The following is a 72,089-nucleotide window of genomic DNA, read 5'->3' as shown; positions in this document are numbered from 1 at the left end:
AAGCTGATGTCGTGGCTTCAACTTCGTCAAAAGATATTGATCGGGCGATGGCATCAATAGTGAATTGTGCTTCATACAGAGGCGAAGTGCCAGTCTCAATGGTTGTAGCCGTAAAGATTCCTCTCCTCATAATAGAATAATATCGAGTATCTGCTGCCCCCATTTTGTTATAGATATCCTCATTGTTAATAGTCTCATTATCATCAAACACATTACAGTAGGCCTATAAATATTCAATTCAATTCAACTTTAAGTTACTGATGAAACTATTAATAAATTAACTTAGATATATAGTACTATAATAGAGAGGTAAATATATAATATATATACGCTTACTTGGTTGTTATACGGGCCCCAAGGGGTCTGCCAACTAATGACCTGTTTGAGGAAATTAGTATCGTTGGACTTAACACGATATACTAGTAACCCAACAGAGCCAGAAGGAACAGCAGTGTTTTTGACATGCAAAAACGCACCCCACTGCCCATTCTGGACTCTATCCGGAACCGAACCTTCGAATTTCCCATACGAAGAATCTTCTTGAGCAAAAAGCAAGGACTCACCAGTTGCATTATAAAACAAACATAGAGTCGAAACACCAGTACCCCAGTTTGCTTTTGCAGTCCTGATATAAGCAAGCGCTGCGTCACGCTTTCCACCTTCGTTTGGATTGTTTAAAGCCTTGCGTGCCCTCTCCTCCAGAGATCCTTCCGTCACAGGTATACCGAACACGTTGTTTGAACCCATCTTCGATCTAGCTACTTGCTGATACGTACAAAAACAGTGATATATGTTTATTGCTTATTTTAGTTAGAGATGCTAGCTTGCATTGATCATTCTAGCTCCTTGGGGTCTCTATTTATAGCCTATGTTTTCCAACACATGCATAGATTTGTTATGCATGATATTTATTCTTTAATTATTTGATCTATTGTTGTCTTTTATCGTGTATTTCTTTTAATTTTTAACTTGTTTACTATATTATAGTACTCCATATATGTTAGGTATATCAATGGTAATGCTAACAACTTCGTTCACATTAAGCTAGTGTTACTTCTAATTAAGAATATTGCCTTTATAATAATAGTAAATAAAAAATAGAATATATAATATGAATTAATTTCGGATATCATAGTTGGAGCTAATTGGTTTGTGTGTGTCTAACATCGGATATGATATGAGAAGAAACAAACTTATGCATATAAGTTTAGGGAATCTCCGTATATCACCAATTGATTTTAAAATACTATGAAACTCATGAACTTATATGTATGACATGTTGTTGTGCTAAAAATGATCCTACAAGTGGGATCAGAGAGCGATGTGGTACGTTTGTAACCATTGCGGCTGTGACGTTTAAATCCGGCTGACTTTGGACGTGATCGGGAGAGAGGCCGTGGTTCCGTGAAAATTTGAGATGTAAATGAACGTGTCCGGGATTAGTCACGTTACTTGATACAAGTGCATGAACAAACCAATTAAGAGGGTGATTGTTGGAGCTAATTGGTTTGTGTGTATCCCACATCATATCTGAGAAGAAATAGATGTATGCATATAAGCTTCGGGGAACCTCACTCTATCACCATTTGGGCTAAAAGCAATCCTACAAGTGGGACATGTGTAATCATTGCGGCATCGGCGGTTCAAATCGGGATGACTTTGGACGTGACTAGGGGAAAAGTCGTGAGTCCGTGAAAAATCAAGATGTAAATGAACGTGTTCGGTATCTGCCACTGCAAGCAGCGCATTCCCATCTTTTCAACATTTTCATTTTCTCTCACTAATTCGGGCTCGAGATATGAGCGTTTAGACTTTTGAATGACCAAAAAATCGAAGCTCTAATGAGTGAGCTCTAAGGGGTTCGAGATACCTGTTATCAATGTTATGTATCGGAGTGAATACAATCCCTCACATTGGTTAGAAATCATAACCAATTAACATCCCAGAACAGGGTGTAACCATGCACTTTATTTTTAGCACCCAAAAAAACATTTTAGTTCCTTCATGTTATACCTTTTGGTTTTACTTTTTCATAGTTGGGTCTTTCAAGTTTTAAAAGAAAAGATTAAAATGTCAAGTAATTTACTTTTATCGTGACTGTTCCAGGTCAAAAAGTTTAGGTTTTCGTGTTGTGAGTTAATTCAAGTGTCGAAACTCTGTTTGAGATCATTTTTGTCAACGCAAATCACACAAGAGGTGAACATGCCGGGTCACCACTACAAAATCTCTTTAATCACAAGAAAAGTAGAGCAAAACTCACTAACATTTTAAAGTATTAAAGGTCAACACATTTATAGAATGCTAGTTTTTACATTGTTAACTTGATATGCAAACAAATGTTGAATTTAAAAAAACCTATTGAAATGCTACGTGTGTGTGTGTGAGTTGTTGGGGTTGGGGGGGGGGGGGGGGGGTTCTATATACGGATTATAAATTATTAGTAATTGACATACAGTTTTGTATGCAATGAGGTGTAAATATGACAATGCTATGACACCATATATTTTCTTTTAAAGAGTCTAGTAAGAAATGTTAAATAATCATACCTATGGAAGAGTACAATTACTCAAAACAAGAGTGTTTTTTTTTTTGGCTAAAGGATATCAAAACATGTCAAGCTTGTAATAGAAGTACGTTCAAAGAATTTTTTTTCTTCCCAAAGCCAGTATAACCGGCTTTAGTAATTCCAGTTTTACACATGTTCACCAAAACCGGTTTTAGCAATGCCGATTTTGCCAGCGTGGTATCCAGGTTTTGTATCAAAAGTAAAATCTTGTATGTGGCTAGATCTGCCGTTGACCGGCTTTAGCAATGCAGATTTCACATATGCTTTTACTGACATTGGCTAAACGATATTCAGATGTTAAAGAGCAATGTTCACTTGGTTGATTCACAATTATGGTGGATTGTCCTTAATAGTTAAAGCCAATTATATGTCTAAGAACATATAATGCAATCCCTCAATCTTGACTAACTCACATTAATCTTGCTCAAAAGACCAACTATATAATGATTAAGCTATTAAGATTGTATCTAAATTAAACTCACGTAAAACTAGGGATAGCAAAAAGACCTGCACCCGTTGGGTAAACCCGAAACCCTGAGCAGGGCTCGGGGTAATTTCAATTTTATTATACCCGACCTGTATACCCGACCCGAAGGGAATTTCAATTTTATTAATAATAATACTAATATACGTTACAATGTGGTATTGTAATATTATTCGATATTTATATATAGTCATTTAAATTTAATACTCATTTTAATAACATTATTAAAACAAAAATTAAAATAGTTGAATGGAGAATGCGAATGCGTAACAACGTAGATATTCGATACTCGCGAGAAAACCCGAAAACCCGAAAACCCGAGTGTTAGTAAGTAAATGGGGATCCCCGTTTACCCGTAGGGAAACCCGATAACCCGATGGTTAGTAAGTAAATGAGGACCCGACGGGTATGAGTCCGGGTTCGGGACAAAGTTTCTTAACTAGTCAGTAATATATATAATCGAATTCAAGTAATAAACATGCATAAAAATGGTTCCATAAAAAAACGTAATAACAATTTAACGAATCAAACATAATAATAATAATCCATATAATAAGACAATCCAAACCATGAAAGTTTCACAACCAAGCAAACATTAGTAGTTTAGCAACACTTGTTCGTGAAAAATCATAGAAACACTCATAAACAATGGAATCCATAATAATATCACTAAAATTTAGAAAATTTCGAGTACCAATGATGATCTAAGACCTAATCTTCAAGTCTTGATGATAACTCCTTTAGATTTAATAAAGAACGGTGTTTGAATCACCAAATAGCCCCAAAATTGGCTCCAAACGAGTGAAAACACAAATGACCTAAATACAAATCGTGCAACACTTAAATAATTGGACCTGCCCGACACCCCACTCGCGATCGCGAGTGGGCTTCTTCACTAGGACCCGCGAACACGAGCTATATGAAACTGGTCAAAGTTGTCCGCGACTTGAGATCTCGCGACTAGAATGACCCCTCGATGTTGTAACCTTTATACTTTAAACCAAAACGAACCGAAGCTGGTTTTCTTGACTTTTTAGCTTCAAAACTCTCATAAATCACCATTAATACCGCCAAAACACCTTATGGACTAAAAAGGCGTTATCTTCACAAAATGTTGATAAATATACTTCGAATGAGCGAGAAGATAAAACCAAAATGGAACCTATATTGCGATATAAATATGTATAGTTGAAGCAATATCAATACATCATACAAAAATATTTTTAATGTTCAACATACAGACTTGCCTGAGTGGCCATCGAGATGCGCATAATATGCAATTCACCGGGTACAAGGTCTCGCGCTCAAAGGCTTGATTACCCGAGGTTTACCCCATAAAGATACAATGTGCTCGTTAATAAGGGGTTTCCTTGCTAATTCAAAAACATACAAATACTGGCACATCTGCTACTGTAGTTGTGGTCAACTGGTCACAGACCTTTTGAATAAAACATCTTAAATTATAAATAACACCTAAATAGTTAGAGTAATGGTATTTTTGCCTTTTAGTATATATAAAGATAAAAGATAAATAATATTAATACTAATATATATCGTTATAAACAATAAATAATTATTTTAAAGTCTTTTAGTCTTCTAGTATATACAAAAATAAAGAATAAATAATTGGAACAATAGTCATGTAGTCTTTTATTTAGTATATTTTATATATAAAGATAATAAAGAATAGATAATTAGAACAAAAGTCTTTCGGTCTTTAATTTAAATGGTGTTGAGTCTTTCAGTCTTTTATTTAGTATATTTTATGAATTGAATCTCATAGAATTCTAAATTTAATGTAAGCTCATTTAGCATTTAAGGTGTTCTGTAATAATATAAATATAAATATAAATATAAATATGCATCTCTTTTCGAGGAAAACTTTTATGTATTATCAGTCGTAAGAAAGACGGCACTTCTTCCATGTACAGAAGCAGGATGGACCTTTGTAAGGTGTTTGAAGAACATTCTTTTGGCTGAACGTTGTGTTTAGGCGTTCCTTTGCTGTACCCGATTCTTGTTTGTGATCTATCGGGATGGGGCTCATATGCGAACTTTATATAATAGATGAAGGAGGCAGAATCTCAACGAAGGAAAAGGAATAATATTGTTCAGTAACATACGGGTGGCAAAGACTTGTCACTTGTTGCATCAACTAATGTATAGTTTTCTGACCACATGCATGCTCCAACAAACCCTGGATAAAATGACTTAAAAAATTAAGTAGACCATTAAATTTGAGAATACACTTGAAGATAATTATATAAAATCTTTTTGTATTTAAAAATGAAATCAGCTTGTCGAGAATGAATAATTTTTTACCTTAAACCCAACATCGGTTAAGTGTTGCCTACCGAATACACATATTCAAACCACAAATGTGTTCGAAACTAAACTTGATTTGGGCTATGTGTTTTGAATTTGGGCTTGCAAGTATCAAGTATTTTGAATCAAGATCATAATCCATTATGTAGAAACTACTTGTAAAATGTAGTAGAGACAGTGTGTAGAATGATCTTATAAAATATCTAGGTCTAGAAGTATCATAATACTAAGAAATATCTAGATACTAGTAGATTGTGAAGCATTCTAGACTACTCCATTGTGTAGTATAAATAGAGGGCTTCACCCCTCATTTGTAATCATATAATTAAGCAATAAACAAAGCTTTCAAGATCAATCAAACATCTAAATCATCAATCCTCTCTTTCACAAATAATATACATAACCTCCTATTTCTAACAAATTGGTATCAAGAGCTTGGTTCGATAAGATGATGGCCAACAATGTCATCACGTTTCCTTGCCTCATAAAGGATAATTATGATCGATGGAGCATCCAAATGAAGACCATCCTAGGTGGACAAGACTTATGGGAGATTGTGGAGGAAGGCTATGAGGAACCTGCAGAAAAAGGTCCTCTCAGCAAGGAGAAAAAACTATTGAAGACCAACAATCAAAAGGCTCTTTCCATCATCCAACAAAGTGTAGATGATGGAGCTTTTGAGAAAATTGCAAGTGCAACCACCACCAAGAAAGCATGGGAGATCTTGGAGAATTCTTATAAGGGAGTTGATAAGGTGAAAAAGGTTCGACTACAAACACTACGAGGTGAGTTCGAATCCTTATTTAAGAAAGACTAAGAATCAATTTCTGATTATTTTACAAGAGTCTTGGCAGTTGTCAATCAATTAAAGAGGAATGGTGAAACTCTAAGTGATGTAAGAGTCATTGAGAAGATTCTTAGATCATTCGATTCAAAATTCGACTATATAGTCGTAGCCATCGAAGAATCTAAAGATCTAGAATCAATGACTATCGATGAACTCATGGGTTCACTACAAGCCCATAAAGAGAGGTTCAATAAGAAAAATAAGGAGCCTTTGGAGCAAGCTTTACAAGCAAAACTCTCTTTCAAGGAAGAGAACAGTGAAAAGACTCATCAAACGAGTCAACGAGGTCGTGGTCAAGTACGTGGCCGAGGACGAGGGCAAGGATATATCAAACGTGGAGGTTATAGTTCTTATAAAAATGAAGAAAGAAGTCAAAATTTTCACCCGACAAGAGGTCGCGGGAGAGGCTACACAAGTAGAAGGCCAAGGTATGACAATTCTCAAACCAAATGCTATAATTGTTATAAATTTGGCCACTATGCTTCAGAATGCGAGAAGTCAAACGATTACGTGCAAGAAAGAGAAAATTTAATGCAAGAAGATACCGAAGCCGTGGAAAACACTTTGTTACTAGCATGCAAAGGTGAAGATAACGACGAATCAAATTTGTGGTATCTCGACACGGGTGCAAGCAACCATATGTGCGGTGACAAAAATGAAGGTATTTCATATGCCCGAGAGACATATTAAATTAATGTGGCTAATGTGTTATGATCCAAGTCGGGTCATACCCAATAACAAGCTTACCAACACTTTATAAGTATTTAATCTTAACGGTTGGATCGTTAAATAAATACGCGACACTTGAACTTTAGAAAATCGGTTTTCTAAAATATTATCACTTGAGATAGATTATTTGGATAATTTAACTTTAATTATTTATAGGTTTAAATAATTATGTTATGTTATATTTTATAAATTGGTTTATAAAATGTAAGTAACTTAAATGCATGGTGTCATATATATACATATATATATATATATATATATATATATATATATATATATGTATCAAGTTTATATTTTTCACAAGACTTAAAATAACAAGTTTTATAAAAAATGTGAATCTTGATATACCACATCTATATGGGACGGTTTTGGGTCTCCAAGGAGACACCCCATGCTAGTCTTTTGTGACTTTTAATGTCACATTTCTCAAGTGCATGCCTTCCTCTAATAACCAAGCATTGACTCCCCTTTTTGAATAAGATGTTGAATGATTTTCTCTCATGCTTGTGTGCTGCTGCTGCCGTGAACTTGTAGAGGAGAGGAAGAGAGTTTTTTGCTTGGTTATCTAGGTAATTAAGTGTCTAAAATCCTAACATAAACAAAGGTTGTGTTGGTGCATCAAGAGCTTGGGGTATACTACACTTGAGGCTTCAAGTTAGAAGCTTTTAAGTCATCATTTTCATCACACATTTCAGCTCAAATACTGCTGCTGCTGTTCGGTTTTCTCAAGGGCAGAAAAGTGGGTTTCAAGCTAGGTTTCAAGGTGATAAAGGTTTAACCAACTCAAGGGTGGTTTGGTGTATTGTTCTATCATCTTCATCATCATCTTAAGCCTTCAAAACAGCCCTCAAACTTGGTTTTGAGGAGGTATTAAATCACTTCTTTTCTTGTTAATTGTAAGCATATATTTTCACAACTTGATCCTTGATGGGATTTGGCTTTAAATGGTATAAAGATTAACAAGTTAAAATTGATAATTACACGCTTCCGTTTATAATGATCCTTAAAAGGTTTTAAGATATATGAACTTGTTAAACCCCAACAATGGTATCTAGAGCCGAAGTTGTTGAAATATGCTTCGAATTGTTGTTTAAAACCCACTATATTTGCAATATACTAACATGCATGAATGTAGATTGCAAAATCAAATGGGTTTGGGTGGGTATTAGGAAATGGCCGAATTCAAGAGGGCTTCAAAAGTGGGTTTTGGACTCTCTAATTTGGTCATACTTGGTTGCATGTTGAAGTTCACAATCTATGCCTTAACCTTGTGTTTGGTTGAATGTTTGAATGAATTGTATGATTCATATGGTTTGTAATATTATTCATTCATATGGCTTGTAATATTATTCATTTGGCATGTAATAATTCATTCATAAGGCTATGTAATTTATTTTATATTTGGTATGTAAAATAGATTAGGTTGTATTTTCATTTTCTAGATAAAATGTATTAGGATACATATTTTGTAAAAATGAAGATACAAGATGATGAAGACTTGAAGAACACAAGGAGCATATGGATGCAAGGTTAAGTGGGAGATTGTAATCTCCTACTTTGTATTATTACCCCTTAACCCGGTGACATTTGTTTTCGGCTAAACAAATGTCCACCAAAATGGCTAGATTGTGAACATACTTGTTTTGCATGTGTGGTTGTTTGTTTGTTTATTGTATTGTATGTTTGGTTGATACAATTAATCACAAGATAACAACAAGCAAAACGACAATTTAATTGGTTAAATTAGACGTATTAATAACATGCAAGACGACAATTTAATTGGTTAAATTAAAAGCAACTAAAGACCTAAATTAATGGTTATTAAGAACAAGAAAAGGATCACATATATATAAAATGGTTTATATCAAGTAATTGGCAAATTACAAGACTTGAAAATGGATTTCAAATGAACCATACACTAAATGCATGTTGGTGTATGGCATAAATGTTTTCTTAAACTAGAATTAACGAAAACATAAAATCCCTTAATCGACAAGGTAAACAAGTTTAACGCCATCCTTTTGTGGGACACTTAAACATAGTAGGGAACTCATAATGGGATAAAGGTCACCTAACCGTTATGAGCTAACTAATATGGTTAAGGTAAAATTCGCATGCTTGTGGGATAAAGGTCACCTAACCACTTGTATGTTAATTTTACATGTTTACACAAGTAGGACGACTTGATTTGGGAATTATGAACTTAGGGTCTCCGAAGCATGAGGAACAAATAGGCGTTGATGGGATAAATATGCCATGCAAAAGGATTGCATGATCCCATAATTTAGAAGTTGCAAAAGGATTGCAATTGTCATATAAATGACTACCTAGCTAAATCAAATAACGGGATAAAGGTCACCTAACCGAAATTTGATTTACCGTTGGATTCTAATATTTAATAAAACAATTATATATAAAAGGGTATTATTTATTAAATTTAAAATCGATACTTAAATGAACTTTGTTAATTTTGTAGATGGCCGCAAATAACAACAACATGCAAAATGCACCACTTAACCTAAACAACCTATCATTAAGGTCTCTCCTCGAGAAAGACAAACTCAACCATACGAACTTTATGGATTGGTTCCGCAATCTTAGAATTGTCCTCAAACTTGAGGATAAGGCGTATGTGTTGGAAGACCCCATTCCCGATCAACCCGACGAGGATGATACGGAAGGCATGGCTTATTGGGATAAGTATTGCGCCGATTCGGTGCAAGTCGCTTGCCTAATGCTTGGGACTATGATACCCGAACTCCAAAAGGATTTCGAACATCATAGTGCATATGACATGATTACGCAATTGAAGGAAATGTTCCTTCAACAAGCACGTGTCGAGCGCTTCAAAACGGTTCGAGCGTTACATGCATGTCGTATGGATGACACCCAATCCGTATCCTCTTATGTCCTCAAAATGAAAAGCCTTATTGATCGCGCAAACCGCCTTAATCTCAACATATCTAATGAGTTAGCCACTGATCTTATCCTAAACTCCCTGTCAAAGAGGTTTGACCAATTTGTAATTAATTACAATATGAATGGGATGGATAAGACCATTGGTGAACTTCATGGCATGTTAAGGACGGCCGAAACTAGCATGGGTTAGAGGGCTTCACCCGTGCTAATGATCAATGATGGTGGGTCCAAAGGTAATAACACCTCTAAGCCAAAGGCGGCTAAGAGGAAAGGACCCGCCAATCAAGGCAAGGGAAAGGGGAGGATGGTTACCCCAACCAAAAACAAGACTAAGAAGCAAAAGGTAGCTGAGAAGGCAAACCCCAAAGAAGACCCATGTTTCAGTTGCGGTGAGATGGGTCATTGGAAACGAAACTGTCCGGTCTATCTTAAGGAGTTGAAGGACAAGAGGGATGCAGGGCAAACCTCAGGTAATATATATATATGGTATATATAGAGCTTAGTATTACTTCTTCTAATACATGGGTATTAGACACGGGATGTGGAACTCATATTTGCAATTCTTTGCAGGGGTTCAAAAGAAGTGATCATAAGGCGGGAGCATCAAGTCTCTATATGGGCAATGGTGCAAAGGTGCATGTTAAAGCTCAAGGAGATTTTATTTTGAAACTTCCAAGCGGATTGGAACTTATTTTAGAAAATGTTTTGTATGCTCCGGATTTGTGTAGAAACATTATTTCTATTTCTCGCTTAAAACAATGTGGTTACGTTGTTAATTTTATTGATGATGATATTCATGTTTCTAAAGACAATGTATTCTATTTCAAGGCTTCGCCTTCAAATGGAATTTATGAATTGGTTCATGATGACGCATCATCGTGCTCTATATACCATACAAGCACCAAGAAACTCAAAAGGGATTTGAGTGATTCCTATTTATGGCATTGTCGCCTTGGCCATATAAAAAAGAACCGAATGCATACACTTCAAAAGAGTGGACTTTTGAAATCAAATGAACTAGACTCATTTGATGTATGTGAATCTTGTTTACAAGGCAAAATGACAAAAGCACCTTTCCAAGGGACCTATGAAAGGGCTAAAGACTTATTGGGATTAATACATTCGGATGTATGTGGACCCTTTAAGCCCATAACTAGGAATGGTGAAAGATACTTCGTTACTTTCATTGATGACTTCAGTCGTTTCGGATATGTCTACTTGTTAAGACACAAGGACGAAACGTTTGAAGCATTCAAAAAATATCAAAACGAAGTACAAAATCAACTCAATAGGACAATTAAGGTACTTCGTACCGATAGAGGAGGTGAATACCTAAGCGATGCCTTCCAAGATCATCTTAGGAGTTGTGGGATTATCTCACAACTCACTCCACCCGGAACACCCCAACTTAATGGAGTTTTCGAAAGGAGGAACCGAACCCTAATGGATATGGTTCGATCTATGATGGCAAGAAGCTCGTTACCTCTATCATTTTGGGGTTATTATCTAAGCTCCGCGGCTCGTATTTTAAATATGGCCCCAACCAAGAAAGTGGAACGAACTCCTCATGAGATGTGGTTTGGAAAACCTCCTTCTCTTTCATACTTGAAAGTATGGGGATGTGAAGCTTATCCTAAGCGTTACGTCCCTAATAAGTTGAATGCTTGATCCACGAAGTGTATCTTCATAGGATATCCCAAGGATGATATGGGATACTATTTCTATGATCCTTCCGAGCAGAATGTATTTGTTGCTCGGAAGGCTGAATTCCTTGAAACTAAGTTCCTAATGGAAGACAAAAGTGAAAGGAAGATAGATCTTGAAGAGGTTCAAGATCAAGTAGATGATACACAATTGGCTGACACTAGCACTCAACATGAAAATGTTGAGAGTGATCAGATGGATGATCAAAATACACAAGACGTTCGCAGATCTGGTAGGATTAGTAATCCTCCTGAGAGATATGGGTTTCTCATGGATGGTTGCTATGTGGTTGATTTGAATGAACCAATAAACTACCAAGATGCTTTATCAACGATTGATAAAGATAAATGGCAGGAAGCCATGAACGCTGAGATGCAATCCATGTATGACAACCAAGTTTGGGAACTTGTTACACAACCTACTGGCTCAAGGCTAGTTGATTGTAAATGGCTTTTCAAAATGAAAACCGACATACATGGAAACTTGGATACATATAAAGCTAGACTTGTAGCAAAAGGTTTCACTCAAACTCAAGGGGTTGACTATGATGAAACTTTTTCGCCTGTGGCGATGCTAAAGTCTATTAGGATATTACTTGCCATTGCTGCTCATTATGATTATGAAATATGGCAAATGGATGTCAAGACCACTTTCCTAAATGGACATCTTGAGGAAGATGTCTATATGGTTCAGCCTGAGGGTTTTGTTGATCCGAAATATCCTAAAAAGGTATGCAAGTTAAAGAAGTCAATCTACGAATTGAAACAAGCATCTAGAATGTGAAATCATCGTTTTAATGAGGAAGCCAAGAAATTTGGCTTCATTAAAAATGGTGATGAAGCTTGTTTATACAAGAAAGCTAGTGGGAGCACTATCATGTTCCTTGTACTATATGTGGATGATATATTGTTATTTGGAAATGATATTCCGGCAATGCAAGGTGTTAAAACTTGGTTAAGCAAATGCTTCTCCATTAAGGATCTTAGAGAAGCACAATACGTTTTGGGGATTGGGATCTACAGGGATAGATCCAAGAAACTGATAGGTTTAAATCAAAGTGCATACATTGAAAAAATCTTGAAAAGGTTCAAGATGGAGAACTCTAAGAAAGGTTTGGTACCTATTCAAAAGGGAACACTTCTCAGTTCATCTCAGTGCCCCACCACGAAAGATGAACAGGAGAGAATGAAGAAAGTCCCATATGCTTCTGCCATTGGGTCAATCATGTATGCAATGATATGCACTAGACCGGATGTGTCATGCACTCTTAGCCTGACAAGTAGATACCAGAATAACCTAGGAAACAGTCATTGGATTGCTGTTAAAAGTATATTGAAATACCTTAGGAGGACTAAGGATATGTTTCTGATATATGGGTCTGGTGAGGAGGAACTCGCTGTAAAAGGTTACGTGGACGCGAGTTTCCAAACTGATCGTGATGATTCTCGATCACAATCCGGTTATGTCTTCACATTAAATGGAGGTGCAGTCTCTTGGAAGAGTTCAAAACAGGATGTTGTTGCATTATCCACTACAGAGTCGGAGTACATTGCCGCCTCATTGGCAGCTCAGGAAGCTGCATGGATGAAGAAATTCATGGACGACTTAGGAGTAGTCCCTTCCATTCAGGACCCTCTTGAGATCTTTTGTGACAACGAGGGTGCGATTGCTCAAATCAAGGAACCTCGTGCTCACCAAAAGACCCGTCACATTGAGCGGAGATTCAACTACATAAGGGATGAAGTTGAAAAAGGAAAGATATGTATTCGCAAAGTTCACACAGATCTTAATATAGCGGATCCTCTCACGAAGCTCTTACATGGATCAAAACATGCAGGACATGTTTGTACATTAGGGCTTCGATATTCTAGTGATTGGTAATGATCTGTTTTAAGTATTGTAACGGAACGAAATTGTTCAAACTCACTAAATATAATTATGGTATTAATTTATTTTGAGTTATGTTCCTATTTTGCATATTTTATCTATGAATAAGTAATTATTCTAAAATTCCGTGGTCGATCACATTCGTGGGAACAAGTGTGAGGTTTAGACTATTATGAACTTGGATTGGTATACATTCACGGGATGAATGTGGGGCAAGGTTGCTACCAAGGTTCATAGATATTTGTGGGATACAAATATTGGAAGACCCGCTCTCAAGATTTACTGTATGGAGCCTTTGTGGTTGATCACATGTAATCTTGAGTAAAGGTGAATATCATCGTATCCTCTGACCTGAGATACATATTGGGTCCTGATATTCACCGAGTATTATGCCTTGATTCTTTCCTTCGCTATTCTGAAATATGGTAGTTCATAAGGAAGAGCTCAGGTATAATGCAAGGTATGTATGTAGGACATATGTAGTCAAGATGGAATTTGTCCCTCTTATTCGTTGAGAGTCAGATGTTTAAGGCCTGATAAAGTTAAATCTAGAAGAGAGTGATCACTCTGTATCTCTTGGATTTAACATGACATCTAGGACGAAAGGATACTATGAAAGATTCACCTATTCATATTCGAGATGGGAACTCGAAAGGGATGATGTTATTGAATGGCACAAAGTCATAACATATTGGGGGTGATGGACGGTCGTTAGGTGGTATCCATCACTTGCATTAATTTCTTATGTTTCTCGTGCAAGTGGGAGATTGAAGGTATTTCATATGCCCGAGAGACATATTAAATTAATGTGGCTAATGTGTTATGATCCAAGTCGGGTCATACCCAATAACAAGCTTACCAACACTTTATAAGTATTTAATCTTAACGGTTGGATCGTTAAATAAATACGCGACACTTGAACTTTAGAAAATCGGTTTTCTAAAATATTATCACTTGAGATAGATTATTTGGATAATTTAACTTTAATTATTTATAGGTTTAAATAATTATGTTATGTTATATTTTATAAATTGGTTTATAAAATGTAAGTAACTTAAATGCATGGTGTCATATATATACATATATATATATATGTATCAAGTTTATATTTTTCACAAGACTTAAAATAACAAGTTTTATAAAAAATGTGAATCTTGATATACCACATCTATATGGGACGGTTTTGGGTCTCCAAGGAGACACCCCATGCTAGTCTTTTGTGACTTTTAATGTCACATTTCTCAAGTGCATGCCTTCCTCTAATAACCAAGCATTAACTCCCTTTTTTGAATAAGATGTTGAATGATTTTCTCTCATGCTTGTGTGCTGCTGCTGCCGTGAACTTGTAGAGGAGAGGAAGAGAGTTTTTTGCTTGGTTATCTAGGTAATTAAGTGTCTAAAATCCTAACATAAACAAAGGTTGTGTTGTTGCATCAAGAGCTTGGGGTATACTACACTTGAGGCTTCAAGTTAGAAGCTTTTAAGTCATCATTTTCATCACACATTTCAGCTCAAATACTGCTGCTGCTGTTCGGTTTTCTCAAGGGCAGAAAAGTGGGTTTCAAGCTAGGTTTTAAGGTGATAAAGGTTTAACCAACTCAAGGGTGGTTTGGTGTATTGTTCTATCATCTTCATCATCATCTTAAACCTTCAAAACAGCCCTCAAACTTGGTTTTGAGGAGGTATTGAATCACTTCTTTTCTTGTTAATTGTAAGCATATATTTTCACAACTTGATCCTTGATGGGATTTGGCTTTAAATGGTATAAAGATTAACAAGTTAAAATTGATAATTACACGCTTCCGTTTATAATGATCCTTAAAAGGTTTTAAGATATATGAACTTGTTAAACCCCAACAAAAAACATGTTTGTGGAGTTAGACGAGGTAATAAGTGGAAATATCACCTTCTGAGATTCCTCTAAAGTACCGGTTAAAAGGTAAAGGTAAGATCCTCATCTGCTTAAAGAATGGAAGGCATCAATTTATCTCTAACGTGTATTATGTGCCCAATATGAAGTCCAATATACTGAGTGTTGGACAACTCTTAGAGAAAGGCTATGATATTCACATGATAAATCGTAGTCTTTCTATAAGAGACCAAAGAGGAGGATTGATTGCTAAAGTGCCAATGTCCACGAATAGGATGTTTTTGCTAAACATCCAACATGACATTCCAAGATGTTTAAAAGCATGTTTCAAAGATAATTCTTAGCTTTGGCACATGAGATACAGGCACTTACATTTTGGAGGCTTAAAGTTATTATCAAGTAAAGGAATGGTGAAGGGTTTGCCGCCAATTAATTATCCAGATCAAATCTGTGAGGGATGCCTTCTAGGAAAGCACTTCCGAAACAGTTTTCCAGTAGAGGCTTCTAGTAGAGCAAAGAAACCTCTACAACTTATTCAGACGGATGTGTGTGGACCCATCCATCCACCATCTTTGGGTAAAAATAGATATCTTCTTCTATTCATTGATGATTTTAGTCGAAAGACATGGGTCTATTTTCTAAAAGAGAAATCAGAAGTCTTTGGAATGTTCAAGAAGTTTAAAGCATTTGTGGAGAATCAAAGTGGTCTCACCATAAAGGCGACGATGTAGTGACCCGAACTTTTCCATGTTTATATATATATTAAATGAAATTGTTATTTACATGATTAAGTGTTTCCAACATGTTAAGCAATCTAACTTGTTAAGACTTGATTAATTGAAATAGGTTTCATATAGACAATTGACCACCCAAGTTGACCGGTGATTCACGAACGTTAAAACTTGTAAAAACTATATGATGACATATATATGGATATATATATATAGTTAACATGATATTATGATAAGTAAACATATCATTAAGTATATTAACAATGAACTACATATGTAAAAACAAGACTACTAACTTAATGATTTTGAAACGAGACATATATGTAACGATTATCGTTGTAACGACATTTAATGTATATATATCATATTAAGAGATATTTATACATCATAATATCATGATAATATAATAATTTAAAATCTCATTTGATATTATAAACACTGGGTTAACAACACTTAACAAGATCGTTAACCTAAAGGTTTCAAAACAACACTTACATGTAATGACTAACGATGACTTAACGACTCAGTTAAAATGTATATACATGTAGTGTTTTAATATGTATTCATACACTTTTGAAAGACTTCAAGACACTTATCAAAATACTTCTACTTAACAAAAATGCTTACAATTACATCCTCGTTCGGTTTCATCAACAATTCTACTCGTATGCACCCGTATTCGTACTCGTACAATACACAGCTTTTAGATGTATGTACTATTGGTATATACACTCCAATGATCAGCTCTTAGCAGCCCATGTGAGTCACCTAACACATTTGGTAACCATCATTTGGCAACTAGCATGAAATATCTCATAAAATTACAAAAATATGAGTAATCATTCATGACTTATTTACATGAAAACAAAATTACATATCTTTTATATCTAATCCATACACCAACGACCAAAAACACCTACAAACACTTTCATTCTTCAATTTTCTTCATCTAATTGATCCCTCTCAAGTTCTATCTTCAAGTTCTAAGTGTTCTTCATAAATTCCAAAAGTTCTAGTTTCATAAAATCAAGAATATTTCCAAGATTGCAAGTTTACTTCCAAGTTTTCTAAATCCATTCCAAGTAATCATCCAAGATCAAGAAACCTTTGTTACTTACAGTAGGTTATCTTTCTAATACAAGGTAATAATCATATTCAAACTTTAATTCAATTTCTATAACTATAACAATCTTATTTCGAGTGGAAATCTTACTTGAAATTGTTTTCGTGTCATGATTCTGCTTCAAGAACTTTCAAGCCATCCAAGGATCCTTTGAAGCTAGATCTATTTTTCTCATTTCCAGTAGGTTTATCCAAGGAACTTGAGGTAGTAATGATGTTCATAACATCATTCGATTCATACATATAAAGCTATCTTATTCGAAGGTTTAAACTTGTAATCACTAGAACATAGTTTAGTTAATTCTAAACTTGTTCGCAAATAAAAGTTAATCCTTCTAACTTGACTTTTAAAATCAACTAAACACATGTTCTATATCTATATGATATGCTAACTTAATGATTTAAAACCTGGAAACACGAAAAACACCGTAAAACCGGATTTACGCCGTCGTAGTAACACCGCGGGTTGTTTTGGGTTAGTTAATTAAAAACTATGATAAACTTTGATTTAAAATTTGTTATTCTGAGAAAATGATTTTTATTATGAACATGAAACTATATCCAAAAATTATGGTTAAACTCAAAATGGAAGTATGTTTTCTAAAATGGTCATCTAGACGTCGTTCTTTCGACTGATATGACTACCTTTACAAAAATGACTTGTAACTTATTTTTCCGACTATAAACCTATACCTTTTCTGTTTAGATTCATAAAATAGAGTTCAATATGAAACCATAGCAATTTGATTCACTCAAAACGGATTTAAAATGAAGAAGTTATGGGTAAAACAAGATTGGATAATTTTTCTCATTTTAGCTACGTGAAAATTGGTAACAAATCTATTCCAACCATAACTTAATCAACTTGTATTGTATATTATGTAATCTTGAGATACCATAGACACATATACAATGTTTTAACCTATCATGTCGACACATCTATATATATTTCGAAACAACCATAGACACTCTATATGCGAATGTTGGAGTTAACTATACAGGGTTGAGGTTGATTCCAAAATATATATAGTTTGAGTTGTGATCAATACTGAGATATGTATACACTGGGTCGTGGATTGATTCAAGATAATATTTATCGATTTATTTCTGTACATCTAACTGTGGACAACTAGTTGTAGGTTACTAACGAGGACAGCTGACTTAATAAACTTAAAACATCAAAATATATTAAAAGTGTTGTAAATATATTTTGAACATACTTTGATATATATGTATATATTGTTATAGGTTCGTGAATCAACCAGTGGCCAAGTCTTACTTCCCGACGAAGTAAAAATCTGTGAAAGTGAGTTATAGTCCCACTTTTAAAATCTAATATTTTTGGGATGAGAATACATGCAGGTTTTATAAATGATTTACAAAATAGACACAAGTACGTGAAACTACATTCTATGGTTGAATTATCGAAATCGAATATGCCCCTTTTTATTAAGTTTGGTAATCTAAGAATTAGGGAACATACACCCTAATTGACACGAATCCTAAAGATAGATCTATTGGGCCTAACAAACCCCATCCAAAGTACCGGATGCTTTAGTACTTCGAAATTTATATCATATCCGAAGGGTGTCCCGGAATGATGGGGATATTCTTATATATGCATCTTGTTAATGTCGGTTACTAGGTGTTCACCATATGAATAATTTTTATCTCTATGTATGGGATGTGTATTGAAATATGAAATCTTGTGGTCTATTGTTACGATTTGATATATATAGGTTAAACCTATAACTCACCAACATTTTTGTTGACGTTTAAAGCATGTTTATTCTCAGGTGAATACTAAGAGCTTCCGCTGTTGCATACTAAAATAAGGACAAGATTTGGAGTCCATGTTTGTATGATATTGTGTAAAAACTGCATTCAAGAAACTGATTTTGATGTAACATATTTGTATTGTAAACCATTATGTAATGGTCGTGTGTAAACAGGATATTTTAGATTATCATTATTTGATAATCTACGTAAAGCTTTTTAAACCTTTATTTATGAAATAAAGGTTATGGTTTGTTTTAAAAATGAATGCAGTCTTTGAAAAACGTCTCATATAGAGGTCAAAACCTCGCAACGAAATCAATTAATATGGAACGTTTTTAATCAATAAGAACGGGACATTTCAGTTGGTATCCGAGCGTTGGTCTTAGAGAACCAGAAAATTTGCATTAGTGTGTCTTATCGAGTTTGTTAGGATGCATTAGTGAGTCTGGACTTCGACCGTGTTTTCTTTAAAAATGATTGCTTAACATTTTTGTTGGAAACTATATATTATTAACATGTATATATTATGTGATATAGTAATCTTTTAACATGTTTGATATTGTGTGATAGATGTCTACCTCTAGCACAAATCCCATTGACTCACCTAATAATAACGAAGGGTCGAATATATATTGGACTGATTCACAAGTTCCCAAAGAGGAACCGGAAGAAGAATCAGAACCGGAAGAGGAGGAACCGGAGGAGGAAATAGAACCGGTGGGGGAAATAATAAAACGGTTAAGTAAAAGAAAATCCTCAACCAACCGACCAAGGTTAATTATGGTCAATGGTGTTTCCGCCAAGGAAGCAAAATATTGGGAGGATTATCAATTCTCCGATGAATCGGATTCCGACGAGAATTCCGATGATGTTATAGAAATTACCCCAACTGAATTTAAAAAAGCAAAAGAAAATAATAAGGGAAAGGGCATAAAAATAGAGAAATCTAATTCCAACCCCGATGAACTTTATATGTATCGTCAACCCCCGAAGTCCTTAAGTTGTAACAATGACCCGGGAACCTCTAAACCACCAGGTTTTTCTAAACCGTTGTGGAAAACAACAGCTAGTATTAGGGGAACATCATATATCCCTAGAAACTTGGCAAAACGAACCAAAACCGAAGAAGAAGAAACGAGCGAGTCGGAATAAGATAGTTGTATCCGTGTGGTGTAATATATGTAATATAGTGTGCTTATGCTTTATGATATATGTAAAAATTGCTCGTATTAATAAGTATTTTTTTATGAATCTAACTCTTGTCTATTTTATTGTTTAAACACAAAAAATGGATAGACAACTCAATATTTTAAGAGACCTACCCGGAGACATGATTGATGAAATCTTGTCTAGAGTCGGTCAGAATTCCTCGGCACAACTATTTAAGGCGAGATAAGTTTGTAAGACATTCGAAGAACGTTCCAAGAATGTCTTGGTTTATAAGAGACTTTCGTTTGAAAGATGGGGGATATCACATTGGGAAACCCATAAGTTACGATGTGTTTACTTTGACGCATATATTGCGGGGAACCCAAATGCTATTTTACGCAACGGGTTAAGAAATTATTTTGACTCAATGTATCCGAATATAGGACTTCATGATTTAGAAAAAGCGGCTAACATGCAACATAAAGAAGCATGCTATGCTTACGGGTTAGTAATGTTCGCTTCTCACCAAAGTGAGAAAAAGAACATCGGGCTACAGCTATTAAACAAAAACGTTCCCACAAGTGACGGAGTCGGTAATTGGGGTAAGAAATGAGATTTTTAGGTTATTACAACACGCTGTCTTATCAACGGCCATAACGGTTATGTTCCACAAGACCAAGGATGGGAAGTAGTCCTAGTAAAACCAGAATGCATGACTTGTTTCTGGACGTATGAATTACGTGTCTTTATTGCCTTTGCTGAATGACTTGTGTACTAGCTAGAATTATCTTCACAACTATCTTGTATCAAAGTTATTGTGTGCTATATTTCATGCTTCATGTAAAATAAGCGGTATTGTAAGTTTGTAAAATATTGTATAAAAGTTTGAACGCCAAATATTATTATAATCAGTTTTTCATATAGAATTGTAGTAGTTGAATTGTATATTAGTTACTAAGTATGAACTTAACGGGTAGGTACTACCCGAATTTAAACTTATAAAACGCTAATATGAAGAAAAAGCTTTTATAAATGAGTTCATATTATGCTACGAAATACTATTAACTACTCTTAATATTCTGTATGATTAACTTGTTCCATTTGACTATTTTGAAGGAAATGGCACCGACTACTCGACACACCGTGAATATGAATGAAGAGGAATTCCGTACTTTTCTAGCTTCAAACATAGCCGCAGTACAGGCTGCGCTACATACCAACAATAACCTTGGATCTAGCAGTACAGGAAATCGTGTAGGATGCACCTACAAAGAATTCACTGCCTGCAAACCTTTGGAAATTGATGGAACCGAAGGACCGATCGGATTGAAATGGTGGACCGAGAAGGTCGAATCGGTGTTTGCCATAAGTAAGTGTACTGAAGAGGACAAAGTGAAGTATGCTACACATACCTTCACAGGTTCTGCGTTAACATGGTGGAATACCTATCTAGAGCAAGTGGGACAAGATGATGCGTACGCACTACCGTGGTCAGCATTCAAGCACTTGATGAACGAGAAGTACCGTCCCAGAACGGAGGTCAATAAGCTCAAGACAGAACTTAGAGGGTTACGAACCCAAGGATTTGATATTACCATGTACGAAAGACGATTCACAGAATTGTGCCTATTGTGTCCGGGAGTGTTCGAAGATGAGGAAGAGAAGATCGATGCGTTTGTGAAAGGATTACCGGAAAGAATCCAAGAAGATATAAGTTCACACGAGCCCGCCTCCATACAACAGGCATGTAGAATGGCTCACAAACTAGTGAACCAGATTGAGGAAAGAATTAAAGAACAGATGGCTGAAGAGGCCAATGTGAAGCAAGTCAAAAGAAAGTGGGAGGAAAACGGTGATAAGAATCACCAATACAACAACAACAGCAATTATAATAATAATCGCAACAATTATCCCAACAATCGCAACATCAATCGCAACTACAACAAATGGCCCAACAACAAAAACAACAACAACAACAACAACAATAACAACAACAACAACAACAACAACAACAACAACAACAACAACAACAACAGCAACTACAACAATCGTCCCAACAACAATAACAACCGCAACAACAACAACAACAACAATCAGAAGCAGCTATGCCAAAGGTGTGAAAAGTATCACTCGGGGTTCTGCACCAAATTTTGCAATAAGTGTAAAAGAAATGGTCATAGCGCGGTGAAGTGTGAGGTCTACGGACCAGGGGTTAACAGAACGAAAGGAACAAATGGTGTCGGACCGAGTAATGGCGGAGCAAGTAGTGTCGGAGCAAGTTATGCCAATGTAGTTTGTTATAAATGTGGAAAACCGGGCCACATTATTAGAAATTGCCCGAACCAGGAGAACACGAATGGACAAGGCCGCGGAAGAGTTTTCAATATTAATGCGGCAGAGGCACAGGAAGACCCGGAGCTTGTTACGGGTACGTTTCTTATTGACAATAAATCTGCTTACGTTTTATTTGATTCGGGTGCGGATAGAAGCTATATGGGTATAGATTTTTGTGCTAAATTAAGTTGTCCACTGACGCCATTGGATAGTAAATTTTTACTCGAATTAGCAAATGGTAAATTAATTTCAGCTGATAATATATGTCGGAATCGAGAAATTAAACTGGTTAGCGAAACATTTAAGATTGACTTGATACCAGTAGAGTTAGGGAGTTTTGATGTGATAATGGGTATGGACTGGTTGAAAGAAGTGAAAGCATAGATCGTTTGTTACAAAAATGCAATTCGCATTATACGAGAAAAAGGAAAACCCTTAATGGCGTACGGAGAAAAGGGCAACACAAAGCTACATCTTATTAGTAATTTGAAGGCACAAAAACTAATAAGAAAAGGTTGCTATGCTGTTCTAGCACACGTCGAGAAAGTACAAACTGAAGAAAAGAGCATCAATGATGTTCCCGTCGCAAAAGAATTTCCCGATGTATTTCTGAAAGAATTACCGGGATTACCCCCACATCGATCCGTTGAATTTCAAATAGATCTTGTACCAGGAGCTGCACCAATAGCTCGTGCTCCTTACAGACTCGCACCCAGCGAGATGAAAGAACTGCAAAGCCAATTACAAGAACTTTTAGAGCGTGGTTTCATTCGACCAAGCACATCACCGTGGGGAGCTCCTATTTTGTTTGTCAAGAAGAAAGATGGTACATTCAGGTTGTGTATCGACTACCGAGAGTTGAACAAACTTACCATCAAGAACCGCTACCCACTACCGAGAATCGACGACTTATTTGATCAACTACAAGGCTCGTCTGTTTATTCAAAGATTGACTTACGTTCCGGGTATCATCAAATGCGGGTGAAAGAAGATGATATTCCAAAGACTGCTTTCAGAACACGTTACGGTCATTACGAGTTTATGGTCATGCCGTTTGGTTTAACTAATGCACCAGCTGTGTTCATGGACCTTATGAACCGAGTGTGTGGACCATACCTTGACAAGTTTGTCAATGTTTTCATTGATGACATACTTATTTACTCAAAGAATGACCAAGAACACAGTGAACATTTGAGAAAGGTGTTAGAAATATTGAGGAAGGAAGAATTGTACGCTAAATTTTCAAAGTGTGCATTTTGGTTGGAAGAAGTTCAATTCCTCGGTCACATAATGAACAAAAAAGGTATTAAGGTGGATCCGGCAAAGATAGAAACTGTTGAAAAGTGGGAAACCCCGAAAACTCCGAAACACATACGCCAGTTTTTAGGACTAGCTGGTTACTACAGAAGATTCATCCAAGACTTTTCCAGAATAGCAAAACCCTTGACTGCATTAACGCATAAAGGGAAGAAATTTGAATGGAAGGATGAACAAGAGAAAGCGTTTCAGTTATTGAAGAAAAAGCTAACTACGGCACCTATATTGTCATTGCCTGAAGGGAATGATAATTTTGTGATTTATTGTGACGCATCAAAGCAAGGTCTCGGTTGTGTATTAATGCAACGAACGAAGGTGATTGCTTATGCGTCTAGACAATTGAAGATTCACGAGCAAAATTATACGACGCATGATTTGGAATTAGGCGCGGTTATTTTTGCATTAAAGACTTGGAGGCACTACTTATATGGGGTCAAAAGTATTATATATACCGACCACAAAAGTCTTCAACACATATTTAATCAGAAACAACTGAATATGAGGCAGCGTAGGTGGATTGAATTGTTGAATGATTACGACTTTGAGATTCGTTACCACCCGGGGAAGGCAAATGTTGTAGCCGACGCCTTGAGCAGGAAGGACAGAGAACCCATTCGAGTAAAATCTATGAATATAATGATTCACAATAACCTTACTACTCAAATAAAGGAGGCGCAACAAGGAGTTTTAAAAGAGGGAAATTTAAAGGATGAAATACCCAAAGGATCGGAGAAGCATCTTAATATTCGGGAAGACGGAACCCGGTATAGGGCTGAAAGGATTTGGGTACCAAAATTTGGAGATATGAGAGAAATGGTACTTAGAGAAGCTCATAAAACCAGATACTCAATACATCCTGGAACGGGGAAGATGTACAAGGATCTCAAGAAACATTTTTGGTGGCCGGGTATGAAAGCCGATGTTGCTAAATACGTAGGAGAATGTTTGATGTGTTCTAAGGTCAAAGCTGAGCATCAGAAACCATCAGGTCTACTTTAACAACCCGAAATCCCGGAATGGAAATGGGAAAACATTACCGTGGATTTCATTACTAAATTGCCAAGGACTGCAAGTGGTTATGATACTATTTGGGTAATAGTTGATCGTCTCACCAAGTCAGCACACTTCCTGCCAATAAGAGAATATGACAAGATGGAGAAGTTAGCAAGACTGTATTTGAAGGAAGTCGTCTCCAGACATGGAATACCAATCTCTATTATCTCTGATAGGGATGGCAGATTTATTTCAAGATTCTGGCAGACATTACAGCAAGCATTGGGAACTCATCTAGACATGAGTACTGCATATCATCCACAAACTGATGGGCAGAGCAAAAGGACGATACAAACGTTTGAAGACATGCTACGAACTTGTGTTATTGATTTCGGAAACAGTTGGGATCGACATCTACCGTTAGCAGAATTTTCCTACAACAACAGCTACCATTCAAGCATTGAGATGGCGCCGTTTGAAGCACTTTATAGTAGAAAGTGCAGGTCTCCGATTTTTTGGAGTGAAGTGGGGGATAGACAGATTACGGGTCTGGAGATAATACAAGAAACTACCGAGAAAATCATCCAAATTCAACAAAGATTGAAAACCGCCCAGAGTCGACAAAAGAGCTACGCGGACAGTAAAAGAAAAGATATAGAGTTTGAATTTGGAGAAATGGTCATGCTTAAGGTTTCACCTTGGAAAGGCGTTGTTCGAATTGGTAAACGGGGGAAACTAAATCCAAGGTACATTGGACCATTCAAGATTATAGATCGTGTCGGACCAGTAGCTTACCAACTGGAGCTACCTCAACAACTCGCGGCTGTACATAACACTTTCCACGTCTCAAATTTGAAGAAATGTTTTGCTAAAGAAGATCTCACTATTTCGTTGGACGAAATCCAAATCAATGAAAAACTTCAATTCATTGAAGAACCCGTCGAAATAATGGATCGAGAGGTTAAGAGACTTAAACAAAACAAGATACCGATTGTTAAGGTTCGATGGAATGCTCGTAGAGGACCCGAGTTCACCTAGGAGCGTGAAGATCAGATGAAGAAGAAATACCCGCATTTATTTCCAGAAGATACGTCAACACCTCCAACTGCTTAAAATTTCGGGACGAAATTTATTTAACGGGTAGGTACTGTAGTGACCCAAACTTTTCCATGTTTATATATATATTAAATGAAATTGTTATTTACATGATTAGGTGTTTCCAACATGTTAAGCAATCAAACTTGTTAAGACTTGATTAATTGAAATAGGTTTCATATAGACAATTGACCACCCAAGTTGACCGGTGATTCACGAACGTTAAAACTTGTAAAAACTATATGATGACATATATATGGATATATATATATAGTTAACATGATATTATGATAAGTAAACATATCATTAAGTATATTAACAATGAACTACATATGTAAAAACAAGACTACTAACTTAATGATTTTGAAACGAGACATATATGTAACGATTATCGTTGTAACGACATTTAATGTATATATATCATATTAAGAGATATTTATACATCATAATATCATGATAATATAATAATTTAAAATCTCATTTGATATTATAAACACTGGGTTAACAACACTTAACAAGATCGTTAACCTAAAGGTTTCAAAACAACACTTACATGTAATGACTAACGATGACTTAACGACTCAGTTAAAATGTATATACATGTAGTGTTTTAATATGTATTCATACACTTTTGAAAGACTTCAAGACACTTATCAAAATACTTCTACTTAACAAAAATGCTTACAATTACATCCTCGTTCGGTTTCATCAACAATTCTACTCGTATGCACCCGTATTCGTACTCGTACAATACACAGCTTTTAGATGTATGTACTATTGGTATATACACTCCAATGATCAGCTCTTAGCAGCCCATGTGAGTCACCTAACACATTTGGTAACCATCATTTGGCAACTAGCATGAAATATCTCATAAAATTATAAAAATATGAGTAATCATTCATGACTTATTTACATGAAAACAAAATTACATATCTTTTATATCTAATCCATACACCAACGACCAAAAACACCTACAAACACTTTCATTCTTCAATTTTCTTCATCTAATTGATCCCTCTCAAGTTCTATCTTCAAGTTCTAAGTGTTCTTCATAAATTCCAAAAGTTCTAGTTTCATAAAATCAAGAATACTTCCAAGATTGCAAGTTTACTTCCAAGTTTTCTAAATCCATTCCAAGTAATCATCCAAGATCAAGAAACCTTTGTTACTTACAGTAGGTTATCTTGATAATACAAGGTAATAATCATATTCAAACTTTAATTCAATTTCTATAACTATAACAATCTTATTTCGAGTGGAAATCTTACTTGAAATTGTTTTCGTGTCATGATTCTGCTTCAAGAACTTTCAAGCCATCCAAGGATCCTTTGAAGCTAGATCTATTTTTCTCATTGTCAGTAGGTTTATCCAAGGAACTTGAGGTAGTAATGATGTTTATAACATCATTCGATTCATACATATAAAGCTATCTTATTCGAAGGTTTAAACTTGTAATCACTAGAACATAGTTTAGTTAATTCTAAACTTGTTCGCAAATAAAAGTTAATCCTTCTAACTTGACTTTTAAAATCAACTAAACACATGTTCTATATCTATATGATATGCTAACTTAATGATTTAAAACCTGGAAACACGAAAAACACCGTAAAACCGGATTTACGCCGTCGTAGTAACACCGCGGGCTGTTTTGGGTTAGTTAATTAAAAACTATGATAAACTTTGATTTAAAAGTTTTTATTCTGAGAAAATGATTTTTATTATGAACATGAAACTATATCCAAAAATTATGGTTAAACTCAAAGTGGAAGTATGTTTTCTAAAATGGTCATATAGACGTCGTTCTTTCGACTGATATGACTTGTAACTTATTTTTCTGACTATAAACCTATACTTTTTCTATTTAGATTCATAAAATATAGTTCAATATGAAACCATTGCAATTTGATTCACTCAAAACGGATTTAAAATGAAGAAGTTATGGGTAAAACAAGATTGGATAATTTTTCGCATTTTAGCTACGTGAAAATTGGTAACAAATCTATTCCAACCATAACTTAATCAACTTGTATTGTATATTATGTAATCTTGAGATACCATAGACACGTATACAATGTTTTGACCTATCATGTCGACACATCTATATATATTTCGAAACAACCATAGACACTCTATATGCGAATGTTGGAGTTAACTATACAGGGTTGAGGTTGATTCCAAAATATATATAGTTTGAGTTGTGATCAATACTGAGATACGTATACACTGGGTCGTGGATTGATTCAAGATAATATTTATCGATTTATTTCTGTACATCTAACTGTGGACAACTAGTTGTAGGTTACTAACGAGGACAGCTGACTTAATAAACTTAAAACATCAAAATATATTAAAAGTGTTGTAAATATATTTTGAACATATTTTGATATATATGTATATATTGTTATAGGTTCGTGAATCAACCAGTGGCCAAGTCTTACTTCCCGACGAAGTAAAAATCTGTGAAAGTGAGTTATAGTCCCACTTTTAAAATCTAATATTTTTGGGATGAGAATACATGCAGGTTTTATAAATGATTTACAAAATAGACACAAGTACGTGAAACTACATTCTATGGTTGAATTATCGAAATCGAATATGCCCCTTTTTATTAAGTCTGGTAATCTAAGAATTAGGGAACAGACACCCTAATTGACACGAATCCTAAAGATAGATCTATTGGGCCTAACAAACCCCATCCAAAGTACTGGATGCTTTAGTACTTCGAAATTTATATCATATTCGAAGGGTGTCCCGGAATGATGGGGGATATTCTTATATATGCATCTTGTTAATGTCGGTTACCAGGTGTTCACCATATGAATGATTTTTATCTCTATGTATGGGATGTGTATTGAAATATGAAATCTTGTGGTCTATTGTTACGATTTGATATATATAGGTTAAACCTATAACTCACCAACATTTTTGTTGACGTTTAAAGCATGTTTATTCTCAGGTGAATACTAAGAGCTTCCGCTGTTGCATACTAAAATAAGGACAAGATTTGGAGTCCATGTTTGTATGATATTGTGTAAAAACTGCATTCAAGAAACTGATTTCGATGTAACATATTTGTATTGTAAACCATTATGTAATGGTCATGTGTAAACAGGATATTTTAGATTATCATTATTTGATAATCTACGTAAAGCTTTTTAAACCTTTATTTATGAAATAAAGGTTATGGTTTGTTTTAAAAATGAATGCAGTCTTTGAAAAACGTCTCATATAGAGGTCAAAACATCGCAACGAAATCAATTAATATGGAACGTTTTTAATCAATAAGAACGGGACATTTCAGATGAGATCCGATCGTGGAGGAGAGTTCACATCTAAGGAATTGAAGGAATTTTGTGACAACAATGGGTTACGACGTCCTCTAACTCTTCCGTATTTACCTCAACAAAATGGTGTTGCGGAAAGAAAAAATAGGACCATTCTTTATATGGCCCGGAGTATGTTAAAGAGAAAAAGGATGCCTAAGGAGTTTTGGGCTGAGGCAGTGGACTGTGCGATCTATCTACCAAATCACTCGCGCACTAGAAGTGTCAAGAACAAAACACCCATTGAATCTTGGAGTGGAAGGAAGCCCGACATCTCACACCTTCGAGTGTTCGGAAGTGTGGCATATGCTCATGTGCCAGATCAGAAGAGAACGAAGCTCGATGATAAAAGCGAGAAACTCATATTCGTGGGCTATGACTCAAGTTCGAAGGGTTACAAGTTATACAATCCCAAGACCGGTAAAGTAATTTCAAGTCGAGATGTGGTGTTCGATGAAGAAGCAACACGGGATTGGAATGTTCCCGAAGAGGAGAACTACAACTTTCTCCTTTATCCATTCGAGAGTACTGCAAGGAACAAAGAATATATAGAAGTTCAAGAACATTCTAGTACACTATCTCCGCACTCTCCATGTACTCCAACCAATACACCTAATGAAGTGACACCAACATCAGGAGGAGAATCAAGTAGGCTACAACATCAAACAGGGAGCATTGAGGAGTTGTACAAGGTAACACAGCCTATGGAGGATCTAACATTATTCTGCCTTCTTGCCGATTGTGAGCCAATAAGCTATAAAGACGCAGCAAAAAGTCAAAAGTGGAAACATGCCAGGAGATTTAAGCAATCCAGAGGAATGATACGTGAGATCTTGCTACTCTACCAAGAGGGCATAAGGCTATTGGTGTAAAGTGGGTGTACAAGGCCAAGAAGAATTCCAAAGGTGAAGTTGAAAGATACAAAGCAAGGTTGGTGGCGAAGGGATATAGTCAACGAGCCGGCATAGACTATGACGAGGTATTTACCCTCGTCGCTCGTCTAGAAACTATAAGATTGATAATCTCACTTGCGGCTCAGCATAATTGGAAGATTTATCAAATGGATGTAAAATCCGCGTTCCTTAATGGTCACTTAGAAGAAGAAGTCTATATAGAACAACCTTTGGGATACATTGTGAAAGGTAAAGATAATAAGGTGCTAAAATTGAAGAAGGTCTTATATGGGTTAAAGAAAGCGCCTCGTGCATGGAATAGCAGGATAGACAAGTATTTCCAGCAAAATGACTTTACAAAATGCCCACATGAGCATGCTCTCTACACTAAAGTAAGCAATGATGGAGGTGTTATGATTGTTTGCCTTTTCATGGATGACTTGATATTCACCAGTAGTAATCCCAAAATGTTCGAGGAGTTCAAGAAAGCAATGGTTCGGGAGTTCAAGATGACCGACATTAGACTTATGGCTTACTATCTTGGGATAGAGGTGAAACAAAAGAAAGAAGGAATATTCATATCCCAAGAAGGTTATGCAAAGGAGGTGCTGAAGAAATTTAAGATGAATGACTGCAAGTCAATGAACACACCGGTAGATTGTAATCTCAAATTATCAAAAGATGATGAAGGGTACTTGGTTGACACAACACAATACCAGAGTTTGGTTGGAAGTCTCAGGTACCTAACCTGCACAAGGCCAGATATTCTCTACGGAGTTAGAATAGTAAGTTGATATATGGAAGCACCTACAATAAATCACTTGAAGGCAGCTAAGAGGATACTTCGCTACATCAAAGGTACGGTTGACTATGGTCTATTTTATTAACCTTCTGATCATTTCAAGCTAGTTGGATATAGTGATAGTGATTGGGCTGGAGACAAAGATGATCGTAGGAGTACGCGAAATGTCCCGTTCATATCGATTATAAACGTTTCATATTAATTGATTTCGTTGCGAGGTTTTCAAACCATAACCTTTATTTTGTCGATAAAGGTTTAAAAACATAACGTAGATTATCAAGTAATGATAATCTAAAATATAACGTTTTACACACGACCATTACATAATGGTTTACAATAATATTACACATCGATTTGATTCTCCGAATGCAGTTTTTAAACAATATTATACAAGCATGCAGACTCCAATTCTTGTCTTTATTTAGCATACAACAACGGAAGCTCTTAACAATCACCTGAGAATAAACATGCTTAAAACGTCAACAAAAAATGTTGGTGAGTTATAGGTTTAATTTATATATTTATCAAATCGTAATAATAGACCACAAGATTTCTTATTTCCATTTCTCATAAACAACATGCATGCATATAGCAATCTGCATAAAAATCATTCATATGGTGAACACCTGATAACCGACATTAACAAGATGCATATAGAATATCCCCATCATTCTGCGACATCCTTCGGACATGATAATTTCGAAGTACTAAAGCATCCGCAACAATGGATGGGGCTTGTAGGGCTCAATAGATCTATCTTTAGGATTCGCGTCAATTAGGGGCCAGTTCCCTAATTCTTAGGCTACCAAGCAAAAAGGGGCATATTCGATTTCGATCATTCAACCATTGAATGTAGTTTCGTGTACTTGTGTCTATTTTGTAAAACATTCATAAAACTGCATGTATTCTCATCCCAAAAATATTAGATTTTAAAAATGGGACTATAACTCACTTTTACGGATTTTCACTTCGTCGGAAAAATAAGACTTGACCACGAGTCGATTCACGAACCTATAACAACGTTTTAACGATTTAAGTTTGTTAAGTTAACAATCCAACGTTAGTAGTCCACAGTTAGTAATACAGAAATAAATCAATATATATTATCTCGAATCAATCCACGACCCAGTGTATACAAGTCTCAGACTCGATCACAACTCAAAGTATATATATTATTTTGGAATCAACCTCAACCCTGTATAGCTTACTCGAGCATTACCGCATATAGAGTGTCTATGGTTATTCCAAATAATATATATATATGACATCGATATGATATGTCAAAACATAGTATACGTCTCTATGGTCTATCAAGATTACATAATATATGTTAGAATACATGTATAATACAATATAAGTTAGTTAAGTTATGGTTAGTATATATTTGTTACAAAGTTTCACGTAGCTAAAACAAGCAAAAATATCCAATTTTGTTTTGCCCATAACTTCTTCGTTTTAAATCCGTTTTCAGTGAATCAAGTTGCTATGGTTTCATAATGAACTGAAATTTATGAAACTAAACAGAAAAAGTATAAGTTTATAGTTGGAAATACAGGTTACAAGTTATTTTTGTAAGAGGTAGTCATTTTCGTCGAAAGAACGACATCTTGATGACCATTTTGAAAAACATACTTTCACTTTGAGTTTAACCATGATTTTTGGATATAGTTTCATGTTCATATGAAATATCATTTTCCCAGAAGTACAACTTTTAAATCAAAGGTTATCATAGTTTTTAATTATCCAACCCAAAACAGCCCCTGGTTTCACTACGACGGCTTATATCCGTTTTTACGGTGTTCTTCGTGTTTCCAAGTTTTAAATCATTAAGTTAGCATATCTTATAGATATAGAACATGTGTTAAGTTGATTTTAAAAGTTAAGTTAGAAGGATTAACTTTGTTTGCGAACAAGTTTAGAATTAACTAAACTATGTTCTAGTGATTACAAGTTTAAATCTTCGAATAAGATAGTTATATATATATGAATCAAATGATGTTATGAACATCATTAATACCTCAAGTATAGTAGGTAAACCTACTGCAAATGACAAAAAATGATCTAGAGCTTCAAAGGATCTTTGATGGCTTGGAAGTTCCTGAAGTAGAATCATGACATGAAAACAAGTTCAAGTAAGATTACTTCTTGAATTAAGATAATTATAGTTGTAGAAATTGGATCAAAGTTTGAATATGAGTATTACCTTGAATTTGGATGATAACCTACTTCAAATAACAAAGATCTAGTGAGGTTGGATGATCACTTGAAATGGATTTGCAAGATTGGAAGTAAGTTAGCAAACTTGGAAGTGTTCTTGATGTGTTCTTGAGTTGTACTTTTGTAAGTTGGTTTATGTAAGGATTTAAAAGCTAGATTGAACTAGATTTTGATGAAGATGATGAAGAACACTTAGAACACAAAGAGAGAACTTGAGAGAGATGAGTTTGATTCAAGAAAATTGAAAAGTGAATATGTTTGTGTGAGTGATACTTCATGTGAATATGGGATGGCAATATAGGCTCCATTAGTTTGTAATTTTGTGAGATATTTCATGATAGTTGCCAAATGATGGTTCCCACATGTTTAGGTGACTCATTAAGGCTGCTAAGAGTTGATAATTGAAGTGTATATACCAATAGTATATACATCTAGGAGCTGTGTATTGTACGAGTACGAATACAGGTGCATACGAGTAGAATTGTTGATGAAAATGAATGAGAATGCAATTGTAAACATTTTTGTTAAGTAGAAGTACTTTGATATGTGTCTTAAAGTCTTCCAAAAGTATATTAATACATCTTAATACACTACATGTATATACATTTTAACTGAGTCGTTAAGTCATCGTTAGTTGTTACATGTAAGTGTTGTTTCGAAACCTTTAAGTTAACGATTTCGTTAAATGTAATTAATCCCATTGTTATTATATTTAATGAGATGTTAAATTGTTACATTATCATGATAACATGATGTACTAATATATCTTAATATGATATATAAATATTAAGACGTTATTACAACGATAATCATTACGTATAGATATCGTTTTGAATTTCTTAAGTTAGTAGTCTTGTTTTATGTAAAAGGTTCATTGTTAATATACATAATGAGATACATTAATTATCATTTCATCATGTTAAACATATATATATATATATATATATATATATATATATATATATATATATATATGTATATATATATATATATATATGTATATATATATATATATATATAGATATATATACATATATATACTTCTAGACCTACATATATACATATATATATATATATATATATATATATATATATATATATATATATGTTCATATATATAATATCATGTCATATACAAGTTATGATGTTGGTGTAGACAAAGTGTGTAGAAAGTGTATATAATGATCTTATTAAATATCTAGGTCTAGAAGTATCATAATACTAAGAAATATCTTGATACTAGTAGATTGTGAAGTATTCTAGACTACTCCATTGTGTAGTATAAATAGAGGGCTTCACCCCTCATTTGTAATCAAGTAAGTAAGCAATAAACAAAGCTTTCAAAATCAATCAAACATCTAAATCATCAATCCTCTCTTCCACAAATAATATACATAACCTCCTATTTCTAACAAAATATAGTATGAATAGCTTACACGATATTCATTGATTATTAAGGTGATCCATTCTTTTAATGGGCAGCTGCATGAATTGTAACAATTACTCACGTGAACCTTGTTCTCTACTGCTACCCTGACACCTTAATATGGGTCCAGCTCACAATGTGTTAAATCATCAATGATAACCAACATTGAACCAGATAACCAACATTGAACCAAATACTTATAAAACAACCAGTGATATACTTACAATAATAGCATTACCAAATAACTATAGATTACAAAATTTAAAATGCAAAATTAATAAGAGTTACCTTGGGACTATTCCAATTTTATTGAACACCATTTTTCAAATAAATTGAGTAAAATCAAGTGACTTAACAGATAGATCCGTATGTACCTTTGCCATTGTTGTGATATATATATATATATATATATATATATATATATATATATATATATATATATATATATATATATATATATATATATATATATATATATATATATATATATATATATATATATATATATATATATATGAAAATTACTAAAAAAATCTAAGATTTACCAATTGAAATCACTCATGAATCACAAGACCACATAGAGTTGGGCACTTTTGAAAAAAAAATAATTAAAGTATACAACTCAAAAAGTACGTCTAAAATTTAATATACATTTGCAAAAACTTCAAAAAGTGCCCTAAAAATTTGAGAGATGGTGAAAGTTGTTTAGGGTGTTTACTATCCGTTTCAAATTGCAGGTCTAATACGTTGATAATAATTGTAATTAAATTGAAGAATTATTTAGGGTGTTTACTATCCCTTCCCACATAAGAGGTAAAAGCTCTCGGTGGCAGAAGTTCAATCATAAACATAAGATTGAGCACCGAATGACGTAAACTTCGCTGAAGCATCGAAACATGAGAATGTATCTACGACCGTCATGGCGTAAAACTAATAAAGGAGTAAAACATTGCATACATTTTCTTGATTAACACAATTCAGGAAATAACATAACAAAATACAAACATTTTATATCATGGTTCGTAGTTTAAAATGTCATCAACCGAAGAACAAGGGTTATTACAAATATTAGCTAAATTAGGAAATGAAAAATTATCTACACGACTTCCTACAATTGGAACCCGTTAGAGAGCATTCGAAACAAGCTTAGCGGTAACAACTTCAGGCAAAGGATCTGGAAAATTTGGAACATTTTTCTTCAAAAATTAAAGAAAATTCATCCGGTCAGCATCACAAGCAACATGTATAAAATCTTTAAATAGGTCACCTAGGCCATCACTTTACAACTAACTAAACTTGTGGGATTGAACACAATTTCTCTCACACAAAGTACTTTCTATCACTAGAACTTAATCGCTTAACCACATAGCGCTAAATATACCATTTCACATTCTGGTTGAAGATTGATAAAGCCACCCCACGACTCCTAGGTCGTGAAACGGGTCTGCAAAGATTCATCCCGAGGGTAAACATCAATCGACAATCCACCTCATCACACGGAGCAGTTCTAGTGCTGTACTAATACATATTGACGCTAGTCATAAATACATACCAACAAACGTCTAAACAACAAACACACTAAATATAACCAAAATGTATAAAAATTATTTTCTATCAATTTATATCCCTACCTTTCAATATGCATCCTCACTGTCACCGTAGATTCGTGGGTTATACATAGGTGGTTAATCAGTTAATTTCATTGCATCCCGTTTTACTTTGATTGCATCCCATTGTACTTAATCGCATCTCGTAGTCATCGGATTGCATTACGTTTATCCGATTACATCTTTGTTTGCATTTTCTATATTTTATCAATGAATAAAAGGTTGCGGCAAATCAAATTACAGAGGATGAAATTGGAAACTTAAAAATTCAAAGGTCAAAAAAGTTAATGGTGGTTCTTGCATCTACTTTTCATTTAAAATTACACAAGAAATTGGTGGTTCACAATTATAAATATACTATTAGGCTCGTCAAACCTGTTCGTTTTGCCCAAAAACATATTCCCAAATGATAACAATGCAAACAACCTGGATTTTTCATTCCTAACCCCCATACAGGGTATAATCTATAAATTTCAATGGATTTCAGGGTTCACTTTGTAAATAATGCACGAGTATAAAACTTAAATTTAATTTTTAACTAGTGTAATACCCGCAACCTTGCGGGTTTGGTATGGAAATTTTTTTTTGGATTCGTTATTATGAAAACATATACATAGACATGTAAATTGTATTTCGTAAAATAAATACACACATTATTTATAGTAATGTAACGTAGATGTGTAGAAAAAACACTTCTGTTATAATAACAATATGATAGACACACTAACCAGTATTGGTCTCAATTTATATTCAGGTGCAGCGATACAAGTACTGCAACATCTTTATGTTGGTTAAACCCAACAATTTGTGCATCAAATGTGGTCTGCTCAGTAAGAGTTACCCTAAATATACATAAACCAAGTCAATGATAGCAAGTAGAGGAAAACAATATGAATGTCAAGATCTGGTATAATGCCTATATCATCAGCTTCACTTGTAGGTGTTGCATCCCTTTTTTCTCATAATTTTGAATTAAAAAATCAGTTATTATAAGCAGCTGCTGCGTGCCCCATACCCATCCGTAATTAGCACAATATACTCTGTAATATTCACCTTAATTAGGGTTACGATTTTCATTTAATTTTCACGGATCAGTTATCATAACATCACCAAATCGCCTTCCCTATCATTTAAATACGTGAAGATGACGATGTGAACATCTGGTAGACTCTAAACAATATTTAGTCTGGTTTAGGGCGAGAAAACGAATTTAAACAGAAAGGGATTATGTTTGAATCATCTAGTGAAATATGGGAAAATGAAGATGATGATGAGGAATTATGAGGCGTTAATGAAAATCAAATGATGTATGATAATGGATGATAACTGATCCGTCAATCAGTAAAGTGATCAATCAAAACAAATAAATAGAGATTCAGCTTGACTAACTGTTTTTTTGGAAATTATTAAGTATTAGATTTGACCTTAATAGTCAAAGTCAATACCTTATTCTCCTCTTCTTGATTTGCAGCGGTTTTTGTTTCTTCTTTTTAGCACATTTTGACTTGTCACTTAATTTAGCTTGATATTTTGACCGGATATCAGGTGGTGGCAAAAGTTCCAACAGAAAAACCCGTTCAACACCATCTTCAGTAAACTGTAAGAAAATTCCTCAAACCATATTTAGATAACACTGACGATAATAATAATGTTCAGTGCAATTGAACTAACATAACAAAATAAACAAATCTCACACGCGAAAATCCCTCCAAATTCTGCCTTGCTGAAAATCGAAGACCTTTCCAACAGTAAACCTGCATGAATATTTTGAAAATACATTTTACTGTAAATCAAACACTGACTATTCACATTATCAGAAAGAGACATACTAGATTGTTTTTGTGGTGGTATTCTACTTCAATTCCAGCATATACATCCAGCTGTAAATCATTACAAAAAGAGAATCCCAATTAATTTCAAGTATATGAGATCTCATATGATACTTCAGATAAAAACACTGGAATATATATATATTAGGTCATAATACGTTTATGTTTTTGAAACACAATATATATATATATATATATATATATATATATATATATATATATATATATATATATATATATATATATATATATATATATATAGCAGGTCTGCGTACACGTTGAGAATCGGTAAGAGCATTCGGCAGTAGTAATAAATGAAAACACAAGACTGGTTAATCAATTATAAGTGTGCCAAGGAAATAAAACATAAAGTTAACGAAATTTAAGATTTGACGCAACTAAAAAATTGTGAAAACAAGTTATTAATGAAAAACTTAAAATTTACGCACTGGATTTTGAACAGCCCATTTCCATATCTGAGAGAGTTGTTTACTCCCAAGTCTCTGTGACAACCCAGAAATTTCCGACCAAATTTAAACTTGATTTTTATATATTTCTTACATGATAAGCAAAGTCTGTAATGTTGAGTCTTGAAAGTTTTGGAATTATACTTATGTAAACAATTACCCTTTGACCGTGCTTGATGATTCACGAACATTTATGTGTATATGGTTATGTATATATAATATATATGTGAATATATATACAGTTATATTAATTGAAAACATTATCAAAGTGTTAAATGTATAATACTTCACATGAACGTATTTGTTTCAATATGTTTCGATGGAATTAGAAGATAATATCAAATGATTGATTTATCAGTTACATTGTATGATTACGAGTCTCTGTTGAGAGGTCCACTTTGATTTAAGAAACCTTTTCTTTTAACGATATTCGGAATAAATGGTAAAGTGATCTTCGAGTAAGGACAAAGTGTCAATTAACAAGAACTAGACAAGGGTTAGTGAAATTCCTGTTCGATGTCCTATATATGCGTCAACTATTTAACTTTCATATTACTTAATGTGAAAGTAAAGTTATGGGATATAGATAACTTAGAAAATAAATATCGACATTTTATCTTAAAATAATTTCGTACGTTCATTTAACCTTTGGACTTTATCTCACGCTTTATCAATAATTAGTAATTTAAAAAAATTTAAAAACCTATTATATATAATTTTACTTTTCAAGTACGATATAACGATTTCCATCATTTTAACCTTTTAACAAAATGATTCTTAAATATATATTGGTTTTGGAAAATCAAAAGATATCATATTTAATTGATTTAGTACTAAAACATTTTCAATTTAGAAAGAACTTTATTATCAAAACGTTTTATAAGATATTTTGTTAAACAATATTGAAGAAATTAATTAAAGCTTTATATTATAAATTACAAATATATATATATATATATATATATATATATATATATATATATATATATATATATATATATATATATATATATATATATATATATATATATTGTGTTTCAAAAACATAAACGTATTATGACCTAATATTTTCTATCATTTAAACGACTATAAATGAGTCTTGAAATATAATTACTTTTGAAAAACTAAATATTATATTATTAAATAAATATTTCAAACTTATATTTTGAAATAAAAGTATATATATATATATATATATATATATATATATATATATATATATATATATTTTACAAATATAATAAAATTTAAAATTAAGCTAGTTATAAAACGTTTTGAGTTAAAATAATACTATTATATATATATGTGTATATGTATATATAACGAGACGTTGATTTATAAAAGCTAATGACCAAAACACTCTAACATTCAAGTTACACTTCGAATGATTTAGTTAGTGATAAGTTAAGTCTATATTTTTAGTAAAGGTACACATCACGAAACGTAAAACGCTAGTTTTTTAAGCGTACGAAAGTGAGTTCGAGAAACCGCAACCGGGACGTAAGTCGAGTGTCAACGTACAAGTCATCGGAACAAAAATTTCAAACTAACTATGCTCATAAATATTATATAATATATAATTAATTATATAAATTAAATATATTATATATATAATAATATAAATAAGTGTCGGCAGGAGCAAAACAATGAACACGAGCTAGAAAGCAAGCTCATGCGATCGCATGAGTCTTGCTCATATACACCATGCGATCGCATGGCAACATGTGACAGTAAACCTCTATAAATTCCATCGAGTTTTGGTTCCAGTTTTTATCATTTCACTTATCTATCTCTCTGCTCTTCGTATATATATATATAAATTATTATTATTATTATTATTATTATTATTATTATTATTATTATTATTATTATTATTATTATTATTATTATTATTATTATTATTATTATTATTATTATTATTATTATTATTATTATTATTATTTTTATTTTTATTATTATTATTATTTTTATTTTTATTATTATTAAGATTAATATTATTATTAATCTTATGGTTAAGAGTATTATTATTAGTAGTATTATACATAAAATATTACGACGGAGTGCTGTCCAAGTGATTTCAAAAATTATTTTTCGAGTGAGATAGAGCTAAGGAAATTATGAGTTATAGCTATGGAGGTTATGGGTATTGTTTGGGGGTATGCTCGTGAGGTCAATTTAGTGTTTATCATCTCCGTTGCGTCTACGTACCTTTCCTGCAATATTGAATCTCAATATTGATACGTGAGCATTCATACTTTATCTTTTATATATTAATAGTGTATCCCTGACTAGTGCTCGAGTATATATGATTATGCATGCTTGTATGCTTAGTTTCATCGTTAAATAGTTATGATAGATCACGAATTTAATATATATACTACTAAGATAAGGTATATGATATGCATGTCGTTGGAAAGCTGGCTAAAAATTAATAACTTTTCATTTAGAAAACGTATGATTTCGATGAACGGATTAAAAGATATAGTCAACTGAATTATCATTAATTTTAGTATGATTACTAAAATGATTTTTATTATTAATACGATCGTTGTTATCGTTATTGTTATCGTCGTTATTATTACTATCTAATAATTATTATTTTTATTATTATCATTATCGTTATTAATATAAGTATTAACATTAAAAATTGTTATTGCTATTATTATTACTATCATTATCATTATTATTATTATTATTATTATTATTATTATTATTATTATTATTATTATTATTATTATTATTATTATTATTATTATTATTATTTTTATTATTATTAGTATTATCATTAGTATTATTATTATTATTAGTATCATTATCATTAAAACTAATATTAGTATCATCTAATTATTATGATTACTATTATTATCATTATTATTATCATTATTATTATTATTATTATTATTATTATTATTATTATTAAAATAATTAATATTATTATTATTACAAAATAATACAACTTTTGTTCATAATTATTATTATCAATATTATTTTATCAAATAAATATGTGATACAAAGATATTTTTACCACACGTAATATAATTACATTAATAATACATACCACTATATGTTTATGATTTTGAGTGAATTATATAAATTTTATTACTCGAGATATATAAAAAATATATTTTTATCATATATAAAATTTTAATATAAATTTTTATTTATTAATATATGACTTGTATTATTTACTCTAATAAAATCTGATAAATATATTTATATAAAATGACTATATAATAAACATGTATAAATTTTGAAAGTCATTTTGGGTCAAACTGATTTCTGTTAACTTTTGCATATCGGTCTCGAGCATTAGGATTGTCGTACATTATGACTCGACCTTAATTGTTAGACAGATATTGACCATTATATAAATATATATATACTTAATATAGGTTCGTGAATCCAAGACCAACCTTGCATTGTTCAATGTCGTCATATGTATTTTTACTACAAAATACAGTATTGTGAGTTTCATTTGTTCCCTTTTTAAATGCTTTTGCAATATATATTTTTGGGACTGAGAATACATGCGCTGCTTTTATAAATGTTTTACGAAATAGACACAAGTAATCGAAATTACATTCTATGGTTGGATTATCGAAATCGAATATCGCCCTTCAAGTCTGGTAACCTAAGAATTAGGGAAATGGCCCCTAATTGACGCGAATCCTAAAGATAGATCTATTGGGCCTAACAACCCCCATTCATGTCTATGGATGGCTTTAGTACTTCGAGATTATTATTATACAGACGTCGATATCTGTGGAGATATTCTATGCATTATGGTTAATGTCGGTTACCAGGTATTCAATCCATATGAATGATTTTTATGCAGATGGCTATATGCATGCATGATGTTTATGAGAAATGGAAATATGAATTCTTGTGATCTATTAAAAATGATGGAAATGAATATTGATGATAAACTAATGAACTCACCAACCTTTTTATTGACATTTTAAAGCATGTTTATTCTCAGGATTGAAAGCAAATATTTCGCTGTGCATTTGCTTATTTTTTTTAAAGATATTACTTGGAGTCATTCATGGCATATTTCAAAAGACGTTGCATTCAAGTCGTTGAGTTCATTAAAGATTATGATTAAGCAAATGACAGATTAGGTCATTTATAGTTGGATATTATGAAATGGTATGCATGCCTATCAACTTTCGATGAAATGAAAGTTTGTCTTTTAAAATGAATGCAATATTTGTAAAATGTATCATATAGAGGTCAAATATCTCGCAATGTAATCATATGTTATTGTATTCATCCTTATGGATTAGGACGGGTCGTCTCAGTCTCCATCATGGACAGCTAAAATTTACAGAAAGGAGTTCAGATGCTAAACTTTATAATGTATCATATAAAATATTGTGTACCTCTATCATTAAGATAGTAAGCTAGATGAAGGATTCTTTATTATAGTCCATTGTTAAGAACATCATTTTTTTATTACAGTTTTTTCCTCCATCTCGAACAACTTTCTGTTCTGTGAGTTGTTTATCAAGAGGACCACAACCATCACGTTTCCGCCACACCTAGATCACAATTCAAAGAAAATTTTGTAATTGAAACAAAAACATCATTCCATAAGGGATAACTGCACAAAAAGATACACAAGCTTTGGTCTTATTTACGTTCGAGTTAGCCATAAACCCATAAGTTGTGGGTTCAAGTCTCACTCGAGGCATAACCAAGAGCTGTTTAACTCGCTCTTCACAGAATTTTATCTCTTCCTTATACATTTCTACCTTCTACATTTGAAACATCAATTAATCATGATGTTCATAGAATGATATACACAAATATTACCATACAGTATGCTAACCAAATTTGTGGGGAAACAAACGGGCTATTCGTAAAGGCTAACAAATCTAGAAGAACGTGAAACCATATCGGTTAAGTAACCGAATATTCAGAAGGAAAATCCTAGTCATTTTTTTCCGAGACTGGAACAAATTAGTCACAAGTGGACCGCTAAGATATAATATAATAATATATTCAATCTCATGCGGTTCCAAAGAATTTAAAACAATTTAACTAAAAATAGATGAGCATGAACCAATCGAACAACCTTTAGATAATCGAACAAAATTAGGTACTGAATAAGAATATGACGTCAAAAACTTGGATCCTTCACCTATTGAAGACCAAAAAATGTAAAAAGATGAGTGTGACCGATATTAAAAGTAATTCAAATGATTCATTAACATAGAATTTATTCCTCAAGACCCATTAGATTACTACTGGTAGGATACTTTATGTTATAGGTTGCTGCTTCATCTTCAAGATTGTTAGCACTACCAGCTTCATCACTACCATCTTGTCCTGGTCAACGGTTGGAAACCAAAACAATATATCTAAGCTTCATTGTTATTGTTCTATAACCGTTCCTATATAAAATAAATATAAGTACTCTTTGGGACAAACTATATTACAAAATTACAAACAAACTATAGATAATAAGAAAAAATATTAACTTAAAAAATGCTAATTATAGAGAAGATCGATTTGTCAAAATAGTAGAGAAGATATATATACAAAAATGTCCAACGTATTTAAGGGCCAAAGCGGCATCTAACACTAACTTAGCTTAGACAGGGTCCATGTTAAGCACGACTCAAACGAAAAAACAAAGTTCATCTCATTAGCACGGTGGAAGTCAAATGTGAGACTTCAAAAACGTTATTGTCATGCCATTCTATTTCAAGTGGGAGATTGTTGGAGTGTGGAGACATTTAAACAAAACTGGAAAAAAGTGTCACTAAAAACTGTTTCAACACTTGATTGTGCGTGGTGATGGTGCGCGGCGCGCTCCCTGCGCGCACTAGAGAAGTTTTGATCAGAAGGCTTACTCGAAGTTTGGGAGTGTGCACGGCGCGCACGTTTAAGTGTGCACGACGCGCACGTTTAAGTGTGCACGGCGCGCACGATGTCTGGCAGCAAGTGGGCAACTTGCACACATGGGATCCGATCTTGATTGATTCTCCTTTCACTTTAGGTGCTTAGTGGGTTGCTTTACACCACTAATTGTGGCTGTGATCATGTCATTAGTGGGTGTAAAGCATGGCTAGTTGGTTTATCTTTCATGATTACTAGCACACTTGAAGATCAAGTTGTAGTTTGGTTGGTTTCTTGTTTGCTCTATATATAGAGCTCATTCATAGTCATTGTAACACACCACTCTCAAGTATTCAGTAATATAACAATCTATAGTTGGTCCGTGGACTAAAGCAATCACAACGATTGCATATAACCACGTTATATGTTGTGTCGTTCTTACATTTTCGTATTTATTATCTTTCGTTCATTAAGTGGGTTGAGTGATCTTGATAGTATCACTACTCGGCTAGTAATCTTGTAGAATTACTAGCGTTGTTTGGGTCCTAATATTCTAACAACTGGTATCTAGAGCACAAGGTTTCGTTAAGGGAACGATGGCGGAAGATGGGAAGTTTAGAATCGACCGATTCGATGGAAGAGACTTTGGCTTTTGGAAAATGCAAATTGAAGATTACTTGTATCAAAAGAAGCTACCCCAACCCGTGTTAGAGACCAAGCCCGAAAGCATGGACGATGCCAATTGGACGCTTTTAGATCGTCAAGCTTTGGGTGCTATTCGTCTTTCACTTGCTAAGAACGTTGCATACAACGTTGTGAATGAGAAGACGACGTTTGCTTGCTTGAAAGCACTCTCTAACATGTATGAGAAACCTACAGCTGCAAATAAGGTATTTCTTATGCGTCAATTGTTTAATACTAAGATGAAGGAAGGTACGAGTGCAACGGATCATATCAATGAATTTAATAATATCGTTTCAAGACTTGAATCGATAGAGATTAAGTTTGATGATGAACTAAAAGCACTTATCTTGCCTTCATCATTACCGGAAAGTTGGTCGGGTACGGTTACCGCGTTTAGTAGCTCTACGGGAACTACTAAGCTAGCGTTTGAAGCTATAAGGGATTTGATTCTTGGTGAAGATACTCGTAGAAGAAACTCGGGAGAATCGACATCCGGTTCTTTGTTAAGTACCGACAACCGTGGTAGAAAATTTGAACGCGGTGAGAAGAATGGTAGGAAGAAGTCTAAGAAGAGGCATCCATCGAAAGATAGAAGTGAAGTTACTTGTTGGGGTTGCAATCAAAAAGGGCACTTTTAAAGGAATTGCAAAAATGGTTCCACGAAAGGTGTAAACTTGGCCGAAGGGGAAAGTGATGATGCACTTTTGTGTAGTGTTGAAAATTCTATGGAGTCTTGGATCTTGGATTCGGGAGCTTCGTTTCATGCTACTCATATCAAAAGCATGATGAAGAATTTTCGTTCATATCAAGGCAAGGTGAGATTGGCGGACAACAAGCAACTCAACATAGAGGGCATTGGAGATGTTGTTTTGAAGACTACTCTTGGTTCTAATTAGACTTTGAAGAACGTAAGGTACATTCCTAAATTGGAAAAGGAAACTTATTTCGGTTGGTCAATTAGATGATGAAGGTAACGCGGTTACTTTTGAAAACCGCCAATGGAAGGTGGTTAAGGGTAGTAGTATTGTGGCTCGTGGACATAAAAGGGGAACACTTTATATGGTTGAAGTGTTTGATGAAGACACGGTGGTTGCTACGGTTAATGTTGAGTCCGAATCAACTCTATGGCACCGAAGACTCGGGCATATGAGTGAGAAGGGTATGAAGATGCTTGTTTCGAGTGGGAGAATTCTGAATTTGAAGAAGGTAGAACTTGGGTTTTGCGAACCATGTGTTTATGAGAAGCAAAAGAAGGTGACTTTTGGGAAATCAGGGAATGCACCTAAGTTGGAGAAATTGGAGCTCGTTCATACGGATGTGTTTGGTCCAACTAATGTAGAATCACATGGAGGTTCTCGTTATTATGTCACCTTCATTGACGACTCCACTCGAAAGGTATGGGTTTATTTTCTTAAACCTAAATCCGATGTATTTAATACTTTTATGAAGTGGAAAGCTATGGTAGAAAATGAGACTAACTTGAAGGTTAAGTGCTTAAAGTCGGATAATGGAGGAGAATATGGTAGTCTTGAGTTTAAAGACCATTGTGCAAAGCTCGGTATTAGAATGTTGAAAACGGTACCGGAGACACCGCAACACAATGGGGTCGCCGAACGTATGAATCGTACGTTAAATGAAAGGGCTAAGAGTATGAGACTACATGTCGGTTTGCCTAAAATGTTTTGGGAGAATGCGGTTAACACGGCGGCTTATTTGATAAATAGGGGACCCTCAACACCGTTGGGTTTCCGAATTCCCGAGGAAGAATGGCAAGGCAAGAAGGTGAGTTATGGTCACCTTAGGATCTTTGGGTATAATGCATATGTGAAGACCAAAGATGCGGATAAAGACAAGCTTGAAGCTAAGTCAAAGAAGTGTATTTTCATAGGCTACGGGTCGGATGAAATGGGCTATCGTTGTTGGGACAACGAAGCTAGAAAAGTAATTCGTTCGCGAGATGTTACTTTTTATGAAGATTCGGTCTATGGCAAACCGGAAACGGGGAGTCCTAAACCGAGTCAAGTTACTTTTGACGATGTTTCTATTGATGATCTTGCAGGTTCTAGTGGGAGTTTGGGAAACAATGAATTGCTGAATGACGGTGAGGTGTCGGGAAATGCTAATGATGGGGATGATTCGGAAAGCGGTGATGATTCCGAACATAGTGCGAGTTCTAGTGATGAGGAGGTTACAAATGAAACCGGTCCAACCATTTCGGTTAATCCTACACTAAGACACTCGACTAGAGTTCCCAAACCTAATCCTAGGTATTCTCCATCAGCAAACTACTTGCTCTATACCGAGAATGGTGAACCCGAAAGTTACTTTGAGGAAAGAAAAACAAAAGAATCCATACAATGGGAACTTGCCATGAAAGAAGAGATGGGATCACTTGAGAAGAACAAGACTTGGTCACTAGTGAAGTTACCTCATGATAAAAGGGCATTGCAAAGCAAATGGGTATATAGAATCAAGAATGAGATGGATGGCAAGAAAAGGTACAAGGCTCGTTTGGTAGTCAAAGGCTTTCAACAAAAGGAAGGGGTTGACTACAAAGAGATATTTTCACTGGTAGTTAAAATGACTACTATCCGTTTGGTACTTTCTATGGTTGCATCCGAAGACTTACATCTTGAGCAACTAGATGTAAAAACTGCATTCTTACATGGTGATCTTGTTGAAGAGATCTACATGAGGCAACCCGAGGTCTTTGAGGTAAAGGGTAAAGAGAAGTGGGTTTGTAAGCTAAAGAAAAGTTTGTATGGGTTGAAGCAAGCACCTCGGCAATGGTACTTGAAGTTTGACGAGTTTATGAAGAAGATTGGTTTCTTAAGATGTGAAGCGGATCACTGTTGCTACTTGAAGAAATTCAAGTCTTCTTACATAATCTTATTTTTGTATGTTGATGACATGTTACTTGTAGGTTCAAACATGTCCGAAATTAACAATTTGAAGGGATTACTTTCCCGAGAATTCGAGATGAAAGATCTTGGCGGTGCTAAGCAAATACTTGGCATGAGTATTGTGCGTGATCGTGTGAAGGGTACTCTATACTTGTCTCAATCCAAATATATTGAGAAAGTAATAGAGAGGTTCAACATGGAAGATTCAAAGGCTCGTTCTATGCCTTTGGGAAGCACCTTAAAGTTATCGAAAAGTCAATCACCAAAGACGGAAAGAGACAAGAAGGATATGGAAAAGGTTCCATATGCATCAGCCGTGGGTAGTATTATGTATGCCATGGTTTGTACAAGACCCGATATTGCTCAAGCAGTGGGAGTTGTAAGTCGTTATATGTCTAATCCGGGAAAAGAGCATTGGGAAGCGGTCAAATGGTTGCTTCGTTATTTGAAAGGTACTTCTAATATGGGATTGTGTTTCTCCAAAAACAATCTCATACTTAGAGGTTATGCGGATGCTAATTTGGGTGGATGTGATGATTCGGGGAAAAGCACTACGGGTTATGTTTTCACAATGGGGAAGACGGCGATTAGTTGGTTATCTCGATTGCAAAAGAGTGTTGCTTTGTCAACCACCGAAGCCGAATACATGGCTATTGCGGAAGCTTCTAAAGAGCTAGTGTGGTTGAAGAACTTCTTAGGCGAGTTGGGTAAAAGACAAGACTATTGCGTCTTGTATTGTGATAATCAAAGTGCGATTCATCTTGGGAAGAATCCGGTGTTTCATAGTCGAACGAAACACATCAAATGATGGCACTTTATTCTTGGAGAAAATCCTTGGTACAAAGAATCCTGCCGATATGTTTACTAAGGTGGTTACGACCGAAAAATTGAGGTTTTGCATTACCTCAATTGGTCTTCTCATGAATTGATGAGAGAAGACCCCAGCTAGAGATGTGAATGGTGTTACAAGTTTAACAAGTAGTATTGAAGACCTTTTATCGAAAGTCTACTCATCCGAAGAATGTGTTGAGCGTGCGTGTCCCAAATGATATTTGGCGGTAATCGAAGGTGGTTTAATGTTCTTGGTAAATTCATTGATATGAATGGAGCTTGTTCAAAGTCTCCAAGTGGGAGATTGTTGGAGTGTGGAGACATTTAAACAAAACTGGAAAAAGTGTCACTAAAAACTGTTTCAACACTTGCACGGATTTTGCAGATTTCGGTAAGCGTGAAACAGAGAAAAACAGATCAAAAATAGAGCAAATTGATTGTGCGCGGTGATGGTGCGCGGCACGCTCCCTGCGCGCACTAGAGAAGTTTTGATCAGAAGGCTTGCTCGAAGTTTGGGAGTGTGCACGGCGCGCACGTTTAAGTGTGCACGGCGCGCACGATGTCTGGCAGCAAGTGGGCAACTTGCACACATGGGATCCGATCTTGATTGATTCTCCTTTCACTTTAGGTGCTTAGTGGGTTGCTTTACACCACTAATTGTGGCTGTGATCATGTCATTAGTGGGTGTAAAGCATGGCTAGTTGGTTTATCTTTCATGATTACTAGCACACTTGAAGATCAAGTTGTAGTTTGGTTGGTTTCTTGTTTGCTCTATATATAGAGCTCATTCATAGTCATTGTAACACACCACTCTCAAGTATTCAGTAATATAACAATCTCTAGTTGGTCCGTGGACTAAAGCAATCACAACGATTGCATATAACCACGTTATATCTTGTGTCGTTCTTACATTTTCGCATTTATTATCTTTCGTTCATTAAGTGGGTTGAGTGATCTTGATAGTATCACTACTCGGCTAGTAATCTTGTAGAATTACTAGCGTTGTTTGGGTCCTAATATCCTAACACTGATGATATTTTGCAAACTTAATTTCACGAAATTCCAGAATTTATGTACTAAAAGCATATTATAGTGTAGTTAATAGTGAGTCCAACAATTAAAAACAAAAAGGTTAGCATTAATACACGTGGGAACAATTGAAATCTCAAAAATCAAATCGGGTAATTTTATAACTATAAACTATGTAATAGAAGGTTGCATAAAGCTTACTTGGTTTAAAACGGAAAAAACACTTCGAATAAGGTAATGATCATCCATAAAGTCCAAAACACATAGAGCATTTATGTTCTAAGAGTAACTTTTATTCTGAAAGAAAAATAGAATAGATGAAACCCCTTTTTCAAGTACGTAATATGGTGTAACATTTTTCCATCATGAGCTAATTACAAATAGTATTGAGCTCCAAATACCCTAATTTGAGGGTCATTGAACCAAAAATTGGTTGATTCTAAGATACACTGAAACCAAACTCCAATTGTTGCCTTATTAGAGTCATATCGGTTTCGGTTTTATGGCAATGGGATGATATAAACCTGTTAGAAGTTTTTCGTTGAGTCTGCTATTTTATGGTTTCTTGTTCAAAATCTGACTTTTGAACTTTGCAGCATGTTGTGTGATAAATCGATATTCACAGTGATAGTACCTTTTCATTTTCGTAACATGAACCGATAATACCTACAAAATTAATTGGTAAATCATGACGATAATACCTGCAATATTAATCAGTAAAAGATAACAATGCCTGGACTAACGATTGCAAAAAATAGTATGCATAATCAAATCATCATCGATCCTATGAACCCTAATCGCAGATTAAATACAAATAAATAAAAATCGTCATACCTTATGTTCATGATGAACAAATCGCCATACCAATCAGTATTCTCTTATGATGCCCTAATTTTTGTAGATCAATTTTGAAGTGTACAAACAAATTAGGAAACAGATTTTGAAGTAGGCAAAATTATGATGCTATGTTAGTCCTCATGGAACTGCAATCGGTTATAAAATAGAAGTGGATATTCTGAATTTAAATTAGTTCAACCAATATCAAGAGATTACATGTGGTTACATGAAATAATAGGATTTTTTATTTGACGGTTTTATGAAATATTGAATGAAAGATGGTATGTGTTGATGGGTATATTTGAAAACGCAGATAATTCTGACATCAGAGAGATTATTCTGACCAAAGATAAATGGTGGCCCTTGGATCAACCAAAAAAACTATATTAAGTGTGGGGATTATTTTATTTAATGGGTTTTATTTAAATCTGACATAAATATGACTTTACTTTAATATATAGAGTAGATAGATGGACCTTTGGTTAGTGAAGTTCTATCTATATGCGGTAAATGAATTAATTGCCCAAAACTCAAAAAGTAATCATGAAACTTACATTGATGGTTGACCACCAGTTTGCTTCATCATCTGGTCGTATATATACTCATTAACTCTCTGTGTTTTGCCAGTGCAACCTATTTGGCATCGAATAAATACACATCTCAGTTACTAAAGTTTTTAAATTTATTTACAACATTGCTCAATAAATGGCAGCAAAAAATAAGAGGCGGCAACGTGGGCGAATCAGGTAGATAAAATGATCATGGTGGTTAATTTTTAACACAAGTCGGGCGGGTTTGGCATACAACCACTTTTAGTTGACCTTGGTCCAGTTGTGTTAGGCGCTAAAGGCATAAGATAAGAACTGGTTAATTAATGAACTTAACGTGTCCGTACTTTATAAAAAATGCAAGAGGTGCCTATTAATTAAGTCAAGTATTTACATATTTAAATTTATTATTTTTAATTTAACATCAACTTGTATAGGAAAGATGTTAAAAAGAAACAGACCTCTTGAGCACTACTACCCAAATGAAGTTGCCTATGTTTGTTTTCACCTTTCCCACCATGAACCTGCAAGACATCAAACACACAACTCAGCTCAAAACAATCCACACATTAATGCATCTAACAAATTCAAAAACATTAAATATATAATTGCAGAATAATAGCATGTTCAATATCACAATTAATTGATAACATGTAACACATACTGAGAATGCAACATTACTATCAAGTAGAAGGTTATCAATTTACATCCAATCGCTGAAATATCACATAAACAATTAGATTATAACTCATATATTTGTAATCGATATTGGGATGTTCAATTACGTGAGTGGGATTGTACCTATGACAAATTGGGACTAGTCATTAAAGAAAGCATCAACTGTAGCATTATCTTTGATTCTTAAGACGACTTTAAGTAAGCAATAAATTCATCCAAATACTTGTTTCAATTGACAGATATCTCAATTTCAAATCTATTGATGGTACGATGAACCCTAACCTTGTGCGAGCAATATAAAAACATCTGGCAGTTTTATGAATAACATCAATAACATGACCATAGAAAAAAAGATGCATATAATAAGTATGCTCAACTTCACCAAATAATTAACAAACATGTAAGAAGCACAAACTATTAATTGATAAATGATGTTGGAACAACAGGTCCACAATGCAAAGATTATATATATATATATATATATATATATATATATATATATATATATATATATATATATATATATATATATATATATATACAAGGGGGAAGTAACCAATTGGCGGGAATCGGAGGGAAGCAATTTGTTTTTTTGTTTTTTTATAAAACTTTGTTCTCGAACATTATAGATTGGATGAATATACGAACATTTAATAAAGACACTTTGTGATAAATGTTTTTATTTTAGCGGAAAAACGCTCGAAGAATTAATATATAACAATTATCGTGTTTTTCGAGCGTATGTGGAGGTTTTAGATATTAGGGATTCTTAACAATGGACTATAATAAAGAATCCTTCATCTAAACCCTAATATCTAAAACCTCAAGATACGCTCGAAAAACACGATAATTGTTATATATTAATTCTTCGAGCGTTTTCCCGCCAAAATAAAAACATTTATCACAAAGTGTCTTTATTAAATGTTCATATTTTCATCCAATCTATAATGTTCGTGAACAAAGTTTTTTCAAAAAATAAAAAAAATTTTTGCTTATATATATATATATATATATATATATATATATATATATATATATATATATATATATATATATATATATATATATATATATATAGAGAACCTAGAGAACTCACATATTAATGTATATGCACCTACCATATGCACTTATTTTATAAAAAAAAATTTCCGGGAAAAAAGTTTTTTTCTGGGAAAAAAAAATTTCGAAATTTTTTTAGTTCCACGTCAGCAGACTTGACTGCCACATAAGCCAGACTGACTGTCACGTCAACATAGACTAACACGTGGCCCAGTCTGTGCTGATGTGGCAGTCAGTCTGTGCGGACGTGGCATTGACGTGGAAAAAATTTTAGAATTTTTTTTAAAAAAATTTCGTAATTTTTTTTAAATTCGTAATTTTTTTTAAAAAAAAATTCGTAATTTTTTTTTCCGAATTTTTTCAATATTTAGCCCGATTTTGAGATTAGGGTTTAGGTTTAGGGTTTACTGTTTTGGGTTTAGTCCCTAAACCTAAAACCCTAAACCCTAAATCTAAACCCTAAACCCTAATTTCTAAACCATAGTTTATGTTTAGGAATGATTTGATGCGATAGGACGAAAATACCCTTACTAATATGAGTGAAATAACATGGTGCTAAGAAAGGCTCGGCATGGAAGTGAAATAAGTGAAATAACATGGTGCTATGGGTTCTCTCCTATGTCAAGTTCTCTCTAGATCCTTTCACTATATATATATATATATATATATATATATATATATATATATATATATATATATATATATATATATATATATATATATATATATATATATAGGATCAATGGGAAAGTAACCAATCGGGGGGAACTGGGGGAAGCAAAAAAAAATTTTCGTTTTTTGAAAAAACTTTATTCACGAACATTATAGATTTGAAGAAAATAAGAACATTTAGAAAAGACACTTCGTAATGAATGTTATTATTTTGGCGGAAAAACGAACGACAAAAATAACATTCAAGATAATATTGTTCGTGAAGAATGTTAACGTTTTTTTCTTCATGTTTTGTGAAGTAAAATTTAGCCCGATTTAGAGTTTAGGGTTTAGGGTTTAGGGTTTGGTGTTTTGGCTTTATTCCATAAACCCAAAACACCAAACCCTAAACCCTAAACCCTAAACTCTAAACCGTTCGTGTTAAATCCTAAATCTAAACCCTAAACCCTAAATTTCTAAACCCTAATATCTAAACCCTATAAACCCTAATATCTAAACTCTAATGTCTAAAACCTCAACATACGCTCGAAAAACACGATAATTGTTATATATTACTTCTTCGAGCGTTTTTCCGCCAAAATAATAACATTCATCACAAAGTGTCTTTTCTAAATGTTCTTATTTTCATCCAATCTATAATGTTCGTGAACAAAGCTTTTTCAAAAAACGAAAAAAAAACAAAAAATTTCTTTCCCCCCGCTTCCCCCGATTGGTTACTTATATATATATATATATATATATATATATATATATATATATATATATATATATATATATATATATATATATATAAGAAGAAAATAAACACAAAAGAACTACATTTCTAACTCTTCGCATTCTTATTAAGTAAACTGCTTACTGTGCTGATATGCTAATATATATATACAGCTATCACCCAATGTAATAAGTGTATGTATATATTTCCGAATTAATAACTGTTATTCATAATTAAAGTATTGATGAACGCACCTTCACAAAGAATTTTCAGTTGTGATTCAATATTTGTGAGAAAAACAGCGGGTTCATCAAATGTCATTGTTAGATCATATTTGAAATTCATTAATACTTGCTTGCATATCCTCATGATAAAGTCACATGCTTGAAAAAAGCTCTTATTCAATCATGAATATATATAAGAATACAAAATGAATTCAATATGAACCATTAACTCATCAAGCTCAACATCTGTATGACTTGTTACCCATCTGGCCATTCGAAACACATACATGAATCTTTAACATTTTAACAAAGCAACCAAATTCAAAATAAAACACAAATATATTTTAGCAAAGATGGCTTTTGCATTTTCCAAGCTGCTCTGCAGCATTGTAGCCAAATTTCAATTTCATAGTAGATTCTTTTTTACTAAGATGTATAAAAAAATAATCTTCAAAGGTGGGTTTTTCAACCACAGTATTGAATATGAAATTGAATATCATACAGCTTGTAAAGTTTACAAATTTTAGTGTTTTCAGAAGGAGGGCCAGTTGTATATCTTTGGAACATAAAAAAATTAGCTCACATATTGAATATCATACAACTTGTAAAGTTTAAACATGTGGCGACCAAGTTACAGACAAATCAAAGTTTTACAACAACATAGAAACATATTATAAGGTAAAATTCAACCCGTCTAACTCGCCCATTTTTCAACATCTAGTCATCACATTACATCCATGGCATATTAATTAATGAGAAACAATGGTGACAATATGCAGCATAAGTCACCATGACTCAAAATCATATAAGCTAGATAAACACATGTTCTATTCCATACTTGCATATATAAGCTAGATGAATCAATTAAAATCGAAAAAAAAAATAAATAAAAAGAATTCGGGCCTGGTACTGTAGCAGCCCAACAATCAGATCCGAAATTCTGGGTCATGCGATCGCATGGCTATAACGCATCAAACTCATGCGGTCGCATGAGCTGATGTGACAGATCTGAATCATTTGACCAGCCGAATTAGGGTTGTAATTATATATAATTAATAATAACTCGGGTTTAATTTTTATATTATTTAGTTTTAAGTGTTTAATTATAATTTGTATTATTAAGTTTATTAATTTTATTAATTATATAAAATTAATACTTTTATATAAATAATATAAAAATAATATTTTTATAAAAATTGTATTTTTATAACTTTAGTTTTATTTTTATATTTTGTAGCTTTTATTCGTTTAAATCGTAATTTGTATATTTGTCGTTCGTAATTAGTTTTGAACTTAGTATTTTGCCGTAGTTTTTCTAGATCTTTAAGTTTTGCCATAAAATTCCTTAAGTGATTTTTCTTTAGATTTAGAATTTAGGCGCTTTAGAATTTTGCGACGCCGTTATAGATTTTAGTGCCTTTTAAGCAATTGCCGTTTTCAGAATAGAATTGCATTTAATTTTAATACCCTTTAGGCGCAACTTTTTTGATTTAATTTTTAGACTTTTAAGTTTCGACGTTTTTCTTTCTCATTTTTATTTTTCGACATTTTTCGACGCGCTTTTTCTTTTTCATTTCTACGCTCTAGTTTTTAGGACATAGAATTTTCTTCAAATTTTTTTAAATTTCAAGTAAAAGTTATTGTAAGCGATTAAATTAATGGACATCCAAATTTTCTGGTTCGTAGTAATAGTTGAATTTGTTAGTGGCGAGTTGTGGATTTTCCGATTTAAATGATCCTGGCTACCTGCTGCATCTATTGGCTATTCGAAACGTGAGAAAAATCAGAAAAGTCTATTAATTTGATAACATATATAATTTTTAGGATAATTAGTAAATGCACCACATTGTAGCTAAAATTTAGTAATAAGAGTATTATGGAAAATCTCGAAAATATTTTGGAAACTCTTTCTGACATGCAAAATCAATTAAATCAATATTCTCAAACGAGTGTTGATGAAAATTCGTTCGGTCAATCTTGGATCACGAATAACGAAACAATAACTGGTTGTGAAATCTGTGGAGATTATCATTCAACATGGGAATGTTATTATTACGTTCCTATGGAAAATTATCCACCCATGGAACCTGAATGGAATGATTATGAGGAACACAATTCAAATTGGGATTATACCCAAGAATATATCCAAACTCAACAACCAGAGGATGAGGAAAATTATGTGTCTGAAATTTTTTTAGAGTATACGAAAATTAAACTCGAAGAATTTGATGCTCAAAATGAACAAATGAGAGAGTTTGCAAATAGGCAAGCTGAAACTCTATTAGACTACACACCTGTTAATCTGAGGAGTATTGTGCAAGAAGATCTCATATCATCGAATTTTGATGAATTCGAGAGCTCCAAAATCACCAATTATCCCGATGATACTTTTTATTTAGTTTTACCAATTTCATAACATATCGACACATTAGCCTCTACCGACGAAATCATCGATCCAACAATGGATGAAGAAGAAGTAAGGGTGACAAATTGGTACTCTTGGGAAAACGATAACGTTGAAAATTTTACCCTTGAGACCAACGCGTTAGGACCGATAAGGACCGTTAATGAAGAAGAATTTGCTTCGATCCTGAAATTCACCATTCCACAACCTTCCAACCCAATATTCTCAATAGACGAGTCATCTACCAAAGATGAACTACGAGCTGTAATAGATATTGACACCTCGGATTTCACCCAATTGGGTAATAGAGGTGAAAACTTTGATCCCGAGAATAAACGGAAGGAAATGTTAGGAACTGTCCACCCTAAAGAAATATGTATGTCGGTGTATAACGATCCATTTGACCAAGAACCAGAAAAGAGACGCATCCATTTACTGAAAGCTACACTTAAAGAAGAATTAATTAGTGACAATCGGGTGGGTCTAAACTTTAAACCCATTGATATATTATACACCACACGAGATGTAAATAACTGGCTCACTATTCTAATTCGTGGAACTTATTCTACCGACTTCACATGTCATCAGCTAAGTGTGGGGAAGTCTAACCCCACTTAACGTTAAATTCGGGGTTCGGGTTAGTGCATAACTCATTAATAAACATGCATGATAAATTAGGGTAAAAGATGTATTTTCAAAAATTAGCAAATAGTTCAGAAAAGCCACCATTTATGAAGAAAAAACATGTGTGATAATACAACAAAAGGAATGAACGATGAGGCGCGCCATCTATCATTCGACGAGCTTAGTAATTACAAACTGGGTATTTTTCTACACTAATCACCCTCATGAATTTATAATTATTGTCTGATTTCATGCAAATGAGGGCATTGCATGATCTCAAGTGTGGGGAAGGGTTATAAATTCTCTCGGGTTTACACTTGGTTTAATTGCCAAATTTTGTGAAAATTTGAAAAAAAATTTAGCTAAATGAATTCAAAATCATGTTTATACATATTTATGAACGATAAAAACTAGGTTATAATACCGAAATTATCATTACCTCGGAAAGGACATAAATTGAGAAACAGCCTAAAATGCTTGAATTCATTTAAAATGGAAAATAAGAGAATAAAAAGGCAAAGAAAGAAATAAATAAAAGCCAAGTGTGGGAAAAATGTACCAAGTTATTCAATTAAAAACTACCTATCACATGTTTCTGTAAAGTTATTGCATGTGCTTTTATTTTGGACTAAATTAACTGTTTTACCCGGTTTATTGTAATACATTTGAAAGAAAAGATGGATCTACACGATGAATCAATTCCATCATTAAAAAGAAGTAAAGTCTTCCGAAAAAGACACGCGCTTCTTGATTTAGGTCAGGAAGTTGTCGTGCAGACCAGCTGTAGGTTGACAAAAATTCTAGAAAAGTCATCTCTAAAATCAGCAGGAAATCCACGGACCTCAGCATCAAACAGGGTCGCCAAGTGGTCAGACTTATCCTAACCATGAGAGGATCTGTCTCGTAATATGGGGAGGGTGCCGTGCAAATTATCTTGATAAGACTAATGAATCAGACCCCCAGAAAGGATAATCTCCTTAAAAGATTAAAAATCAGCATTTAAGCCTGATATTACTCAATCCTTGAGATTGACCTTAAAGATTGAGAATTACAAACTCATGGAAATCGATGATATCTAAACTCGAGCTTGAACGAGAAAATATTTTGATCAAAATTAAAATCAATTTGTTTTCTGAAAACCTATTTTCAATGCGTTCATTACCGTTGAACGTAAAATCCTGAGAATTCATCAAAATTCATTAGGTCACCTGAACCAAATCAGGTGTCAACCGTAAGAACGGTGGTTGCATAGCATGGTCGAAGACAGGACCTTGTGCCAGACTGAAAAATTATAGGGTGATCTTTACTATTGCTCATACAAAGGATAGTAACTGCATCCGACATGTTTTTGACCATAATTATCTACATGTCATGGGACATTGCCTTAATAGTTGCTTGTTCATCGCTTTCGTTTACAACCGGACGGTAGTTTATCGAAAGGTAATATATGGAGAAAGTATACTGGACGTGTGCTTTCCTAATATAAGGTTAGCAAGTGGGTGACACAAAACTAAAAGTTTTGAACTAAAATTTTAAAATATGAAACCCACAAAACCCACAAAAATATTTTGTAAACACCGGTGAAGGGTTATTCCGAAAAACTTGTCTAGGGTAAAATCTAGCTTAAATTTTCAAAAGATCAAATGTTTTCATAAAGATCCAATTTCCTTAAGGATCTAAATTTGCATAGTCATATGGGACTGTAAACCATATCGTTACTATCATTGTTCATACTGCTATATTAAAATCACTGATGTATAAAGTGTGAGAATGAAAAAGTGATTTGAGTGAAGTGTGATTTAATTTCAAGTTCTGTATTGCTTGAGGACAAGCAACGTTCAAGTGTGAGGATATTTGATAGTGCTCCAAATGATCATATATTTAGTCACAATATCCTTCCAATATGTAAAATTTTTAGTTGTAATTGTTCTATTTTTAAGTTGTAATCGTTTATATTAAATAAGTGCGAAGACAAAAGATGAAAACGAACATTTGAAGACGCAAACGTCCAAAATGCTCAAACGTACAAGCTACAATCCAAGTGATTCAATTTATTGATGATCAACGTCTAAATATTGATAAATGTACAAGTCGCGAAACACAAAGTACAAGATATCTAAGCATACGAAAAGACGTTTGAAAATCCGGAACCGAGACATAAGCCGAGCATCAACGAGCGAGTCAACGGACCTAAAATTACAAGTCAACTATGCACAAGAATATAATATAATATATATATAATTATATAAAATTATATATATTATATTATATATTATAAAAAAATACAGCAGCCCACGTTTTAAAAATGTTGGTGAGCTGGAAGGCGTACCTCCACGATCGCGGAGCTGCATAGGGTAAAACCTCCACAATCGCGGAGAATTCAAAATCAGAATTTTCCTATAAAAGGCATGAGCTTCTGCCGAATCCATTGCACCATCATTAATCTATCTCTCCCTCTGTATAATATATATATATATATATATATATATATATATATATATATATATATATATATATATATATATATATATATAAATTAATTTAGTTTTATATTAGTTTAGATTAGGTAATGTAATGGTTATTTACGGGTTTTGAAATCAAAGTTCTGTCCATGTAAAGCTACGCGATTAATAACCACTGTAAGCTATGTTCTTTCTTTTTAAATTAATGTCTCATATTTAAGTTATTATTATGCTTATTTAAGTCGAAGTAATCGTGATGTTGGACTAAATATTAAGACGGGGTTATTGAACTTTGAACCATAATTAGGGTTTGGACAAAAGACCGACACTTGTGGAAATTAGACTATGGGCTATTAATGGACTTTATATTTGATTAATATAGAGATTTACAATTTGACGTATTTATAAATAGCCACATACCTTCGATCGGGTACGATGGGCGGGATATTTATAAATACTAATAATTATTCATTTGACCGGAGACGGGGATGGATCAATAGTCAATAAACTCATTAAAACAGGGGTGGATTACATACAAGGGTAATTGGTGTAATTGTTAACAAAGTATTAAAACCTTGGATTACACGCAGTCGATAACCTGGTGTAATTATTAACAAAGTATTAAAACCTTGTTACAGTTCTAATCCCTAATTAGTTGGAATATTTGACTTCGGGTATAAGGTTAATTTGACGAGCATTTTATAATTATGACCGATGAACTATTATGGGCAAAAACCAGATAGGTTTCAAATAAATCCAGGACAAAGGACAATTAACCCAAGGTAATAAATTAACATCAAAACGTCAAAAATCATGATTACGGAAGTTTAAATAAGCATAATTATTTTATTTCATTTCTTAACGCAATTTTATATATCGTCATTTAAATATCGTTATTTATTTTACGCACTTTAATTTTCATCATTTATATTTACGCTTGACTTAAAATCGACAAACCGGTCATTAAACGGTAAATCTCCCTTTTATATATTATTATATATAATTATATATATTTTGTACAAATATAGTTATATAAAAATATAGTGTAAAATAAGCCAGCTCCATGTGGAACGAACCGGACTTACTAAAAACTATACTACTCTGCGATTAGGTACACTGCCTATAGTGTTGTAGCAGAGTTTGGGTATATCCCATTTGTATATAAATTAAATAAACATGTATCGTATTTCGTCGTATTTCGTAGTAAAAATAATAGTATATTTCGTACGCCTCCGCTGCATCATCATGTATATATTTGTTATAGGTTCGTGAATCAACCCGTGGCCAAGTCTAATTCTCGACGAATTAAAAATCTGTGAAAGTGAGTTATAGTCCCACTTTTATTATCTAATATCTTTTTGGGATGAGAATACATGCAGTTTTATAAATGTTTTACAAAATAGGCACAAGTAATTGAAACTACATTCTATGTTGAATTGCTATACCGGATATCGCCCTTTTTGAACTTGGTAGCCCATGAATTAGTGTTTATTATAATTGCAACTAATTGATGCGAATCCTAAAGGTAGATCTACTGGCTTTGACACGCCCTAGTTAGAGAATTTGTACTGCTTTAGTACTTCGATTTTTTCTCTACAGACGAGTGGTTCTGTTTTGGGGATATTCTAGATGCATTTTGTTAATGTCGGTTACCAGGTGTTCAAACATATGAATGTTTTTTTATACCGATGGCTATTTATGAGAAAGGAAATCTTGTAGCCTATTATTACGATTTGATAAATATATAGGTTAAACCTTAACTCACCAACATTTTTTGTTGACGTTTAAAGCATGTTTATTCTCAGGTGAGTATTAAGAGCTTCCGCTGTTGCATGCTAAATTAAGGACAAGATTTGGAGTCAGCATGCTTGTATAATATTGTTTAAAAACTGCATTCGAGAACTTACTTTGTTGTAACATATTATTATTGTAAACCATTATGTAATGGTCATGTGTAAGCGTGATATTTAAGATTATCATTACATGATAATCTAGGTTATGTCCTTTAAATCTTTGTCGATAAAATAAAGGTTATGGTTTGCTTTAAAAACGAATGCAATCTTTGAAAAATGTCTCATATAGAGGTCAAAACCTCGCAACGAAACCAATTAATATGAAACATTTATAATCGATATGAACGAGACATTTCACAGGCGAGAAAGGTGCACCATGATAAGCACGAGTGCACCTCGAATGCTTACGATGAAGAAATTTGCCTAAGTAAAAATCTACATATACGCACTCTTAAATTTAGGCGCGATACAATAAATGTAAACACTGCTAACAACAGAATAAATCATAAGAGATTAATATTTCATTATCGAACAAGATATTACACAATCTAAAAAGTTCTTTACACTTGCTTCTGAAACGACCCAACCCGTCGTATTCCTACACACATAATTTTTTTTTAATGAAATAAAAATTATAACATTTATGTCCCAATTATGTTTCCAAAAACATCTTCATTACAATAGTAAGTTGAATCGACTTTAAAACATACATTACATAAGTTGAACTACAAAACGGGAATACAACCCAAGACCCGTTTGAAATAACCAAAAGGTAAACCTTGACCCGACTATTTTACTTTTCAACAAAACCGGGCATGGTGATTGGGAACACTACCCAATCCTAATGAAAAGTCTAAAGCACAATCTTCTAAAGCAACCCGCAAAGCACTAGTCCCCATGCTTACCCAAGCCGCCACCTTGTGAACCTATAAAAATGTAAACAACGAGAGGGCAAGCTAATGCTTAGTGAGTGAGAATATACTACATCCATATATATGTATAAAATGGACACGCCACACACAATAATCAAATAGCACATACCGGAGTCCGAGCATAAAGGCAAGCTAATCTAAGCATACCGTACGATCGCTATACAACAAGCTAATATATCAACAATGTAAGTACATCAACAACGATATGTACAACATCATCAAGCTACACCCGGAGGGTTAGCTACATCACAACAATACGACAATAATATATAACAATGCGTAAAACGCCCAAGGTTAACCCCTTAACCCAATACCAAATGAAGATTGGCTGAAACTACACGAGCCTTAGTAAATCCGCACCATACGCGACTACTATCTTCAATACCATCACAACATCGAGGTTGGACGAAACTACACGAGACTTAGTGAATCCGCACCACACTTGACCACTACCTCAATAAGATGACCGAATCTACACACGTCATCGTGAATCCGCACCACACGTGACTCACCTCCCAAATCAAAACCCACGGTTCCGGGATTATATAAATCCGCATCATCGGGGTTACTCAACCGCAACTCAAATCCCAACCCTTTTCCATCGGGGTTATATAAATCCACATCACAAGCCCATGTGATAACGTACACACGAAGTGTGCACCTCGTCAAAGGTGGTCAACAAAAACGCACAACCATGCCAATTGGACCTATTACACAAGTCCATCAAATCCACCTATTTGTGAAGTGAGCTCTATAGTCGAGGATCACTTCACCCAACCCACTCCCATCCTATACATACATATGCACATAATATATTGACACTCACCTTGAAACCTTGATGGATGCAAAACTAAAATTTGCAATTACCAATGGAACGTACCTATTTCATTTATTACATAACAAACAAAACATTTGGGGTGGATTACAAACTAACCCATATTGACACCTAGTGCAATTTCGACCCAATTGCACTTTCAAACAAAATCCAAGCCCAGTATCACCAATAATCACTAACTAGAGTGATAATGGTTCTAATAACGCCAGTCAAACCCAATAATAAGTGTTAAACACCTATCTTGCCCAATTTGACACATAAACCCTAATTTTGACCCATTTCAAAATTAGTCAACCAAATGCATCCAAATGGGTTCCAATACTTCCAAAATCACTAAACTAAAGGATTACACCTAAAATCAAAGCCTAATCATGGCCAAAATGTCAACCAACCCAAAACCCGCCAAGTATCAAAAATAACTAGTCATCATAAACCCACTTCATCATCTAAATGGATTTCACAACTAATAAGCTCAAAACCCTAACTTGAATATCAAATCATAAAGATGAATTTCGGAGTTGAGACTTACCAATACCACCAAAATGATGCCGTTGATGAGTAGAACAACTTTAACTCTTGAGACCCGACCCAAAACACTCTTCTTCTTCCCTGATTCAACCTTTCCCTCACTAAAATGGGTTTCTCACTCTAGGGTTTGAAGAAGGAGGTGAAGTGTCTGAAAAATGAGATAAGGATAATCTTGGTATTAGTGTTTATGCTCACAAACCGTCCATATAGTGAAAAGACCAAAACACCCCAAAAGATACCCTTAAAAACGAGTTAAAATAGTCAGTTCAGCGACTACGTCGCATTTCGCGACAACCTATCGCGTTTCGCGACGACTCAAACGCGACAACATAAACCAAAACGCGATAAAGTGGTCAGGAGTAGGGGTTTTCAAGCCGTCGCGTTTCAATCACTTCTGTCACGTTCCGCGACGTACTGAGACGCGATACTCCCCTTCCAAACGCGACGATTCACCAGTTTGCACCCCAAACTCAAATCTTAAACCATTTAAGTCATACGTAACTATGTAGATGCATTTTAAAGATTAAACACCTATCCTCTGACTCCGTATGACTCTCCAAGCGTCATGTTTAGAAAAACGGGGTGTTATAGCTTCAGAAAAATAAAAATTACAATTTTTTCAACAACAAGCACTGAGCATTGGCGCTGGGGTCCTTGGATAAAGCAACCAACTTAGGTACCATGATGTTCACAAAAGTAGGCGCAATCTGCTCACTCTTTTAAACCGCCTGTGGGTCCACATCTTCGCTAATGATAGCATCCAGGGCTGCGGAAGGCTGGACGTGGGGTCTGATCTTCTCCCAAAACAAGAACCTTTCCTCCAACTTAAAAGCAAACAAGGCGTCCACAAATAGATCGCTCACATACTGAGAATCACATGCACGAGTGACCAATGAAGGGAGCCCCTCCTAAAGAATTTGAAATTGGCACAGAGTCGCATCGCGGTCACCTCCACAAATGGTCAACCAGCCAGCCAAATCCTCGCGCTCTTTTACCAGCGCCTGTCTTTCAGATTCTAAAGAGTTCACCTTTTCGGTCAACTCCCTAACCCTAGTGGCCAATGATTCCTTCTCGGAGGCAAGGGTAGATGCAGCAGTAGTGGACTCAGCCTCAACACGCGCTTTCTCCACGTCTTCAAGTTGCCCCTTCAAAATGACTATGCGATCATGCGCCTCATCGGCAAATAGTATACCTGGCGCCGAAGAACTAGCACCGTCAAGATGAGCTCTCGTCTCCTGAAGACGAAAGCGAGAGTACATCAAGTTCAGCATAGTCATTTGAACATCTACACGCCACAATGCCTCAGGCGACAAACTCGAGAAGTTATTTTGGAAAGAGTCATCCCATAAGAAGCTGTATTGAGAGGTCGCCGCCTTCTCCGGCACTGATAATAGGTGGGTCATGCCGTGAAACACCAAGCGATTCTCTGCAGACACAAAGACAAAGTTAGCCATAGCACACCAGTGCAAGAACGCAATATGAACAGACAAATGACTACCTTTTGCCTTCTTGGCACATTTCCACTTGTGCCCACTTTAAATCGGGGCCTCCGTTTCCTTGAGCCCCTCAGTATTAACTCTTTGAGAGTCGTCATCAACATGAATCTCATGCAGATCAACACCATCAGAACCACCACCCTGAACCGAATGGTAGACATCGAAATGACGCTCGCCTTCATTCCCAACGTCTGGCATCTCAGTATAAACGCCCTTGATGTTGCGGGATCCAGGAAGCCTATCAAGACTCATGAATGCAATAAATAACACAAGTTAGAAGGAAGAAATAAAAAGAAAATAAGTGTATAAAGTTAGTGTCCATCTACCGCTTACCATTATCGCACTCGTATTTGATAATTGGCAGGGCGGACGGATAAGGACACATGTTAAAAGCCCGCAAAATTTTGCTACTATAGTGGCGAATTGGGAGTTCACGATTAATAAAATACTCGAGCCTTCGCTCGTCGTCTACGGACAGCGCGGGTTTAACGTTCAAATGCACATCATTAATTTCTGTATGCCAAGCGCGGATGTTCGCGCGAGCGACGGGGATGAAGGAATCGTCAATATAAAAGAACGAGTTTTTCCACTTCTTGCGGACACCAGCCTTCAAGTGTAACACAAAATTAACCCCGTCGTTGAAACCGTACCAACTTTGTTGCCTTTTTTGGTAAGAGAAAACGTTTTTAAATAAGGCCAATGTGGGTGGAGACTGGTAATGATTACACCACATCTCAAAGAGCGTAACACGACAAGCGCTATATGGATGCAATTGGCCAATACCAATGTTGAAGTGACTAAGAACCTCCATGAAATAAGGAGTCAAAGGGTAGCGCAAATTCCCTTCCACCATAACTTGCCGATACACAGTAATCTTATCAGGAATAACAGTATCCGCGCGCTGATCGGGTAGAGGCGCGATGGGGTTTAAGTCACGCAAAGGCGGGTACCACTTTATCTATCTCGCGATTGCTCAATCGGTAATGACGGACCCAATGCTCCCGCAGTTGGGAGGTTCACCAAAAGAAGAGGAAGTAGACGCCATCTATCACAACAAAATCAAAAAATATCTCAAACAAAAGAAACCAAATACGCGTTCACCTGAACACTTAAAGTTGAACCGGGAAGCACTAAGAGATAGGTAGAGAAGATTCTCGCTGGATCAGAGAAAAACAAAGAAAGTAAAAAAGTGGGAGAAGAAGTTATGAGGTATTTATAGGAGAGTAAAAACACATGAAGCGTCTCAAAAGAAGTTGGGAAAGGGCGGTTAAATAATAAATGGCAGAGATGTTGCCACGTGTCGAAAAGCATGAATGGTAGGACAACGAAGCGACCACAGGCGACTGAAGTGACAGCCCAGTCACTGTAGCGGACTGACAAACGCCGTCGGAACTTCCATGCATTTAATGCAACAAGACAAAATATTATTTAAGTAGAATAATAAGGAAAATGAAGGCATTTTGGCGCAAGGCAAGCGGATGGCAAGGGGGTATTGTTAGCAGGTCAGCTCACACAAGGAGGTATTGTTGGCAGGCCACGACCCTTTAACTCTATTATGTGGTAATAGAAGACAAAAAGGTTTACCCTATAAATAAAGGACTCACTCCACAGCAAGGGGATATCCATTGGACTTTCACACATATACTATTTTTAGCATCTCAAACAGTGGCGCTTCTCTTATAGCGCAACTTTGCCCGCGCTACCGACTCATAGCGTATCAGTAGACTTATCTTTGATTTACAAGTAACGTTCTATGAACACAAATCCTATGATTCAACCTGAGCCATCACTCGCCGGCTAACCTGTCGATGGTGGGTCTACGTTTAACCACCCCTGCTGAGATCTTCATCTCGTAAGGGGTTATTCACGGTACTCGGGACCGGAGAGTTAAACTCAATCGACCCTTAAATCCTCCTTTATTGATGTCAAGTATGGACCGAACCCGACATATTTATTCTATGCTTGATCAATGTCATTTTTTCATTAAAACTGTTACATGTCATCAACAACAACAACAACAACAACAACAACAACAACAAAACCCAATACCACATAAGTGGTGTATGGGAGAGGTGAGATGTAGACAATTATTCCCCTATTCGAGAATAAAGACAAGTCATTTCTCCACTCTTCAGAGTGAAAAAACTCTCAAAAGTAGAGATAGTCATCCCTCTCTATTCGACGGATAGAGAGATTGCTTCCGAGTGGACCACCGACCAATAAGTAGGGAAAAAAGTTTTACAAATAAAATAAACAATCAATAATAAAGTTGAGAACCTCCGACCAATAAGTAGGAAAAAAAATTTTAAAAATAAAATAAAAAATTAATAATAAAATTGAGACGCCATGAAAATGGTAAAATCAAATTTCCATGGGTTTTAAATACTACTTGAAATTTAATTTAGGCTCTAAGAGTCAGTAAAGTCGTCAATAAATCGACGCTTGCTTTTGACTCAATAACTAGAGTCGTATGTCACATATCAAGTCTTCATTAAATATTAATAATTTAGAAAAATATGGATTATTTCCATATTAAATTTGCCGCACGTCAGTCCCTTTTTATTCAACTACCGTGCAACGAAATTGTTCATAAACTAGTATATATAAATATAAATATAAATATATATATATATATATATATATATATATATATATATATATATATATATATATATATATATATATATATATATATATATATATATATTAATTTTAATAATCTATAATCTATGATATATCTTCAAAATATGATAACAATTAAGTCTATAATAATAATAATAATAATAATAATAATAATAATAATAATTTATATAATAAAATTAAAATATTTACAAGCAAAGTTGACAAATAAGGAATTTGAAAAGTCAACAGTAGACACTTGTAGTGAGACGGATGGAGTATGAAATGTCGCGTTCTTATTGATTAAAAACGTTCCATATTAATTGATTTCGTTGCGAGGTTTTGACCTCTATATGAGACGTTTTTCAAAGACTGCATTCATTTTAAAACAAACCATAACCTTTATTTCATCAATAAATGTTTAAAAAGCTTTACGTAGATTATCAAATAATGATAATCTAACATATCCTGTTTACACGCGACCATTACATAATGGTTTACAATACAAATATGTTACAACGAAATAAGTTTCTTGAATGCAGTTTTTACACAATATCATACAAGCATGGACTCCAAATCTCATCCTTATTTAAGTATGCGACAGCGGAAGCTCTTAATAATCACCTGAGAATAAACATGCTTAAAACGTCAACAAAAATGTTGGTGAGTTATAGGTTTAACCTATATATTATCAAATCATAATAATAGACCACAAGATTTCATATTTCAATACACATCCCATACATAGAGATAAAAATCATTCCTATAGTGAACACCTGGTAACCGACATTAACAAGATGCATATTTAAGAATATCCCCATCATTCCGGGACACCCTTCGGATATGATATAAATTTCGAAGTACTAAAGCATCTGGTACTTTGGATGAGGTTTGTTAGGCCCAATAGATCTATCTTTAGGATTCGCGTCAATTAGGGTGTCTGTTCCCTAATTCTTAGATTACCAGACTTAATAAAAAGGGGCATATTCGATTTCAATAATTCAACCATAGAATGTAGTTTCACGTACTTGTGTCTATTTTGTAAATCATTTATAAAACCTGCATGTATTCTCATCCTAAAAATATTAGATTTTAAAAGTGGGACTATAACTCACTTTCACAGATTTTTTACTTCGTCGGGAAGTAAGACTTGGCCACTGGTCAATTCACAAACCTATTACAAATATGTACATACATATGAAAGTATGTTCAAAATATATTTACAACACTTTTAATACATTTTGATGTTTTAAGTTTATTAACTCAGCTATCCTCGTTAGTAACCTACAACTAGTTGTCCACAGTTAGATGTACAGAAATAAATCGATATATATATTATCTTGAATCAATCCACGACCCAGTGTATACATATCTCAGTATTGATCACAACTCAAACTATATATATTTTGGAATCAACCTCAACCCTGTATAGCTAACTCCAACATTCACATATAGAGTGTCTATGGTTGTTCCGAAATATATATAGATGTGTCGATATGATAGGTCGAAACATTGTATACGTGTCTATGGTATCTCAAGATTACATAATATACAATACAAGTTGATTAAGTTATGGTTGGAATAGATTTGTTACCAATTTTCACGTAGCTAAAATGAGTAGTTTTTACCAATTTTGTTTTGCTCGCCATTTCTTCGTTTCTAATCCGTTTTGAGTGATTTAAGCGGCCACGGTTTCGTATTGAACTTTACTTTATGAAACTAAACAGAAAAGGTATAGGTTTATAGTCGGAAATTCAAGTTACAAGTCGTTTTTGAAAGAGGTAGTCATTTTCGGCGAAAGAACGACATCTTGATGACTGTTTTGAAAAACATACTTTCACTGTGAGTTTAACCATGATTTTTGGATATGGTTTCATGTTCATAAGAAAAATCATTTTCCCAGAAGTATAGCTTTTAAATCAAAGTTTTTCATAGTTTTAATTATCCAAACCAAAACAGCCCCCGGTTGTAACTACGACGGCGTAAATCCGGTTTTATGGTGTTATCGTGTTTCCGGGTTTTAAATCATTAAGTTAGCATATCATATAGATATAGATCATGTGTATAGTTGATTTTAAAAGTGTAGTTAGAAGGATTAACTTTATTTGCGAACAAGTTTAGAATTAACTAAACTATGTTCTAGTGATTACTAGTTTACCACTTCGAATATGATAGCTTTTTATGTATGAATTGAATGATGTTATGAACATTATTACTACCTTAAGTTCCTTGGATAAACCTACTGGAAAAAATAAAAATGGATCTAGCTTCAACGGATCCTTGGATGGCTCGAAGTTCTTGAAGCAGAATCATGACACGAAAACAAGTTCAAGTAAGATCATCACTTGAAATAAGATTGTTATAGTTATAGAAATTGAACCAAAGTTTGAATATGATTAATACCTTGTATTAGAATGATAACCTACTGTAAGAAATAAAGATTTCTTGAGGTTGGATGATCACCTTACAAGATTGGAAGTGAGCTAGCAAACTTGAAAGTATTCTTGATTTTATGAAACTAGAACTTGTAGAATTTATGAAGAACACTTAGAACTTGAAGATAGAACTTGAGAGAGATCAATTAGATGAAGAAAATTGAAGAATGAAAGTGTTTGTATGTGTTTTTGGTCGTTGGTGTATGGATTAGATATAAAGGATATGTAATTTTGTTTTCATGTAAATAAGTCATGAATGATTACTCATATTTTTGTAATTTTATGAGATATTTCATGCTAGTTGCCAAATGATGGTTCCCACATGTGTTAGGTGACTCACATGGGCTGCTAAGAGCTGATCATTGGAGTGTATATACCAATAGTACATACATCTAAAAGCTGTGTATTGTATGAGTACGAATACGGGAGCATACGAGTAGAATTGTTGATGAAACTGAACGAGGATGTAATTGTAAGCATTTTTGTTAAGTAGAAGTATTTTGATAAGTGTCTTGAAGTCTTTCAAAAGTGTATGAATACATATTAAAACACTACATGAATATACATTTTAACTGAGTCGTTAAGTCATCGTTAGTCGTTACATGTAAGTGTTGTTTTGAGACCTTTAGGTTAACGATCTTGTTAAATGTTGTTAACCCAAAGTTTATAATATCAAATGAGATTTTAAATTATTATATTATCATGATATTATGATATATTAATATATCTTAATATGATATATACATTTAAATGTCGTTACAACGATAATCGTTACATATATGTCTCGTTTCGAAATCCTTAAGTTAGTAGTCTTGTTTTTACTTATGTAGTTCATTGTTAATACACTTAATGATATATTTAATTATCATATTATCATGTTATATATAATATAACAATGTATTAATATGCTTCATATATATTTAGTAAGACGTGGTTATAACGATAATCGTTATATGTATCGTTTCGAGTTTCATACGTCAATAGTCTCCTTTTTAAGTATATAACTTATTATTACTATTTTTAATGAGATACTTGATGATCATTATATCATGTTAAACATATATATTTATTCATTTATGTATCATCATGTCATATACAACTTATAGCGTTCGTGAATCATTGGTCAAACTTGGTAATCAGACGTTTACAAAATTTTCATTTCAATTAACCAAGTCTTAACAAGTTTGATTGCTTAACATGTTGGAAACATTTAATCATGTAAATATAGTTTTCATTAAACATATAATCATAGAAAGGTTCGGAAAAGTTCGGGTCACTACAGTACCTACCCGTTAAATAAATTTCGTCCCGAAATTTTAAGCGATTGGAGGTGTTGGCTCATCTTCTGGAAATAAGTGCGGGTACTTCTTCTTCATCTGATCTTCTCATTCCCAGGTGAACTCGGGTCCTCTACGAGCATTCCATCGAACCTTAACAATTGGTATCTTGTTTTGCTTAAGTCTTTTAACCTCACGATCCATTATTTCTACGGGTTCTTCGATGAATTGAAGTTTTTCGT

This window comes from Rutidosis leptorrhynchoides, chromosome 4, assembly GCF_046630445.1.
Source record: "Rutidosis leptorrhynchoides isolate AG116_Rl617_1_P2 chromosome 4, CSIRO_AGI_Rlap_v1, whole genome shotgun sequence".
Taxonomy (NCBI): Eukaryota; Viridiplantae; Streptophyta; class Magnoliopsida; order Asterales; family Asteraceae; genus Rutidosis; species Rutidosis leptorrhynchoides.
The sequence above is the reverse complement of the archived record's forward strand: the minus strand, read 5'-3'. Positions refer to the sequence as shown.